The 70,678-nt window shown below is 45.8% G+C and overlaps 2 protein-coding genes across 8 annotated transcripts; one reads left to right on the plus strand and one right to left on the minus strand.

The window, feature by feature from the left end:
• Positions 1–344: 344 nt before the first annotated feature.
• Positions 345–22,268, minus strand: DGKE (diacylglycerol kinase epsilon). Its single transcript, XM_015088380.3, has 11 exons — positions 21,170–22,268; positions 11,647–11,806; positions 9,552–9,671; positions 7,626–7,769; positions 7,194–7,351; positions 6,811–6,862; positions 5,466–5,579; positions 4,400–4,471; positions 2,003–2,130; positions 1,218–1,329; positions 345–602 (listed from the first exon to the last, which is right to left on the minus strand). The coding sequence occupies exons 1-11, from the start codon at positions 21,622–21,624 to the stop codon at positions 423–425; spliced, it is 1,695 nt and encodes a 564-aa protein (XP_014943866.2). The 5' UTR covers positions 21,625–22,268; the 3' UTR covers positions 345–422.
• Positions 22,269–23,882: 1,614 nt separating this feature from the next.
• CE1H17orf67 (chromosome E1 C17orf67 homolog) lies at positions 23,883–56,719 on the plus strand. 7 transcript variants are annotated; one of them, XR_008294154.1, is made up of 6 exons: positions 23,883–24,006; positions 27,295–27,497; positions 34,480–34,580; positions 36,182–36,379; positions 54,830–54,967; positions 56,551–56,719. XR_008294154.1 is itself a non-coding variant. In XM_015088382.3 (5 exons), the coding sequence occupies exons 1-4, from the start codon at positions 23,969–23,971 to the stop codon at positions 54,944–54,946; spliced, it is 459 nt and encodes a 152-aa protein (XP_014943868.1). In that variant the 5' UTR covers positions 23,883–23,968; the 3' UTR covers positions 54,947–54,967; positions 56,551–56,719. The 7 variants fall into 7 exon arrangements, 3 of the variants coding, with proteins under 3 accessions (XP_014943868.1, XP_026889983.1, XP_014943870.1); XR_008294156.1 differs by having other exon boundaries at positions 23,891–24,006; positions 27,366–27,497; XR_008294153.1 differs by lacking the exons at positions 54,830–54,967; positions 56,551–56,719 and adding an exon at positions 36,937–37,188.
• Positions 56,720–70,678: the final 13,959 nt, after the last annotated feature.

The raw sequence follows: 70,678 nt of genomic DNA on the forward strand, positions 1-70,678 counted from the left end.
AAAGCAAGTTAACTTTTCAAATGTTAGGATGGTGTCACAACATTAAGAATTAAGATGGCAATGATTCTTCCACCTACATCTTGTCCATCAAATGTGTGTTCAAGAATAAGGAAGGAGACTGTGGACCTCAGAGCGAGTCCTGCTCTCACACATCAAGCCATGACAAACATCTCACCTGCAAGTCATTAGCCCTCTGGGACTTTGTAAAGTTAGTACTATATGACGGGACCATTTTGCTGAAAAAAGAACAGGCATCTGTAAACAACTGGCAATTTGGCTGTTTTTGGAATGCTATTTACACAGATGTATACCCATTCTACTACTGGTGAAATTAAGACCAAACAGCTGATAGAGAATTTTACTCCTGGACAAATATGTATCTACTTGTTTGGGAGAATTCTAAACTTTCATTCCTCATCCATCTACTCGGTTTCCTTTATGTCCTCTTGATCTGAAGTACTGGAGATATCATCGTCCGTCTGTTCTCCAGAGAAATACAACATCAGTGCGTGCGTCTTGTGAGTTATGGTGACAGTGCAGGGGCCCTGGGCCCACGGCTCCCCATCTACCTGCATTGGCATCATCGAGCACTTCAAAATCAACTGGTATTAGGGAACAGATAATTAGAAACAAGTAAGTCCCCAGAAGCTCAGAAAGGTCTTCCTTAGTAGTATCATCCACAGTCCCTTAACTTTTCTAGGGACAATTATGAGCATTTCCTTCTTAGAAAATTAATCTGAATATATCTTTATCATCAGTCGTTTAAGGGATTCTTTTCCACTGAACACTTTGTTTCTTCCCCATCATATCGAAGCCTTTGGTGGAGGCTGAGTGACAGTGTGGGTGTAAGCCACTGTTTATTTATTTACTTTTTAGAAAAAAAATCTTAAGTTAATTTATTTATTTAGAGAGAGATAGAGTGCATAGTGCACGAGCAGGGAAGGAACAGAGAGAGAGAGAGAGAGAGAGAGAGAGAGAGAGAGAATCTGAAGCAGGCTCCCTGCATTGCCAGTGCAGAGCTTGAGGTGGGGCTCAATCCCATGAATCCTGAGCTCATGGCCTGAGCCAAAATCAAGAGTTGGATGCTTAACTGACTGAGCCCCCCGGGTGCCCCTGTGCACCACTGTTTCTGGAAAGCTATAGTGTGTATTTCTTTTGCTATGGATCAGTGGCTTAGAAATGGGACTCAATGAAATACAGAGCAATATATCACTTACCCGCACCGTATGTGCTTGTCCTATTCGAAAAGGGTTTGCCAGTTTCACCTGAATCTGAGCACAGTGGAAAGACCCATACACTCCAACGACCTCTAGCAAACCGTCATCATGCCTACAGTTGGAAAAAGGACACATGGATTGTGTGATGCAATGAAGTAAGATCAGTCACGTTAAGACAAATACTTTTTCACAGCGGTGGACAATCAACTTATTATTTAATAAGGTATTCATATTAATGACACATACAAAAATAGAAATTTGAAAAAATATTAGTCTATAAACAACAGAGTGCCTAAAAAAAATTTTTTTTAAGTTTATTTCAAGAGAGAGAGAAAGCACAAGTCAGGGAGGGGCAGAGAGAGAGAGGGAGAGAGAAAGAACCCCAAGCAGGCTCTGCACTGTCAGTGCGGGGCCCAACGCAGGTCTTGAACCCACGAACCACAAGGTCATGACCTGAGCTGAAGTCGGATGCTTAATCAACTGAGCCACTCAGGCACCCCAGATTGCTTTTTTTTTTTTTTAATGTTTATTTTGAGAGAGAGAGAGAGAGAGAGAGAGCACACGCGTGCATGTGAGCAGGGGAGGGGCAGAGAGCAAGTGAGAGAGAATCCCAAGCTGACAGTGCAGAGCTGGGCGTGGGGCTCGATCTCATGAACCCATGACACCATAACCTGAGTTGAGATCAAGAGCTGGACGCCTAAGTGACTGAGCCACCCAGGCGCCCCCAAAACAGACTGCTTTAAAGAAAACAGTGTCATAAAAAACCCAATCATAAATGTACATACCTGGCTAGAGGGTAAGTCTCATCTCCCATCCCTTCCCACAGTCTGCAGCCACCGCCCCAGTAGCCGATGTTCAGAACTATAATACCTTCCAAATTGGGCAGTTCTACTCGCTCACCATCCAGTTCTAGCTTTAAAGAAACGCAAGTAGTGAATTACTACAGGGCATACTATTTCTGCACACTTCCACCAAGGGTTCACCTCCATCCGCACACATACAGGATGTGACAGACACACATGTAGAGAAGACTATTTCCTACCCGCTCCCCCCCACCCCCTGCCCCAGGAATCAGCCTTTCCCATCTGTTCAGTGGTTATTACATTAATTATAACAACTTCATTTTTTTTAAACTAAGGTAAAATGACACAGTTTTTGTTAATCTCATCTTTTTCAGGCCTTACCCAATTTGCTGTTTCAGTGGCACCCGACACCCTTTCCTGAACTACTCCCTCCCTTCACTTCTGGGAGTCAGACCCTCCTCCTCTGGGGTGTTCCTCCTCGGTCACTGCTGAGTTCCACCTCCTGCCTCTAGCTATGTTCTAGGCTCCTCTCTCTTCTCGGGCCGCAGACTCCGGAGGAAAAAGCCAGTGCCATGTCGTTAACTGCCATCTCAGCGCTGACAGCTCTATCTTGCTGGTCCAGGACAGCGAACCGGGCCAGATCTGTGGATCCTACTGCCCATAAAATGGTTCCAACCAGTGGTGGCACCTGCAACTGCTGGGCGCAAGACTGGGTTAACGCAAAGCATCTTCCCTGCGGCCCCTACTGTCTACCTCCCAGGAAAGAGCACCCCCATGGGCCTCAGGTGCCTGGGCCGGAAACCTGGGGTCATCTTTGATTTCCTCACCTTTACCCTCTACTTTCAAGCACCTCCCCTCTCCATCACTCCGGACAGTCCCAAGTCCAGCACACCCTCACCTCTGCCCTGCAGGTGCCTACCTGGCCCGTCTCTCCTCATCTTCATTGCTCTCAGAGCAGGAAATTGAGCACTTAGGGAATGCAAATATGTCATCCTGACTGCAGCCCTTCTGCGCTTGACTGGAGCTCAGGATGAAATCCAAGTTCTTTCACGGGCCAGTACGGCCCCTCTGAGATTTGGCCTCTGCTCCTGCTCTGTCCCTCCTGTGAGCTATCCTCCAGCTGGAGCTCCCTCGAATACACCATGTTCTCTCTCACCTCTGGGCCTCTGCACATATGCTTCTTAGTGGAGAACAATTTCGACCTCCTTTTTCACTCAGCTATCTCTTATTTAATGTTCAGATTCCAGCTCATCACTTCTTTCAGAAAGACATGTTACAGTCACTTTCCCTAGACAGTCTCTCCAGCCCCTGGGTTATGTACTACCCTAATTTATTCTTGTAAGATTTCCTGATCATGTCACCTGTCACACTATCCTGCAGTGTGCTTTAAATGTTTTCTTTCCCTCTACACTGTAAACTCAGTGAGAGCAAGGGATTTATCACTGGATCCCCAGTACCTAGGACAGTGCCTGGCATCGTGTAGGTGGCTTCACAAATAACTTTTGTATAAATAAAATATCACACAAAACAATAAAGTGTTAGCATGTTTGCCCATTCCGCCAAGGTTATCAAAGCCCAGGATGAAGCAAATGTAATAAAGGGCAAGGAACTTTTTTTATGGCAAATCTTGCCATTCCTCCTGCGCTGTGGCCGCAAAGCGTGTGAGCTCAGCGTTAGCCTAATTGCCCGGCATACGTATCATCAGGCCCCTCACGCTCCCTGCTCACTTTTCTCTCTTCCTAAGCTCTTGCCCTTTTATTCTTTTTACTAGTTTTTACGTTTCTCTGTATTAATGTGTTTGTTGGTGCTGTTAACCATTACAGATTCTTTCTGGAAGCAAGCAAGGAATATACACAAGATTTTGCCGTATCATGACATCAGGGATACTGTAGCGACAAGCACTCATTAATATTCTGTTTTTCCTGCTCCTACATCTCGACTTTGCTTTGTATAGAAGAGAGACACATCACAATTGTCATATAAACTTTGCATTTAAACTTCCTCTGAGAGTCCATGATGAGTCGGGTACTACGTGAAGATTGCTTCACATTTGTCACCAAGTGTGAATGGAAAGCTGCTCAGTATCAGTTCAACAGACCGGAGGGAGATAAACCTGGGTTCAAATCCTGATTATGTGTGCCTTTGGGCAAATTACTTCATTTCAAACAGTTTTCTCTTCTGCATAATGGCAACAGAGTAGTGCCTGACTTGTAGGATTGTGGTGACAACGCAGTGGGATAATGTGTATGAAGCACTTAGTAAAGCGCCTGGCCCACAATAAATATTCCATGTATGTTAGCAAAATATGTTAACAAAATTCAGCATTTTTCTTTAAAAAAGGTTATAATCCAGAGACCACCTAAAACTTTAAAAGCTTACCTCAACTTTTTTATTCAAATCTTTACATTCTTGTACCAAACAGTCTTTGGTTCCATAGAACAAGTAAACAGCCTAGGAGAAATGGACAGAAAATGGGATATTAAAGCAACCTAACGAGCTCGTAAGCAAGATAAGACACTGAACTAACGATCCCTGACGTGATCATCGAGCCTTGCTTGCTTACAGTGGACTAGGTTCTCCTGGGGAAAAAGGACGTGTTACTTCTGAGCTGAAGTAGCCCATTTTTCAGTAGCATGTGCCTAAATGGTGCTTTCTCCCAGTTTATCCAAAAAGCTACATTTTATAAAGAAATACTGTATCAAAATTAGAAAACTCCACCTTTTCCTAGTACTTGAGATCACTTAATGAAAGGAATAGAGACACATCTAAAGGACACTTATAATCACTTCCGAAAATAGAAAGGTTGATGGAAGCTCTGAGATGTTAATGACTAATTGTACAAACGGCAACACTTGCGGCCTTAGTAGTAAGAGGTAACTATTTGTAAATGTGAACTACTTGTAAAACTGAAACCAGGAGCAAAACCGCTTCGCATTAAATTTTTACATCCTGTTGCTCAATCACCAAAAGCCATTAAAAAAAAAACAATTCCAAAGTGAAACTTGCACCAAAGGAATCACTTGTACTAGGAGTCAGAGTGGTGAGCGTAGGTAAAAGCTGTGGCAAACGAACTGCTCCCTTTCTCCCTTCATCTGCATTTTGGAGCTTTCTGAAGCCAAAGGAATCTATGTTTTTCTCGTTCATGACTTCACCAAAAGTTTATCCTGCCTGCCTAAAATTCTTTCCAATGTTTGTTGCCATTTAAGTAAGATAGGCTATCGTGAATTTCACTTAGTTGCTGCTGGAGCAGAATGTGCTGTGGAACATTCTCCAAATTGTAAGAAGTTTGTCACAGCCACAAAATACTTCAATAACAAAACAGAGCAGGTGAACGTTTCCGTAAGTAAGTTCTATCTGAATCTACTTGGAAGAGGGCTAGATATAATTGAACTATTTTTACTGTACCTTCAGTGATAAGCAGGAAATGTTATTTTATCCAACACACCTTATTAAGAATTCTGCTAGAAAACAGAGATGGTGCCTTCTCGCGATGAGCATGAAAATTGAGAGCCATGAGAGCATCAGGTCCAACAGAAAAATAGTTGTTCATTGTGAATTCCTGTGAAAAGGGGGAAGAATGAGCAACTACAATATGCTTCAATCTAAGCCTGTTACATATGTGTAATCTGTTAAATCTCAGTCTTTATGTTCTTTATCAAAATTTAATGCTTTCTGCATTTACATTTCACTTAGAGCTGATGCTACCTATCCAGTGAAGTTTCCATAAATAAAGCTTCGGTTCAAAGGCCAATTACAATCCACATAAATTTCACTTTGCTTTTCTGAGTAATGTGCCGCACCTCAGACCTTATCATCTAGAATGGCTCTACTTTGCACCCAGGTTTCTCCTGTATGCCCATTACACCTGCTTTTCACTTTCACTGCAACCCCCAGGGTCTCAGTTTCTATCCGTGTCAAGCCAGGATGTTGGTCCTTGCTTAATTTATTTCCCAGCCCAGCATGAGTGCCTCAGTCTCCATCCCCAGCTCTGTCTTGTTCCTGAGCACTAACTAAGCCTGCATTTCCAACCCCCTTCCAATGTGCCACAGCCTCAAGGCTGGTATGCCCCCAATCTAACTCCTTTTCCTCTTACTCAAACCTGAAACTCTTTCTCTTTGTATCCTGGTTACGGTCATTCCCACACATCCAGCTGCAACAACTAGAAATCTGGCATAACGTGTATTTTCTCTCTTGCTCTACTACCGAGCTGCCAAGGGTCGATCACTTCCACCTCTGTAATGTTTTTGCTGTCTTCCTGCTAAAAGTCCCCGTATTTTGCCCTCATGCAATTTTCAAGGCTATTTTCACTCCACCCCCAGAGTATCTTTTAGAAAACACAGAGCTGATCTCCGCAGTATTTGCTAACCATGATTTGTGTCCCCAGGATCGATTTCATCTGCCTGGAAAGTCTTTTGTTCCTTTCTCTGTCCATCTAAATTGCGTTTACCTTTTAAGGGCCACCTCACCCATCTCTTCCCCCGAAACCTCTCCAGCCCGATCTGCCAGGGAGGCGCTACCCGCACTCACAACGTGTTTTCCCCCACAGCCCTGTTTACAGGCCAACTGGGGGCTGAGCACGTGGGTTTCTCTTCTGCTCCATAACCGGTCCCCAGAGGGAATAAGCACCGCGTCTCTGTATCCCACCGCTGCACCACACGTGTACAAAGCAAAACTGCTTTCCAGAAATGGGCACTAACTTGCACTCATGATGAATTTGAAAAATCCACTATAAAATGACGGACTAGTTAAGAGTGCTGAAATCACGTGCAACTGAGGCCCAGAAAACATACCTTGGGTTTTCTTAAGTTGTAGTATCCTTTATTTGTTACTTGAACTTTCCATCTAAAATACAGAAGTTAAAAAAAAAAGGCAATTATTATCAAATTAACTGCCACTTAACTTTGCAGTCCTGTAGATGAAGTACTTTTATTAAAAAAGCATTTGAAAAAATAAGCACACCTAAGTGGCTACGCAAATTTTGAGATGAATGCTCTACCTAATGTGACTTCAGTCCTCATATAACATAACAAAACCCCAGCATCGTGGATGAGTACAATTAACACAGTCTTTTACATTTAAGTTACATTTTGTAACTACTTCAAGTCTTCATTTTTAGACCAAACAATATTACCGAAGCTCCAGAAATCTACCTTTTGGAGGAAGTAAAACTCACCTATCTAGTTTAATTCCATCTGCTTCCATCACATTTCTTAAGACCTGAGCGACGGGGATCTCTCCCGCGTACCCTGTGCCCCAGCCCAAGGTATTGGACAGATCGTTGCCTGTTCCCAGAGGCAGGACTGCGACTTGCGGAATGTACTTTTCTTGTCCCTAGAAAACGGAAGACGTGTGTTGGGAGTTTTCTCTTCAGATGATTTGTGGGGTAATGTTATTTGGTAAAACTTATAGACCAAAGCAAGAGAGACACAAATATAACAGCTGTATGTTGTTTCGCTGAAGGTTATAGGAACTGCTTAATCATAACGTTCAAAATTGGCAATGTCTTCTAATATTTATCTGCGTAATAAAAAATGTAACCGTAATACTGTATCCGTTATCTCGGAACTGCTTCTGCGAAGGGCACTCAGGTCTTAAAGGTTGATACCTTAATCTTCATTTCGTCGACTGCGTCCAGGACCCAGCCCACCGTGCCGTCCCCTCCACAAACAAGCACGCGGGCCGAGTGACAGGGAAGGAGAGTGCAAAGCTGCAGGGCTTTCACAGGGGGGGTTTTAGTTACATCAAAAACCTAGAAGTGAAAGAAAAAGAAAACTTATTTGTATCCAACACTATCCTCCATCCGTGAGGATGACGTCCCCCCAGATAAGTATGGATGCGGTTAGAGAACAACGCGGGCTACGAAGCGCCTAACGATGCGCCAGACTGCTGATACTGCGGCTCATCTGGACGCTGGCCCTACTCACAAGTAAGCCTCGTTCTACTGACCAGGAAGTTGAGGCGCAGGGAGGTTAAATAACTTGCCTGTGAGTCCCCCAATACTTAAGTGTTGACATACACCTTCAGTCCTATAGTCTATCCATTACACGACACTGCCTCCTTCCTGTTCACGTGAAACCAGAATGTGCTAAGTTCACCCTTAGCACATTACTTCATATTTTATAGTGGATTTTTCAAATCCATCACTAGTGCAAGTTAGTGCACACTTCTGGAAAGTAATTTTGCAACATACATACAATGATGTAAAGATGCAAGGACCCTTGATACCTCTAATTCTGTAAATGATCTAGGAAAACATTTCAAAAAATGAAAACGCCTGTTTATAAAGGTATTCAGTGTGGCATTATTTATGGTTGTATAATTATGAGACAAACTCAATCTCCAACAGCAGGAGCCTGGATAAACAGGACATATCCATTCAATTAATTATCTTCATCATTTCAGGTATAATTATGAAGACTACATCACACCAGGGACAAATGCTCTTTAAGTACTGAAAACAACACAAATTTTAAATCTAGAGTATTGTTACTGTGATGTTAATATGCAGACGCACAGACAATGCATGCAAAGAACACGGACAAATGAAAACAACCGATGTATTGGTGTGGGGAAACTGCAGGTGATTTTCTTCCCCTTTTTATTACTTTTATAATTTCCTTAAGTATCTATTGTTGAAAGGGAAAAATACAAACGGGAAGGAAAAAAATTATTGCGTTTCTGATTGTCGCAGGAGTTGTTTATAAATGTTTTTCAAAGTAGAAGCAGCCAGCACGTAAACTCAATGCTGCCATCCTTTTATTCTTCTTGTTTAAACTGAGGCACAATTTATATATATGGAAATGCGCTTTTAAAGTGCACAATTAAATGGCTTTTAGTCAGTTTACGGAGCTGTGCAACCACCACAATCCAGTCTACAGCATTTTCACTGCTCCGAGAGGGTCCCTCAGTGTCTGGGTGCACTCACTCCCATTCTGCAGCCCTGGCCTCACTCCTCTGTTTCTGTACATCTGCCTGTTGTGGACAGGTCACATAAAAGGGACATACCCCGAGGGTCCTTGCACCTGGCTTCTTTCACTTAGCATGGTTCTGAGGTTCGTTCATGGTTGCACGTATGCGTCGTACCTCGTCCCTTCCTATCACTGCGTGATACTCCCTTGTGTGGGTACACATTTGGTTCTATCAACTTACTGGCGAATGGACAGTTAGGTTGTTTCCACCTTTTGGCTATTACGAATATCGCTGCTATGAACATTTGCATAAAAGTCTCTGCGGGACATACGCTTTCACTTCCCTTGGGCAGACTGCTAGAAATGGGATTGGTAGGTGGTAGGGTAAATTTATATTTAACTTTTTAAGAAATTGCTTCACTTTTCTAAAGTGGCTGCACCATTTTATGTCCCCACCATGAGAGTACCTCTTTCTCTATATATTTGGATGGCTTGATACTTCTATAATTCTTTCCTAAAATCAAGTGATGACTGGTTTGAAGCATTAACCACCATTACAACTTAAGGAAAATGAAAAGCTAAGCATGAGATTAATACAGAAGGAAAGTTTTCTCTTTAGTTACCTGGACTGGGTTTAGGAGGATCCTAAATTCTCCCAGCAGCCCTTCTCCCATGTTAGTTCCACTACGAGAGTTGGCCAGGATTATTAATGGGGTCCACTGCTTTCCAAGCTTAGAGGCTAGCTAAAAAAATTAATGCGAGTGAAAAGGGTTTAATATCTCAAAGATGGTGAGCAATAAATTTTTCTTTTTTAAAAAAGTGTTTATTATTGTCGAGAGAGAGAGACGAGCGCAAGCAGGGAAGGGGCAGAGACAGAAGGAGACACAGAATCTGAAGGTGACACAGCACAGAGCCGGACGCAGGGCCCAAACTCAGGAACTGTGTGTGAGATCATGACCTGAGCCGAAGTCAGATGCTCTACCAACTGAGCCACCCAGGCGCTCCAGCAATAAATTTTTCATTTCTTGGTAGCAATAGTGCTGTAAATACGCTGGGGAAAAAAACAACTATCACACTACAATGAATACATAAATCAAAGAATTCTAAGAATGGAAAGGGAACTTATAGATGAATAATTTAACTCACGCTTCATGTATTGTTAGAAAGTTTTGAGTTAAATTGAGTTAAAAATCTGTGTTTCAATAACTTTCATTCATCATTCTAATTTTGCTTCCTAAGGCAACCAGAAATAATGTTATTTGTTCTTCCATATAACTGTTGTGCTCAAACACCTGAAGCATTGTATCCTTCTTCAGTTTCGTCTCCTGGGCAATCCATTTTACGTCCTTTCAACTGTTCACAGCATGGACACAGATTTTCTCTGCTCTCTTACCTTGACTGTCCTTCTCTGGATATATTCTAATGTATTTTAGTTTGTAAGGCTTTTTTTTTTTTAACTTAAAAAACATTTTAAATGGTATACTCAATTAGATTCAAGAATCCAGATTTATAGAAAGCCCAAAGTCAAATGAAATTCGTATTTCTCTAACCTAACCCTTTCTCTCCTCTCCCTTCTCCTTGTGGATGTGAACAAAGATGATGTTCTACAGTTTTACTTAGTGATTCTCACCCCTTATGATCTTAGACTGAAATCAGATACATTAAGGCACTGTATGTACGTTTAAAAAATATGTACCATAACATTAAACATAATATTTAAAAATTTTTAAATGCCTTTTTCTTTGGCAGGACTACTGTCAAAGATGACATTTAAGATATAAAACCCTAAAATAAAATAAAATAAAATAAAATCCTAACTTGGAAAAGACACAAAACTGAATTTCGAGATAAAATAGTTCAACTATTTTGGCATATTCAAGTAGGAAATAAATGCAAATTTTTACAGTTATCCCTTAAGAACCACATAAAGACTGAAAGATACATTTAGATCAGTTTCTACACACATACATGCTGCGAAGTGTTGACAGCTTTAAAGTTCAAATTATTTGTTGGAGCATCTAATGCTCTAAATAACATAAAGTTCCGAATAGAAAAATTCTGTTAGAACAATGTGTGAGCAAAATCCCTGTTTTCTTTTCACTGATAATGATAAAGAATTTCTAATCTGGCTGTTTATCAGAATTGTCTGAGGACCTTAAAGAAAAATACAGATTCCTGGGACCTACCCTTGACCTCCTAATCAAACCTGGTGATGGAGGTGGAGTCAGGAATCTGCATTTTTAAAAAGCTCCCCAAGTGATGCAGGTGCAGGCAGGGATTTAGAAACCAGTAATATAACATTTCCAATTTCCCTTTAAAAATTTTTTTTTCAACGTTTTTTATTTTTGGGACAGAGAGAGACAGAGCATGAATGGGGGAAGGGCAGAGAGAGACGGAGACACAGAATCGGAAACAGGCTCCAGGCTCCGAGCCATCAGCCCAGAGCCTGACGCGGGGCTCGAACTCACGGAGTGTGCGAGATCGTGACCTGGCTGAAGTCGGACGCTTAACCGACTGCGCCACCCAGGCGCCCCTCCAATTTCCCTTTAGATGTGAAAGGACTCAAGGGCCGAACTTGGTGGCACAGCTCTAAACACTGGGCAGGGCTCTGCAGCCCACGGTAACGATTCTTCCCTCAAGGCCACCATTAAGTGTCACACAGGGACTCGGGCAGCTTTGTGAAAATCAATTACATAAGGAAAAATGAACTCGGCTTACCACCGCATAATCTGTTTTTTTGTCTTTACGCATCTGATTAATAGAGGTCAAGTAACTTGGTGGAATGATGAGATTTTTGAATTCTCCAAAATCACATTTTTCGTTCTTTAAACTATTTTTCATGCACTCATCATGTACCGTTTTCTGACACCAAACGCACCTGAGGGAAGGAAGAAACAAAGACAATAATTAATCTTAAACCATAATTTCACTGATGTGCAAACTGATCCTTTAGTAATCTCACCACTATTGGGCATAAAATCTAGCAAAGAAAAGATTTATAACTATCTGCACAGTGAAAATGAGCAATAAAGTTTGAAAATACTTGGCAGTTTAATAGCGTTTTTTAGAACTTAAAAAAAAAATGTTACTTTGAAAGAGAGCTCACTTGCACACATGGGAGCAGGGGAGGGGCAGAGAAAACAGGGAGGGAGAGAATCCCAAGCAGGCTCCATGCTCAGCGCAGGGCTGGACGCAGGGTTCGATCTCCTGACCCTGGGATCATGACCTGTGTTGCAATCAAGAGTTGGATACTCAACTGACTCACCACTCAGGAGCCTCTATAACTGTATTTTTATTTTTTAGAAAGTGAGACAGAGTGGGGATGGGGAGAGGGAGGGAGAGAGAGAGAGAGAGAACGAGCAGGGGAGGGGTGAGGAAGAGGGAGAGAGAGAATCTTAAGCAGGCTCCATGCTCAGTGAAGCACCTGATGCAGAGCTCGATCTCATGACCCCGGGATCATGACCTGAGCTGAAATCAAGGGTCAGACACTCAGGTGCCCCTAACTGTGATTTTTATTTTTTTTTATTTTTTTTAACATTTTATTTATTTTTGAGACAGAGAGAGACAGAGCATGAACAGGGGAGGGGCAGAGAGAGTGGGAGACACAGAATGGAAGCAGGCTCCAGGCTCTGAGCCATCAGCCCAGAGCCCGACGCGGGGCTTGAACTCATGGACCGCGAGATCGTGACCTGAGCTGAAGTCGGACGCTCAACCGACTGAGCCACCCAGGCGCCCCTTTAACTGTGATTTTTAAAGTGTGGTCTAGGGACACCCGGGTGGCTCAGTCAGCTGAGCATCTGACTTTGGCTCAGGTCATGATCTCGCCGTTTGTGAGTTCCAGCCCCACATGGGGCTCTACGAGTGTAGAGCCAGCTTCAGATCCTCTGTCCCTCTCTCTCTGTGATCGCGCTTTCAAAAATAAATAAAAAACGTTAAAAGAAAAATAAAGTGTGGTCTGGAGCCCCTCAAGACCCTTGCAGGGCGACTCTGAGATTAAAATCATTTTAATATTAATACCAAGATGTTATTTCATCTTCCTTCTCTCAAGTGTGTACAGACCCAGTGCAGCAGCCGACAGGAGGATCTAGGTGGCCTCTAAACCAAAGAAATGTACCAAAAAGGTAGAATAATGTCACTCTTCTCACTAAATTTTCATAAAAATATTTTATCACTTTAAAAATGAGTATTTAAGCAATTTCCCAGTTTTAATTTATAACATGGTAAATGCCAGTAGACATATCCACATAAACAAGAGTGGGTCTAGAACAATGGTTCTGTATCTTAATTATTTGTGCTTTGGTTGAAATAATGTTTGTGAGGCCTAAAGTCCTTGCTGCTTAATTAAATGGCCCACTGGCTTGGGTCTTTGTGTTCCTCGGGGTCCAGTCTGTCCAGTTTGAAAACCTCGTAATTTATGACCATCTGAAAATATTTCAGTAGATACAGCCAAACAGTGCATTTCTTGTTGGCAGTTAATACAAAACCAATCTCTATGTTTGTACTTGAAATATAGACAGAAGATATGTACATTCACATTTGCCTCTCTGGATATGAGCGTGAAACAAGCAGAGAATAGTGCTGGTGAAGGTCCCAGGTTTCTATTATTAATCTGCTAAGACTTTAATCCAGTCACAGATAAGGCAGGCAGAGCTGAGTGTACAGACAAAATCAGGCCGGCAGAAAATAAATGAATTTAAAAAAAGAGACAGAATAAAAGTCTTTTGCCCAAGGTCAACCCTTTTGGATTTCTATTTTAAGGTTGTTTTTTCCGGTGGATGTTCAGATTTCTCAACTGATTACTGCTATTTACTCAGGAGTCTTATTTACCCCTGAAAGAAGTGTTACCTGCATGATCCATTAGACAGAAAACTGTAAAGTAACTTGCATATGTTTAGTGAATAGTTCCTTTCAGACTAAGCTTGAGACCACACCATTAACTTTACAACAAGGGACTGTAATTGAGAATAATCTGAAAGGGTGCCCCTGAATTATTTCACACTGGTTTCCTCTGGGAAGAAAAGTAGTATGAGAGGGCTGAGAAGAATATCTGCTTTTTATCCTATGTCCTTCTGTATTGCTGTACTGCTTGAGTCTCTAAAAACCAGAATACATTCGTCAACTACCTATATACATTTAAAAAAAAATTTTTTTTTTCAACATTTATTTTATTTTTGGGACAGAGAGAGACAGAGCATGAACGGGGGAGGGGCAGAGAGAGAGGGAGACAGAGAATCGGAAGCAGGCTCCAGGCTCCCGAGCTGTCAGCACAGAGCCCGATGCGGGGCTCGAACTCACGGACCATGAGATCATGATCTGAGCTGAAGTCGGATGCTCAACCAACTGAGCAACCCGGGCACCCCTGTATTTCTCAGTTTTACTGTGCACAGATGTGTTTCTCAGTTATGATATATGTACATCTGGACAGTATTTTTCTTTCCATGTTATCATGAACATTGTCCTATGCCATTAAACATTTAAAAAAATATGGTTTGTAAAGAATGTATAGTACCATACCATATGGATATATAATTTAACATTAAAAAAATAAGACATTTATTATTTTTTAATTTTTAAAGTTTTACTTTTTTATTTTGAGAGAGAGAGACAGGGAGAGAGAGAGAGGAAAAGTGGGAGTAGGGGAGGGGCAGAGAGACAGGGCGAGAGAGAGAGAATTCCAAGCAGGCTCTGCACTGTCAGTGTGGAGCCCGACGGGGCTCGATCCCATGAACTGGGAGATCATGACCTGAGATCAAATCAAGAGTCAGACGCTTAACTGACTGAGCCAGCCAAGTGCCCCTAAAAATAAGACATTTAGATAGCTTATTTTTCTAAGTATAAACAACATGAAGAACAACCATAAACATAAATGAGATTATTTCCCTTGAATTCTAAAAGCCAAGTTACTGACTCAAAGGGCATGCATTTTCCTAAGACTGTTTTCTTTTTAATATTTTTTTTGAGTACAGTTGACACATAACACGGACATTAGTTTCACAGTAACCAGTATGTGGTCCATCTGTCCAGTGTGCTTGTTACCAGTTCATCGAGACGTCTATCATGTCTAACACTTGCTAATCCTGCACGTTAGTATTTTAAATTTTTTCCTTGATAAAAAACACATTTTTTTGTTTTAATTTGAAGGCTTTTGATCACTAGGGTACGCTGAATATTTTTTGTCTTCTTCTGTGAATGGATTCATGTCCTATAGTCACCTTTTACTAGGTTTTAATAATTGCATGCACTTTTGATTTATATAGGGTATTAACCTATTTCCTGTCATATTTATTGCAAACTTCTTTCGGTTTCTTTTAAATTTACTTTTTAATGTACTTAAGTTTATTTTTTGATAGCTCCCTATTTCCCTTTGGGGTTTACTTAAATGCTTTTAAGCTCTGAAGTCCTTCACTATTTGCAAATTCCCACCCATTCAGTTTTCACACCCATGTCTTTAATTTAGTGCTCCTTCCGGGGCTACAGGCTCCACTGAAAATCTCCTGAAAGGGTCAGGGTTTCTTGGAATCTTATCCATCTGTGAACTAAGAGCCCTTGCTTTAACCCATTTGGAGTTTATTGTGGCAGATAGTGTGGTTTGAAGACCTCACTTTCCCCCCCAGAGAATACCTGTCCTAGCACCATTCGTAAAATAATCTTTTCTATCCCCACTGACTTGGGACACCTTTATCATTTACTGCATTCTCATACATTTCAGAAAAGATTCTTTTAGCTAAAATGATGGCTATTATCAGCCTTTGTTCTTTAAAGGTAGAGCCAAAATGCTTACTAGTTATTCAACATTATACTTTTCCTTACAAATACTATATTCAAAATTGAGAATTGTCTCTATGTGTTTCGTAATTAGTGTTTAACCTGATCTAGATTTCAAACCTGATGGGAAAACAAGACATTACTAATATAATGTCTTGATATTTTAGTTCCAGCGATCATGTCACTGACTCATTGCTTATGTTTTTGACATTTTAGACCTACACAGAAGTCAAAAGAATAGCAAAGTGAATACCCTTAGATCAACCCTTCACTCTGATTCTTGATATTTTTTCCCACATTTGCTTTATCTCTTTGTGTAAACTCACATATAGCTAAATCGTTTGAAAGTATTACAGACATTATGAGATTTTATCTTTCAATATTTCAACAAGGATTTCCAAAAAACAAGGATAGTCTCCTTGCTTTTTAAAATGTTTTGTGTTAGAATTTTTTTTTTTACAGTAAACAGATAAACAGTAAACCACCTACATTCCAGCATTAATATCTTCCTATAGTTGCTTTGTTACATTTCTATCCATCCATCAATCCACCTAATTTTTGGTGTATTTCAAGTATAATGCAGCTATCAGGATACTTCCTAAATAGTTCAGCAAGCAAGCCTATCTTTATCTAGAGTTCATCATTTATTTATGGGATTTTTCTTTTGGTGTAAAATTTACAATTAAATATACAAATCTTTACATTTGCTGAGTTTTGACAAATGAACATTTTCCTATAACTAAAACCTTTATCAAGACAGAACATCACCCTATGTGCCATTTTTATGCAGGTGTATGATAGCTTTATTTAAAAAAATTTTTTTAATGTATATTTATTTTGAGGGAGAGGGAGAGAGAGAGAGAATGAGTGGGAAAGGGGCAGAGGGAGGGAGGGAGAGAGAATCCCTAGCTGGCTCTGCATTGACAGCAGAGCCTGATGTGGGGGCCGAACCCTCAAACTGTGAGATGATGACCTGAGCTGAAATCAAGAATCGGACGCTTAACTGACTGAGCCACCCAGGTGCCCCTGACTGCTTTTTTTTTTAAAGAAGAAGCTTCACAGGGGAAAAAAGAAACTACAGGCAACACTTCTTAGAATTCTTTGTTAAGTTACCTGTTGACGATAGCTCTCTTCTTTAGTATGCTAGAGGAGGTGGCAGAACTATACATGAGGTTGAGATGTTCATTTATTTATTTATTTTTTAAGTTTTTAAATGTTTGTTTATTTTTGAGAGAGAGAGTACGCGAGTGAGCTGGGGAAGGGCAGACAAAGAGAGGGAGACCCAGAATCTGACGCAAGCTCCAGGCTCCGAGCTGTCAGCACAGAGCCTGACGCGGGGCTCAAACCCACGGACCGTGAGACCATGACCTGAGCTGAAGTTGGACGTTCAACCAACGGAGCTGCCCAGGTGCCTCGGGGTGTTCATTTATGATATTCACACCATAACGGGGGTTGGCCAACTACAAATACGTCTGCCACCTGACGTTGTGAATAAAGTTTTATTGTAGTACAGCTACACCCAGTCATTTATGTGTTGTCTAGGGCTGGTTTTGTACCATGACAGACAGTGAGTTAAGTAGTTATGACAGACCATATGGTCTGCAAAGCCTAAAATACTTAGTTTTGGCTTTTCATAGAAAGGTTGTCCACCTCTACTCTAGAAAATCATCTAGGAGGGGCGCCTGGGTGGCTCAGTCGGTTGAGTGTCCGACTTCGGCTCAGGTCACGATCTCGCAGTCCGTGAGTTCGAGCCCTGAGTCGGGCTCTGGGCTGATGGCTCAGAGCCTGGAGCCTGCTTCCGATTCTGTGTCTCCCTCTCTCTCTGCCCCTCCCCCGTTCATGCTCTCTCTCTGTCTCAAAAATAAATAAAAACGTTAAAAAAAAATTAAAAAAAATGATCTGGGATCTTTCATCATTTCAGATAATTAAAGAAATGAATAAATACATACCAACAGAACACAGAAACATACAGTTTAAGATCAAAGTCAAGACTAAAGTGGCCAATGTAATCACCTGCTAAAAGTCAGAAGCTTTGTTTCATTAATCAGTGTGTGTAAGGGGCATAGGATGTAAGGAAGAAAAGCTTTGGAAGCTTTTCTTACATAGGATGTAACGAAGAAAGCTTTGTTTCATTAATCAGTGTGTGTAAGAGGATAGGATGTAAGGAAGAAAAGGCCTTATAAATAAAAAAGCACCTTAAGGGGGCGCCTGGGTGGCTCAGTCGGTTGGGCGTCCGACTTCGGCTCAGGTCATGATCTCGCGGTCTGTGAATTCGAGCCCCGTGTCCGGCTCTGCGCTGACAGCTCGGAGCCTGGAGCCTGCTTCAGATTCTGTGTCTCCCTCTCTCTCTGCCCCTCCCCCGCTCATGCTCTGTGTCTCTCTCTCTCTCAACACAATTCCCCATTTTAGTCAGGTGACAGTTAAGAAAAAAAGGAAGGATAGGGAAGGAGTGATACGATACTAGGTGCAGAGACACATTATAGTGGTTGGGGAAATATACACGAAGAGAAAAAAACCTACAGGGAAAGTAGAATCTGGCACAGTGCCTGAAACAAAATACATAGATGCTCACGTGTGAAAACTGAACCAAGACTGAATGAGTATAAATTAAAGGGCCTCTGTCACTTATTCGGCAGAGCTGAACTGGCCTGCAAGCTTCAAAATCAGTTGTTACCTGGGTCTTTATAGTTCCCTTAAGACTCATACTTCTGTAGTGATACAGACATGGTAGAAGCCCTCACCAGGGCTGGGTAAAATCCAGAGGGACGGTCTGGCTTGTGTTTAAAGTTCTGATAGTTTATTTTCTTGAAATATCTCATTCCTATGGAAGGTCAGAGCATTCAGTAACCCTGCATAATGCTATTGCTAAAATACATGAGAACACTGCAGAACACGCACAACTTCAGGGCGACATGCTCTTTTCTCCTGGGAGTAACAAGCATTTCCTAAATTACACAGAAACAATCCCCACCCGTGGTGAGGGGCTCTAGCAAGCTGAGGACAGACTGTTGAGTATCTGGTAAGAACTCGTGAGAAAAAGATGTATCATCACATTCACTGTGTACAAAGGGGAGGACACAACATTAAGGACAGAGGCTGACGTTGTAAAAGGTACATACAACTTTAGAATTACCTGCAGGGCCTGCCAGAGCAAAGACTGCTCGTCTCCAGCCTAAGTTTCTGATTCAGGGAGTCAGAGGTGGGAGTAGGGTCACAAAGAAAATAGAAGATGCTTAACTGAATTTTAATTTCAGATAAACAATGAATGATTTGGGGGGGATATAAGCTGGCCGCAATATTGCAAATGTTTTTGTCTTGCTTGCTAAATCTGGCAACACTAGAATTTGCATTTCTAACAAGTTTCCAAATGATGCTAATACTGCTGGTTTGGGGAACCTACTTTGAGAACCACTGAGATATCGGATATTACGTCATCATCAAAAAGGAAAACTCTGGGCCTGGGGATGAGTAGATCAGGCAAGGGTTCCTGGAGGAAAGGACACAAGACAAGTCTCTAAGGATGCCTAAAAGCTAGCCAGGGGAGGAAAGCCTTGAGAAAGAGAAGGGAAATATGAAAAAGCCAGTGTTGCTGGTGCTTAAAGTTTAACGAAGGTGGTGGCAGGTAAAAACTGGAAGGGCAGGCAGGGTCCAGAGAGCACGTCAGCCCCTGGGCACCATGTTAAGCACCTGAAGGTTATACTGAAAGACCATCAGGGTAAGTGACCAGGAGCAACTGAAGGGGTAGGGGTTTAATTAAGCAGAGGAGGGACTGGGTCAGATATGCTTTTTTTTTTTTTTTTTTGGTGCAAATGCAATTTTTAAAAAAGTGCTTATTTATTTTTGAGAGAGAGAGAGAGTGGCAGAGAGGTAGGTAGAGGCTCCGGAGCAGGCTCTGCACTGACAGCAGAGAGCCCAATGAGGGGCTCAAACTCACCAACTGTGAGATTGTGACCTGAGTTGAAGTCTGACACTTAACCAACTGAGCCACCCAGGCGCCCCACCTTTTTTTTTAATGTTTATTTTGAGAGAGAGAGAGAGAGAGAGAGAGAGAGAGAGAGAGAATGAGTGGGGGAGGGGCAGAGAATGTGGGAGAGAGAAGGAAAGAGAGAATGCCAAGCAGGCTTCCACCCTTAGCGCAGAGCCAGATGTGGGGCCTGATCCCATGACCGTGAGATCATGACCTGAGCCGAAATCAAGAGCTAGACGCTTAACTGAGTCACCCAGTCGCCCCCAGATACTCATTTCTAGGTAAAATCATTTGGGTGGAAGATCAGAGCACTATTATTCATTGAGGAGTATCTGAAGTGCAGTTCAGATATTTATGGAGGCCGTTTTTATCTAATTCTACACAGACACCAAGAAGGGAAGGAAATAATATGCCAGTCATGTCTTCTTTCCAACTAATCCCAGCTTTTGAAGACGAAAGCTTAACTATAGAGAGAGGTATTAAATTTATTTAAAGACGCTGGTAACCTAGCTCTCATTGATGCCAAAAGTACATCTAAATTCGGAAGACAAATTAAAAAGAAGATTTTGAAGTAAAAGAAAAAAATAAAGATGGAAATAAATAAAAAAGTAACTTTCTATCTAGTGTCAGCTTTCTCTTTTAGGTCTTAAACATGTTTAGGGCCCTTTCTACTTGTCAGAAATAAAACTCAGGACAATGGAGATGTCCAGACTTAAGGCTGAGACAAGGCTAAGTGTTAGTATTCCTAACACTATTCCTAACACTGACTAAAATTCGCTCAACTGCAAAATGAGTTAAAGCAGATGATCTGCGGGAGCATCTCCTTTTATTATGAATCTCTAATACCAGCAAAGAGCATCTTCACCTATTTTCAGAGAATATTTAAGAATGTTCATGTGTTGTCTAATGTGTGTCTATTTAGAAGCCATCAAAATATTCTTGGCTTAATCCAAGACTGTCTAAGATGCTACCAGTCCTAAGAAGGCCATGTGGCAAAAGGAGAATCCTTTAAGTTTTGTCTTTCATCACAGCACCAATATTTATATTTGAAAAAGATAATTAAAGCGCTGCCATGGAATGATGCTTGTTTTCACTGTCCATTCATAAAAGGATGCTGAGGAGAATCAGTTTTGCGAGTCTAAGGAAAAGTCAATTTGTCCACACTTCGTTTTTTCTCACTTAAAATGGAAATAATCCATAGTAACAAAAGCGAAAACGTAACATGGTGGCTATGAAGTATGCAGTACTTAGAGGCCTCTGGATCAAAGTTCAGTGCCAAGTTTTATTACCCAAAAGGGCAGGCTGGCTGAGGAGCGGAGGCTAGATGTATCATCTAGGCAAATGATACTGCAAAGCTGCCCTGCTTGTCCAATACCCGGGACAAGCTTGGTTCCTTGAAGTGGGCAGTTGAGGCCATTTGCAGAGATCAAGGTAGGTCTCTAGCGCACTCTGCGAGATTCCGACTCCTACCCCGCATCCTGGGACAACGCGTACCCACAAAGGCCGTACCTGTAATCGCAGAGCTTGGGTTGGCTGCCGCACTGCTGCTTGCAAACCACGCAGCAACTGCACAGGGGCACGTTGCCCCGGATCCAGTGGTGGGGCATGGCGTCCAGGGCCCTGCCGTCACTCTTAAGCATGATCTCCTTGCACGGGAAGCGCTTGTCGGCCTTCTTGAGGCAGCCCTCATCCACGCGCAGCCCGCAGCAGTCGCAGAAGGCGCCCAGCAGAATGTGCTGCGTGCACACGCAGCAGTAGGTGGGCTGGCTGAACAGGTCCGTGTCGCGCCACCCGTGCTTGCTCTTGCGGAAGATGTCCCGGCGGTGCAGCTGGCGGCGGGACCGCTGGAGGCTGCACCAGAAGGTGATGAACACGGGCAGCAGCACCGAGCACAGCGTCCACAGGATCAGGTGCCCGTCGGCAAACAGGCCCTCGTAGGGCGCCGGCCGCTTCTCCCCTTCCATCTTGTCTAAGGCCGATTTCTAACAAACAGGCGGGGTCCGCCCGGGACTCGCGGTCCCCGCTAGCCCACCCTCCGCCTTTCAGGGGACACCGAGGGCGCCTTCTGCCCGGGTGGTCCCACGGTCTCCAAGGGGGAGCACTCACCGCTTCTTCCCCGCCGCGACCCGGGGGCCTCCCGCCGAGCCGCGCCGAGGGGGCGGCGCCCAGCGCTGTCACGCTCCTCCCCGCGCCGGGCACGGGGTCGCCCACAGGAAAAACGGATAGGCTGCCCTCCGCGGGGACGCGGCCGCGGAGCTGGGTGCCCGGGTCTCTGGGCGCGGTGGCGCACGTGGGTCGCGCGGCGCCGCCAGCGTTCGTGACCGTTAGTTCGCGGCCCGCACTCCCCTCCCGGGCGCAGCCGCTCCGCCCGAGAGCTGCCTCCTGCCGGCCCCTCCCGAGGCCTCGCGACCGGCCCCGCCCCTCAGGCCCTACCTCGCGTGGGCGGAGGCGCGGCACCGGGACCAGGCCTGGGGCCGCCCGCGCGCGGCCGTGCGCGCGCGCGCGCGAGCAAACCTCTGGGGCCTACCTGCCCGCCGACGCCGACGCCAGCGAAGGGCAGAGTGAGCCCTGCGCACGCCGAGCCGGGCGGCGCGGCCGCGGGCGGGGGCGGGGGCGGGGCCTGCGGCGCGAGCCCTGCGGCGCGAGCCCCGGGGCGCAGCAGAGGTGTGGGGTGGAACGCGAAGGCAGACGGGCCTGGGGGAGAGGGTGGAGCCGGGTGGGAGGGGCGGGCTCCGAGGGCGTGGCTAAAGGAGAACGGTGGGCGGAGTAACCATTAGGTGAGGTAGGTAGAGAGGATGCAGGCTTGAGCCGTGCCGGTCCGTAACCCACAGTATAGGAAGTTCTAGTATGAACGGTTTACGGTAAGCTTATCTATGACCTTCAACTTCTCCCACCTCCTTCAGTGGCGGAGGTGGGAGCTGGGACAGTTTTGAGTGTTGGGAGAAAACTGGCAATTTTGAGTATTATATACTGAAAGAATGGGACAATCCAAGTAAAAAATTGGTAGATGTCACCTGAGCTAGTTGTTTATTAAACCCACACTGGCTTAGGGTGAGCCAAACACTGTGCCAGGAGCCCCAGCTGCCACAGAGCGCCAGTCCTGTTGAAACAAACCCGACAAGAAGCATTACTTTAGACCTATTAAAAAAATGGTTTACTGCACCCCTGCTTCCATCTCTGCACTTGCTAGGCACCAGGCTGAGTTTATCATTCCCATTTTTCCAGATGAGGAAAACTGAAGCGCAGAGCGGTAGACAAACATGCTTGATGGCCCATAGGCAATGTTGGGACTGAGATCCCTTCGTTTTAACTTGGTCATCCAAGTTAGCTTCAATCCAAATTAAACCGTCAAAGAGAGAGTGTCTCTTATTTTGTTACATCTCTAAAAACCTTGCCTCTGGGGATCTTGTTAAAATGCAGGTTCTAATTCCCTTTCTTGTGGAAGTGGGGTGAGAGCCTGCATTTCTGGCACATGGTCAAATGATGCTGATGTTGATGGTTCCTGGGCTGCATTTTGAGTAGGGATCTAAAGTGTTTAACCATCTGGATTATAAAGATTGGGGGCAGACTGTGGTGAAGTGAGAAGACTGTGTGGCTTGGATCAGATGGATCCTGGACATACACATCTGTGAATCCTATTGGAAGCAGAGCCCTTAATTTAGTTTCGATTTGAAAACGTAACAAAGGATATACTTTAAAAAATTGAGGGGTTTAAAAAAATTCCCACTATAGAACATTTGGAAAATGTAGAAAAGTAAAAAGAGGAAGAAAATTATCCGTCTCTCACCCCGAAGACGACCTATGTTTGAACACCGAGGCATATTTTTTCATTATTTTCTATGGAAACTGTGGTTTATTTTTTTCTGCACATTATTTTGATTATATGGTAGATATATTCTCCATCTGGCTATTTTTTTTCATTTACAAAATAACTTTTCCATGTTTTTATGAATTTGTATATAACGGTTGCATAGTATTCCATTCTATGGAGATAGTTCACAGTTGTGAACTTACCTCTGTTTTTGGCCATTTGTCTCTCATATTTATATTATATTTGTCTCTAATAATATATAATGTTTGTATATGATTTATCATTCTCATTTTCCAGACAAAGAAAACTTGCTTGATATCATACAACCAGTAGTCAACCGAGTTGGGGCCTTGACTTCAGTTAGTCGGATGCCAAAGCCTACCATGCTCTGAAGCCAGGCAGGTGGCTCAAGATGTGGTCTTTTGACCCCCTACATCAGCATCATGGAAGAACGTGGATTCCCAGGTCTTGACTAGGTCTCTCCAATCAGAATTACAATGGAGCTGAGATTCTGCCTGCTTAACAAGTTCCCCAGGTGATCCTTTTATTTTCTTATTCAAACTTTTTGGGGGGGGGTTTAATTGTGAAATGTATCACATGTTCAAAATATCTAATGAAACATATAAGCACATATACGCAGTTAAACATATGTGCAGTTAAAAACAATAATGAAATAAATACCTGTGTAACCCACCACACAGGTTGACGTATTGAACATTTGGAGCCTCTCCTGTGCCCACCTGATTGCTAGCCTCATCAGGAAAGAACTACTCTCCTAATCTGTATATCCTTCATTCCCTTGCTTTTCTTTATAATTCTACCATCCCTAAAGTATTTCCCCCCCCCCCCAATATAGTTTTGTTTTGAAAAACAAGCCCAAACCTGGTCCTGAGGAGATGAGCTGAGTAGAGTCTGGGGCAGAGTCTGAATCCAGCTTCCCCGAGGAGATCCCCACCACCCCCAGGGACATCAGAAAGCATGGTCTTGGGAAGATTGCTAATCACAGTGAGGACAACTGAACAGGGCTGTAGTTTGAACATCAGGCAAAAATCTGGCTGGGAGAGGGGCTGCTTTCCATGTTTCCTTCTTAGCTGTTTAGGACTTCCTTCAGGTTCTTAGCACCTTGCTCAGGGAGAAAGGAGTATTCAGCTGATCCAGGAAAAATGCATAGGGCTGGGGGAGCAGGAACCTTGTCAGCTCATGGTCATCAAAGTATAAATAAATAAGAACCTGGCTCACCCAGACAGTCTGTCCTCAGTGTGTCTTCAGGTTGTGATGTAGGTCACACCTTGTGCCAAACTGGACTGCCTGCCCTCTGCATCGGAGCACAGGGGTCATCTTGGGATTTCCCTTCACCACTCTTCTGTTTGTACCTTCTGTTCCCTGGGTCCTGGCACTTGGCCTTTCTTGGTGAATTCTCTTGTCTTTCTGGAGCTCACCCATCAGTACCTTTAGGAACAAAGGTACATGGGAGGTATTGTTTTGAGTCCTCGGATGTCTACAGATACCCTTATTCCACCTTCCATACCTGATTATTTTTCTGGGTATAGAATTCAGAGTTGGAGATGATTTCCCTTCACAACATTGAAGACGTGGGTCCATTTCTGCTTGCTTTTAATGTTGCTGTAGAGAGTCTGACGCTATGCTTATTCCTGATCCCTTGAATGGGACTTGTTTGTGCTTCCTGGAAACTTGGAGAATCTTCTCTTTTTCTCTAGTGTTCTGAAATTTCACAGACAAGTGCCGGGTATGAGTCTGTTTTCATCTATTTTGCCAGGTTTGCTGGGTGCTTTCAGTCTAGCAGCTCATGTCCTTTGGTTCTAGAATTACTTTGTTAATTTCCTCCTCTCTATTTTCTGTGATCTCCTTTAAAAGAAAAGTTCATTTATTTATTTTGAGAGAGAGAGAGAGAAAGAGAGTGCATGCACAGGAGAGGGACAGAGAGAGGGAGAGGGACAGAATCCCAAGCAGAATCCAGCATCACAGATCCCAATGTGGGGCTCGAACTCAGAACCATGAGATCATGCCCTGAGCCGAAATCAAGAGTTGCATGCCCAACCAACTGAGACACCCAAGTGCCCCTGTGATCTCTTTTTAAAAACTTCTCTTATTTAGATGTTGAAACTACTAGACTGTCCTCTTTCTCTCTATTTTTTAAAATAGACTTTATTTTTTAGAGCAGATTTAGGTTCACAGCAAAATGGAGTAGAAAGTACAGAGATTTCAGGTATTCCCATGTCCCCACACAGGCAGAGCTTCCCCCACTGTCAGCATCTCCCACCAGAGTGGTGTATTTGTTACCAACGATGAACCTCCATTAACACACCATCATCCCCTCACAGTCCCTAGTTTGCATTAAGCCTCACTCTTGGTGGGGCAAATTCTGTGGGTTTGGACAAATGTATAATGACATGTACCCACAATTATAGCATCATACAGAATAGTTTTACTGCCCTAAAAATTCTCCGTGTTCTGCCTGTTGATTCCCGCCCCTCCCCCAATCCCCAGCCCCTTGTAACCATTGATCTTTTTACCATTTCCATAGCTTTGCTCTTTCTAGAATATCACATTGTTGGAATCATATCATATGTAGCCCTTTTGGATTGGCTTTTCTTCATTTAGTAATAGGCATTTAAGATTCCTTTGTTTTCATGGCTTGATAGCTCATCTCTTTTTAGTGCTGAATAGTATTACATTGTCTGGAATATTATTTATCACTTTATTTATCCATTCACATACTGGAGGACATCTGGTTGATTCCAAGATTTGGCAATTATGAATAAGGGACTATAGACCTCTGTGTGCAGGTTTTTGTGTGGACATAAGTTTTCAACTCATCTGGATAAATGTCCTCTCTTTTAAAATATTTTTTTTCTGGGGCGCCTGGGTGGCGCAGTCGGTTAAGCGTCCGGCTTCAGCCAGGTCACGATCTCGCGGTCCGTGAGTTCGAGCCCCGCGTTAGGCTCTGGGCTGATGGCTCGGAGCCTGGAGCCTGTTTCCGATTCTGTGTCTCCCTCTCTCTCTGCCCCTCCCCCGTTCATGCTCTGTCTCTCTCTGTCCCAAAAATAAATAAAAACGTTGAAAAAAAAATTAAAAAAAAATTTTTTTTCTCCCTTGCTTTGTTGTTATTTTTTTAAACCTCCCTCCTCCTCTCTCAGTATCTCTCTCTCTCTCTCTCTCTCTCTCTCTCTCTCTCTCTCAGTTTGGCTCTAATTTTCTAAAATAGCTATTTCTATTTTCTAAAATAGCTATTTCCATAGCTTTATCTTTGGATCTTTTTTAATTTCTAAGAACTTCTTTTTTGTTGTTGATTCGATTTTGGAAGATTCCTTTTTCTCCCCCAACTTCTTGTTCATGTTTCATGGGAGCAAAAATATCCTCTGAGAAATCAGAGGATAGTGTTGGATAGTTTTCTTCCCCTTCTCTCCGTGCATGGTCTCTGATGGCCCCAAGTTGCTTTTCCCTTTGGTTTCCTTTGTCTTCATCTTCCATGTGAGAGGCTTTCACAGATGTTGGGTGATTCTTAGCTGCTTAAGGTTAGGGAATCTGGGCTAGAGTGTCTCTTAGTCTCTCTGAAGCTTATCATCCCAACTGAGATCCCACAGAGAAAAACAACACAGATTTCAGGATCTCTTCCCCAGAAGAATCAAACTTTTCTCTCCCAGTTGAAGGCCTAGCACTTTTCCTGAATGAAGTGTAATATGACAGCAGCCTTAGAAGTGGTTTCACAAATTATTTGGTCCATGTTCCACTCCCCTAGTGTGTTTATTTGTACCACCGTACGTTCCCACACTTTGCCAGTACCCCTGTCATTCCTGTTTAGGTTGGAGAGAAGCCTGGCCCTGGCCATCAGGAATCTGATGCTGACCTTGGCTGTCCTTACCTATTGGGCAGATGTACACTGGGCCAATGTCCTGGACCCAGCACAGAAATTACAGCCTACTTGTGGAAGCCCGCAGCAGGCCAGAAAGGCTCCTGTCCAAGGCCAAACCATCTTGCCATTGTATTATTGCTCCAAACAGGAAGGTATGTGTTTGTGTAGAAGTCCTGAGGATATGAGAAGGGAAGCCAAGAGCACAGGGTGTGGAGATGGAGGGGGAATCAACTCCTACTGAAAAGGGGCCGTGTTTTCTTTTCTAATAAAGATGGATTTTTATTTCAACAATATATAGAATTATATGTCTTCATATGTGCTTGATTAATCTCTATGTTATTTGGCCATTCAAAACATTTTTTATGGACTTTCTATCGTGTGTCTGAGAATCGGGTGTGTGTGTGTATGCAAATATAAGCAAAGATGATTCACAAATCATCTTTCACGGATGAGAAAAGAAGGAATGGTAAGAATAGTGACAACACCAACAGTGGTTTCCAGGTATTAGATCCTTGCAATATCTGCCAACTACCTTGCATACACTTTCTCTTTTAAGTCTCAAAACAGGGGCACCTGGGTGGCTCAGTCGGTTGAGCATCTGACTTCAGCTCAGGTCATGATCTCACAGCTCTTGAATTCGAGCCCCACATCAGGCTCTGTGCTCACAGCTCAGAGCCTGGAGCCTGCTTCAGATTCTGTGTCTCTCTTTCTGTCTGCCCTGCTCCCACTTGTGCTCTGTCTCTCAAAAATGAATAAACATTAAAAAAATTTTTTAAGTCTCAAAACACCTTAAGAGGAAAGTTATATTGTAATTATTATTCTTTTCTTATAAGTGAAAAAGCAGTCATTTGGACAGTTAAGAAATCTGCCCAGTTACAGCTTCAGTGTGACCTAGGTACTAAGTTTTAGAGCTAGGATTCAAGCTCAGGTTTATTGATGGCTCTGTGCTCCACAATCTTGACCATTATACCACATGGCCTACCCAGTAGATATTCATTCACTTTTGAGTGAAGCTTCTGGCAGGACCCTGTGATTAGCTTAGACCCAGTAGCACCCAGTTATGGACATACTACCCATCTCATAAGAACCCCTTGTATTGGTTAGCTGTTGTCAGAGTGATGCTGTGTAACAAACCACTCCTAGACTCAGTGGCTTAAAATAACAATCATGTAATCTTAAGGATCTGCAGGTTATGGGCAACTGTGCTTTATGCTGTGGTGGCTGGAAACTAGGTGGGGCTAGGTTGAGTGAATCTACTGCAAGCTGTGGATCTGTGTAGGCTGAGCTCCTTGCTCGGGTACATCTGAGTTAATTTTGAGACCAAGGTGCGGGGGCGGCTGTCTGGAGGAAGCTCTTTTTGTAGCAATGGCAGCAATGCAAGAGGGCACAACTACGTGCACAAACACACTGCATATACCTTTGTCTGTGTTGTGTCTGATACCATCCCATTGTCTGAAGCAAGTCTCTTGGTTGAGCGCGAGGTCAAAGGGCGGGACTTCAAGGTCATATGGCAAAGAGCATGCATATGTGGTGGTGGTGAAGAATTGGTGCTAATGATTTAACCCACCACACCTGCCCAAACCTAACATCTGCCTGCACAGTGTGCCTGTATATTAACATGTATATTGTTCATGTACAGCTTACAGAGTTACTACTATAAAAGTTATAGAAGAATTATACACCATAAAAAAATAGAATTTATAGTCTAGTGGGGAAGGTAGACAAAAAAAAAAAAAGAAAGCAACTACAAAAAGGAATATTAGAAAATATTTAATTGACTCTGGGCCTAAAGAATGTGGACACATTATAATTCTCTTGGGACAGATTCAGCATCTTTCTTATTTATTTATTTATTTATTTATTTATTTATTTATTTATTTATTTATTTATTTTTAAAGATGTTCCCTTGTCCCTGAAGTTTCTTTAGCTGACAGAATTTGAAATCACTGTCTTATCCTTTTAAGAGAATATCTGGTGGGATGATGTTGGAGCTTGATGGTGTCAGGTTTTTCAGATCTTTAAACATCAGTGTAATTTGAGAATTCCTTTTATTTTTTGTTTTTTAAAGATTTTATTATTAAGTAATCTCTACACCCAAAGTGGGGCTCGAACCCACAACTCTGAGATCAAAAGAATTGCACGCCCTACTGATTGAACCATCCAGGTGCTCCGAGAATTCCTTTTAAGAAGAGGGAAGCCAATACAAATATCTGCTATGTTTGGATGCCTTGAATATGGGTGGTAGCATTCTTCCTGTTGGTAGTTGGTAATGCAGAATTTCTAGGCCTCAGCATCTAATGAAGACCTTCAGATTGATTCAGATCCTAGGAAAATAGTCTGAGGCACTGCAGCAACATCTCTCTCCATCTCCAGTGGATTCTCTGGTATTCCTGGCAGCTTCTAGAATAGTTAACCTTGGTGGCCTTGTTTCTTTCCCCTGACCTTGGATGTCCCTGGTTCTGCTCTCTAGTCTGCCACCTTGTGGAGCTTTTGGGAATTGCACTTTCAACTGAGAGCCCTGCAGATTCACCTGATTAAATTTAAAAAAAACACAAAAAACACACATTTATGTATTTTTGACAGAGAGACAGAGAGTGAGCAGGGGAGGGTCAGAGAGAGAGGGAGACACAGAATTCAAAGCAGGCTCCAGTCTCTGAGCTGTCAACGCAGAGCCCAACGTGGGGCTCAAACCCTCAAACTGAGAGATCATGACCTGAGCCCAAGTCAAACGCTTAACTGACTGAGCCACCAAGGCATACCCAGATTCACCTGATTGATCTGGCTTCTGCTTTCCCTGGGAATAAGGATAGGTGGTAGAAAAGAATTCTCCTTACTAGAGTGACACTCACTACAAAGTGACCTTGCTCTTTTGGTTTTCCTAAAGTTCCCCTTTTGGAACAATATGGGCACTAGCCCAGCCATAACAGCTGAAGAGCGCTCTCCACCTGAGACCTTGCACCAATATGCCGGGGGAAAGGGGGGAAGAACAGGTCCCTGACTTTCTCTAGTAGGACCTTTCCAGTCCACCAGAGGTTCCTTTTTTCTTTTTTTTTTAATTACAAAAGTAATACATGCTTCCTTAGAGCTTATAGTCCAGTGGAAAGAGACAGATTTTTAAAAGTAAACAAAGCCAGTATTTACACACTATGGTGTGTGCTAGGAGATGGAGTGTAATGGTAGTGGTGGGGAGTGGGCAGGGAACCTTCCTCAGGTTGGTGAAGGCAGGCTTGCGTGAGCAAGAGAACTTACAAATCAAAGCCTGAAGGATAAGAAGGATCCAGTCGTTAAAAGTGTGAGGAAAAGTATGTGCAAACGTCCTGAGGTGGGAAGAGTTTGTTAAGTAGAAAGTAACCATGTGTGGCTGGATTGCAGTAAGCTAGAGGGGTGTGGTTAGAGTAGGGCTGGAAAGAGCAGCAGGCAGAGATACCACAGGGTCCTGTAGTGCATGGTAAGGATTCTGATTTTGTTCTCGGTCCAGTGAGAAGATAAGAAAGGTTTCTTAAGCAGGGAAGTGATGAGGTCCATTTCCTATTTTATATTTCTATTTTAAGAAGACCATCCTTGCTGCTGCATGGAGAATGCATCAAAGTGAACAGGAGGGGAGGTTGGGAGACTAGTTGGGAGCCTGGTGTCAGAAGCTGGGGGAAGAGTAACAGTAGCCTAGACTCAGGTGGTGGCCAGAGAGAAGGAAGGATCTAGACCCATGCCACCCAATATGGTAGCCACTAGCCACATTTGGCTACTGAGCACTTGTAATGCATGAACTTTTACATAAAATATATACTGTAGTTTGAAGACTTGGTGCAAAAAACGTCAGAAAATATCTCATCATTTGCTTAGTTTTATTATGTATCGACATAATAATATTTTGGGTATTCATGATACATAAAATAGAATATAAAAAAATTTCATTTTTGGGGGGCACCTGGGTGGCTCAGTTGGTTGAGTGTCTGACTTCGGCTCAGGTTATGATCTCGCGGTTTGTGGGTTCGAGCCCTGCATCGGGCTCTGTGCTGACAGCTCGGAGCCTGGAGCCTGCTTCAGATTCTGTGTCTCCTCCTCTCTCTGCCTCTCCCCTGCTCATACTCTGTCTCTCTCTGTCTCTCAATAATAAATAAACATTAAAAAAATTAAAAAAAATTTTTTTTTTACTTAAAAAATGTGGCTACTAGAAAAATTTTAATCATGTATGCAGCTTGCATCTGTGGCTCACATCATATTTTTAGCAGACACTCCTGATATGGACAAAAGTTACTGAATTAAAAAAATACTTTTGTAGTAAATTTACATTGGACACATTAGAAATTTCTGGCTGGGTATACATTTTCTTTTTCTGGCCCACTGAAAGTATTTATTTGATAAAACAATACGGTTAGTGTTCGATTCAACCACAAGAGCAAAAGCAACGACAGATTTGACAATGCACATAAAAAAACCACAAGGTACATAATGTGACAAATATCTATTTCTAAAATAATGCTCCTAAAATTCCTCAGTTACTGAAAACTGCATAAAAACGGAAGGACGTTAATAGCAACCGAGAGCATAAAACTGAAGATCAAATTCTGAGCAACTTTGCTGACAATGCATGATTTTTTCCTCTTGTTTACAATTTGTTCAAACTGTCCTTATACCAGCAGAGTGGATAGAACATTCAGGTTCAATATCAGTTGCACAACATTAGCATCAATTCGGACAACTACAGAGAGAACATTGTTTTCCTCTGAGCTGGGCAAAGTGACCACAGAAACAGCAGACCATTTCTCTGACTCGAGAATCTCATCCCTGTAAATGCCACATATCTTCCAGACATTTTAAAGAATATATTTAATAATTTCTTTATGTAACATTTATAGATGATTTGAATTTAAAAGAACTTCAGATTACTGAGATTTTATTGTCTTTGTAAAAGTAACCTTGAGTCTGAAATGGGCTGCTTACCTTTCTAATGGGCAGCAAATTGCAGGAGGCCCTCTTGGGCATAATGGGAAGAGCAGTAGCCTTTGAAGAGAGGAGAATTTGGCTCTACATCAGCATCCATAGTGTGTGAACTTGGATATGGTTTCACCTCTCCAAACCTCACTTCCTTATTTTTTTTTTTTAACATTTGTTTATTTATTTTGAGAGAGATAGAGAGCAAGTGGGGGAAGGGCAGAGAGAGAGAGAGAGAGAGGGAAAGAGAGAATCCCAAACAGGGCTCGAACTCTCGAATGGTGAGACCATGACCTGAGCTGAAATCAAGAGTCAGTCTCTACTGACTGAGCCACCCAGGCGGCCCTCACTTCCTTATTTGTAAAATGGATATGGTGCTAGCTGCTGCTTATCCTTCATCTTTAATCACAACCACAAGGTAGGGACTGTTCCTCTGTACAGGGGGGGAGACCAAAGTTCAGAAAGGGTAAGTGATTTACCGAAGGTTACGTTGCTAGAAAGAGGTGAAGCTAGGACACGAACCCTGGGTGTTCTGGCTCTGAAGTCAGCTGAAAAAAACATTTTCCCCTTTCCTATGCTCCTTGCCAATTTCCCTACCTACCTCTGAAACTATTAGGAAGGTCAAACCTAATTAGTGAATGGGCTTTGGAGAGATGTCATACAATGTGCAAATGTAAGAGACGGTTAATGAAAGAGATGAAAACAGGAGCAAAAACAGACACTCACAAACCAGTGTATGATGTAGCTGCGTCTGTTTAAATGAAGTCAGTATCACATGTTGCTTTCTCTAATTCATGCTCTGAAAGTCACATCACAGAGGGGTGATTTCCTTGCTCAGGATGAAAATTTATAGGGATTCGGAGGAAAAGTTTAGTGGTCATACTAAAAACTCAGAGTCAGATGCACTTAACATCATACCGTAAGTGTAGTTAGTCAGAGCATAAACAAGTGTGGGGGGGTGAGGGGATGGGGGAAGTGGAGTTGGGGGGGCGGAAGTGCTTCCTTTAAGTAGGCTGGCCCATTCAGGGGGCGTTCATTCTGCAAGAGGCTGAGAGCGGAACAAAGACAGGATGAAGAAGCTATTTGTGCTTGTCCTCTGCCTCACCTTACTGACTTGCTTCTCAGGTGAGCATGAACTCTGAAAACAGCCGTTTCTATGCTGACATGACAAGCTGGGATCAGTCTATTTTATATTTGTAAAATATTTTTTTCATTTCAAAGAATATGTAATATATAATAATTCAGTGCTTTTTTTTCCCTCCCTAAGAGCAGGCTCCCAGAATTGCTATCATTAGGGATAATTAGTTTTAAGTCTTTATTTTTAAATTTTTTATTATTTTTTTAAAAGTTTTATTTATTTAAATAATCTGTGCACCGATGTGGGGTTGAACTAATAACTCAGAGATCAAGAGTTGCATGCTCTACTGACTGAGCCAGCCAGGTGCCCCTATTTTCTTAATCTTTAAATGTATTTGAATATTAATTCTCAGAAATGCTGATAAATCTTCAACTATACTGTCTTTTAGACTTCATACGACATCATCAAAACTTGACAGACTTTTATTTGGTGATATCATTTGGAGTTCGCGCGTGATTATCAAAACTTAATATAATTTTATCATGATACCTTCTTTGAGACATCATGTGTGATTATCAACTTTAACACAGTCTTGTTCTCACGGAGAATCTTCCGGTAACAACTTTTAGCTGATTTAGTGTTTTGGGGATTAGAAAAAAAAAGAAAAACCATCAAAGCAAAACTAAGGGACAAGAAACACATTGACCAGAGAACTGAAGAAAATGTGTTTTAAAAAACTTACTCAGGGGCATCTGGCTGTCTCAGTTGGTGGAACATGCGACTCTTAGTCTCGGAGTTGTGAGTTCGAAAGATTACTTAAAAAAAAACAAAAAAGAAAAAGAAAAAAAAATCCCGTATTCATTAAATTAGCACCCACTTTTAAAGAAATGCACCGTTGCAATAGGTAACTATGTTTACGTTGTGCGGCTTTGGCTCTGAGTTAGAAACAATTTAGAATTCTCCTCGGAGCTCTCTGGAATGCCACGTCCTTTGGGACAGGTCCCCGTGAAAGCGCTTTTGTGTTTGACCGAAATCAAACTTGCAAATCCTTCGCCTTGGACTGTGAGATGGTGCACGAGCTCCTGTTGCGAGAGTCCCGAAGGCCCCTTCCCGACTTTTTTCAGGGGCCTCTCCGATTCTGACGGAAAAGCAGGCCAAGCAGCTCCTGAGATCCCGACGGCAGGACAGGCCGAGCAAACCCGGGTTCCCTGACGAGCCCATGCGGGTGAGTGCCGGGCTCCCGGCTATTGGAAGGGAAAGTGTGATCGCTTGAATGCTCATTCACTATGAAACCGAGCCAGGTGCTGGCCCCACTCCAGCGTGGGCCACTAGACGGAGGTTCTGCCAGGTCTCAGGTGTCAGGTTGGCCTCAACCTTTTACTCTCCCCTTTTCTCCCCCCGGAGGCTCGAGCCCCACGCACCTACTATGCACACGATATTTCAAATGGAAACAGTGTGGCCGAGGGCCAGAGTCCCAGGATCCCCCGTGGGCTGCCGGATGCCACCCCCGAGCCAGATGTCAGGGCCCTGTGTCCTGTAACTGGGGCCAACCCCCTCTTCCTCCTCTTCCCTGGGGCTCCCAGCAAGCTGGACCAGCATCCTTGGCTAGCGATGCTCTGTCTGGTCGGGCAGTCTGTGCCCTGTGGCCTGTGGGGGCTCTGCCCTAACCTCGTGCCTCTGAGTTTGGTCTTTAGTCTCTGTCCTGCCCTGTGGGTATGTGGCGGCAACCTGCCTTGTATTTCTGAACCAGGGCACCGTTCCCTGCCTTCATTTTGTGACTTGTGGTGGGTGATATTAGACCCTGCCCTAGTGGCCCCGGGCCTGGCTTGTCTCCCCATCCTGTGGCTGAAGTACTAACATTCCTGTTTTTTTGTTTGTTTGTTTGTTTTTTAATAATAATGACAGAAAATAGCTACTTTATAAGGATCAAGTAATTCCTAATAAGGCACTTATAACAGTACTTAGCAAACAGTGACTACTCCTTTGAATATTAAGTATCAGGGACCAGCAAGGTGCTGAGGCTGCAGGCAGTAGTTGCCTGGATTTCTGCTCAGAGTTGGGAGCAGACACAGAGAAGCTGGCGAATTGCTATTATACAGAGTGGCTTAGAAACAAATCAAGAACTTCAGGATGTCAAGGGTAGATGTGGCTTCCCTCCCTCCCTCCCTTCCTCCCTCCTTCTCTTCCTTCCTCACTTCCTTCCTTCCTTCCTTCCTTCCTTCTTTCCTTCCTCCCTCCCTCCCTCCCTCTTTTCCTCCCTCCCTTCCTCCCTCCTTCTCTTCCTTCCTCCCTTCCCCTCTCCCTTCCTCCCTCCCTCTCTTCTTTCCTTCCTTCCTTCCTCCCTCTTTTCCTTCCTCCCTTCCTCTCTCCCTTCCTTCTTTCCTTCCTTCCTCCCTCCCTCTTTTCCTTCCTCCCTTCCTCTCTTTCTCCCTCTCTTCGTCCCTTCCTCCCTCCCTGTATGTCAGATGTGGCTTGGAATATCTAAGTGCAGGGTGGAGGGGAATTGGGAGGTGGGCAGGAACAAGATCAAAAAGGGTTGGAGTACCTTGGGCTTTATCTTGTGTTCAGTGGAGGACAATGGGAGTTTTTAAATGGGGGAATGCAGACTGGAGCTTTAGATAGACAGTTTGAGAAGCAGTTAGAAGAGAAGAGGCCCAGGATTGACATGTGGGGACATCGACGCTCAGGGGTGGGCAGAGGAAGAGGGGCTCCAAGAGGCTAAGAAGGAATATGGGGAGATATTGGGGAACCCAAGAGAGTGTGGGGAGCAAGACGTCTGGCTTGAGGCCCCTGGGGGCTCTAACTGGCCCCTTGTGCTTTTGGCAGGATGTCTAGAGGGCTTCCCCCTTTGGGAAGGCTGGTTCGCAGGGCTCCGAAGGAGCTGCTCCCGTCCAAGTGGTCAGGAGACAGGCTCTAATCAACAGCGGAGTTGGCCACTGGGCATTTTCTCTGCCAGCATCTGCCCCTGGCTCCTCTGAGCTCTGACTTCACAGGGGCTGAAGGGTTTTAGGCCCTGGGCAACAGGTGAGTTTGGACTGTTGCAGCAGGTGGGCTTGGACCATAGCAGATCAGCTTCCTGCCTCCCGTGTCCCTCCCGTGCCAGCCTTCATGCCATGCTAGACTTGTGTCCCCAAACACGGCCTGATGTGGTCCTTCCCCACCCAGAACTTCTGAGAGCTCCTTCTCTGACCATTTCCCTTCTCCTGGCCTCTGGTCATCACTGGCCTTCACCTGTGACAACCTTCAGCTTGCTTCCAATTTTGTGATTTTACTGAATATCTGGCTTTTTAAAAATTTTGTTCTGTTTTTGGTCTTTTTTTTAAACGTATGTATGTGTGTTTGTTTGCTTGTTTATTTATTTATTTATTTATTTATTTATTTATTTATTTAGAGAGGGAGAGAGAGAGGGAGGGGCAGAGAGAGAGGGAGACACAGAATCTGAAGCAGACTCCAGGCTCTGAGTTGTCAGCACAGAGCCCCATGCGGGGCTCGAACTCAGGAACCGTGAGATCGCGATCTGAGCCGAAGTCGGACACTTAACCAACTGAACCACCCAGGCGCCCCTTGGTCATCTTTTATAGGCTGATCACTATTGACTCCTCTTAATTGCCTTGAACCTACCGGATCTAGTTTCTATGTGATTCTCTCTGGCCTCAGAACCCACCGCTGACCCCACCAACCATTTCCCATTCATCCTGCATACAGCCCAGCCCTGCATGCCTGTCACCAAGACACTGACCCCATTGTCCAGATCCTCTCTGCCACTCAGCCAAATTTGGAAAAGTGCTCATGTGATCTACCATTGAAATGGGAAATAAACATGCAATAAATGATTTGGTGGCTAGTCTGCATCGGTAGTTCTCATCCAGGGGTGATTTTGCTCCCCCAGCCTCAGGGACATCTGGCAGTGTCTGGAGGCATTTTGGTTGTCACAACTGTGGGGGCGGGAAGAGGGACAGTTTGCTCTTGGCATCTAATGGGTTAAGGCTGGGAATGCTGCTAAACATTGTACAATGCACAGGGCAGCTCCCATAACAGAGAATAATCTTGCCTAAAATGCCAACAGCACTAAGGGTAAGGGACCCTGGCTACACCATGCTGAACAGTCTCCTTTTTTCCCCCCAACCTTTCTCATTCTGAGTCACTTTGTGTGTCTCTTGCACTGTCATTCACTGTTGTATTGTGCTATATTATATTGCATTACCCTCACGCAGAACCAGCTGAATCAACAAGCAGTTTCTGCTATCACATCTTTCTAGGAATGTGATTCTGAGCCATGGCTGCATACGCTGGAACCAACTGCGGAAGTTAAAAATCTGGTGCCCGCTCCCAGAGGGGTGGCGTGCGGTGTGGGGTCTGGCCTGGGCCTTGGGTGGGTGTCAGAGCCCCCCAGGTGGTATCAGCGTGCAGCCGAGGCTGAGCCCCGCCGTGCCAGGCCTTGCGGGCCACACGTGATGCCACGTGTAATACCAGCTCCTGGGGTCCGGTCGGGAACACAAAAGCTAACAGCGCGAGACATGTAGGAACCAATCGAAGGTTGAACTGAGTGGTATGGAGAGAGTCAATGCGCTAGTTTAGATTCATTTCAGACAGAGAGAGGGAAAGGGTCACGTGGAACATGCAGAGAGCGCTCCTCGCCGGCAGAGACGTGCACTTAATTGTATTTCACATTGACTGGGCCTCACCAAGTGCCAGGCACTGAGGACGTAAAATAACCTAGACGTTCTTCCTTTGTTCCATTGGGTGGAGAGAGGTAGAACCAGAGCCTTCTAGCTGGATTCAAGTTCTCTAATGAGGTTGAGAAAAGAGGGTCTCTTGCCCTAACTGGAAGGAGGGAGGGGGCTAGGAAGGCTTCCCAGAGGAGGTGTCCACCAGGCTGAGGCTTGAAGATGAAGAGTTTTCAGGCAGCGGAAGGGGTGGAGGTGAGGTGGGGAGAATATTCCACCCAGTACGATTTCAGTCCGTATTCTGCCACTGACTAGTCATGGACTTTGGGCTTTGGATTTAGGAGAAATCCGTGTCCTTTTTCTGGGCCTCAGTTTTCTCTAAAAGTGCAGAGAATTTGCAGAGAAGCTGGCTAAAAGGTTTACTCCGGGGCTCATCTTTTAGGGTTCTGGATAGAGCTTTGGGGACGATGCGGGTTTCCTGCTGCCAGTCTACAGCTCGGAGGAAAAGCGTGGGCAGCAGGACGCGGCCCCAGGCGAGAGCCGGAGGGTTTACGTAGAGGCCCCCAGAGGCTTTCTTGGAAACGCCAGGGCCTCCTCCCTTCAAGCTGGCCCTGCTGCTGCACCTGAAATCCTGGACTTCTGTCTGGCCTCTCCCCAACCTTGGGTGTCATGGCTGCCTTCTCCCTTTCGTGGGTTTGTCGAGAGCGTAGTGGGTGACCGGCCAGTCACCGGCCGTGGAAGAGGAGCCATTTGCTCATTTTAGGTGAGTGGCTGGCGTCACAGTGACCCTGGTCCTACATCGCCGTTGAGTGTGAGCACTGGACTCAGTGACCCCGTATGACTGTGTGTGTGAGGTTGTGTAGGTATCACATTGTCAGCAGGCCACGAGGAGGCCACGATGTGGGACCTCTGCCGCAGGGGAGGTGGGGGCTGCTGGGCGGAACTGCCCCACAGGCTCACGTCCTCGTGGGAACCAAGGGGTTAAGTTGCCCTGATCTGTGGGGAACCACACTTTCCTGCTCCTTATCTTTTGCCAAGACCACCCGCTGCCTGCCTTGTTTCTCTGTGCAAACCATCTGCTCAGACGTTCTTTGCTGGGGAAAAGGGCAGGTGGGAGCATTGTCCTGTGTTTTCAGGATTGGAAATGTCATGTGTGTTGTGTATGTGAGACTGTGTGTGTATGTGTAAGGGTGTGTATTGTGTATGTGAGGATATATTGTGTATGCGAGGGTGTGTGTGTGAGGAGGTGTTGTGTATATAAGGATGTGTATACATGTGAGAGTGTGTGTGTCTGTGTGTGTATGCATGAGGGCGTGTGAGTATGGAAAGTATGTGTGTATGTGAGTGTGTGTATGTGTGTGTGAGGGTGTGTGTATGTATGGGTGTGTGTACGACTGTGTGTGTGAGGTTGTGTATATCTATGTGAGCGTGTGTGTATGTGTGTATGGTGTGTGTATATATGAGGGTGTGTGCATGTATGTTTTGAAAAAGACCTTGCAGAATAATTTTTCAGAAGATCTGGATTCCAATTCCCTCTCTTCCACTTTTGACCTTGACTTGAGTACCTGAAACATATGAAAGAACGGCAATGGCAAGAGAAGGTCCTCTGGGGCCAGGTTGGAAGGCCACGGCTGACAGCAGCAGAGTTGACTTCCGTTCTGTAGTCAGGAGGAGCCAGCTGGGATTTTAAGCAGGGGAGTGAGGAGATCGGAGCCAGGTGACAGGAGCCATGCAGAGGTCTGGGAAACAGCCTCTTCAACGCTGCCCTTCAGATGCCACTCTACATGGGTAATGGGAAATAACATTTTTGGACAGGTTGTCTCTCCTCCTTGCCATGGTACTCAGGAGACAGACAGGTGGACGAATGAGCAGAGGCAGTGATTTCTGGGGAATGGGTGTGCCCTTGGGACCTGAGCCTTGACTCATGTGCTCACCTCTAACTCAAAATCACCAAGAGATGACTGGTTGGGTTATTTTATCTCGCTTCTCCCCTCTGAGGGACTGTGCAAAAGAAAACCGGTTCAGAGAGAGGAGAGGCCAGCGATGGGAGTGAACCATTGGAGTTTTCGGGAGGTATTTGGAATTCAAAATGCAAATGAGTATGAAGATTTGCAGCAGTTCATGAGTATTTACTAAGCGATGTTTATAATCTTGATGTGTGGCTCAAGTATTGGCAGATGTTGGCTTTCTCAAAAATAGAGGCTTTTTGGAGACAGGTTCAGACAAGCTGTGCCCCGCGTGCAGGGGGAGGGACTGTTCTGACCCTATGAATCCTGCCGGTGCACTGCAAGGACTGTTCTCTGACTGTGTGGCGGGAAGAACACGGTGCTATTGGAAAGGTCACTTGTGTGGCCTCGGGTTGCGGGGAGGACTGGTGTCCACCCCAGAGACGGGTAAGCATCTTGTTGGATACTGGCTAGAAGCAGGTAAAACGCCAGTGGGGATGGAGACAGAAGAGCATGGCTCTGGGGAAGAAAACGGGAGGGATGTTGGATGTATGGAGGCCGCGGGGCAGGCAGGGTGGGGGATGTGAAGAGGGGTCCGAGAGAGGGAGAAGCAGGTGGGAAGGTGGGGCCTCTGGAGGGCACACCACTGAGAAATTCCTTGTGGTAGCAAATAGCGGATACTTTTATTTTACAGCAGCGCCTGGTGTAAAACAATTTGCCATTGTTTTCTGCTCTCTGCGCCGTCGTTACCCAGACCTTAGGAGCAAGTCTGCTAACACAGTGACGTTGTGTTAGTGGTTCTTCGTGGGGAATGGCTGGCGGGTGGGTGGTGCGTTGTGTGGTTGACAAATGAGGGTGGTAATCGCTCGAATCTAGAAGCTGCCGTGGTGGCGAAAGAGGCCATGAGACTGACTCGGGAGAAACACGGCCCCCGAATCTTCAGGGATTTGGGGGAGTGGATTCTAGACTTCACGGGAATAGGATGGGCACTCCCAGAAGGCTGGGGACAGCCCGTCTGGATTGGGTTTCCGCCGAATCACTTTGGAGTCTGCTTAGGACTAACTACTTCCGTTGGTTAAGACATCCTGTCAGAAAAGCCCTGGTATAATGAAGCCTCAGGACCTTGATGGAGGAAAAAAAATCTGCCTGGGCAGAAACTGATGCTGGGAAAGAAGGTCCAGGTTTATGTCTAAAGGGAAGATAGTGGCAACAATATTCTGAGCTCTCCTTGAGTATTTCTCAGTCATGCTTGTGCTTACGTTAATTTTCAGGGTTTGGGTCTGTGCCCTTGCTACTCAGAAGGCGGTCCCCAGCCCTGGCCGCCGCTGGCCTCAGGCGCCCCCTCGCACCTCCAGTCTGCATCTCCTTCCGTCAGCCCTGGGGGTCCCCTGCCTGCTTTGGCTTGAGAGGACTGACTTCCGGTCCTGGAGGGCTAACCGCGAGGGAGGCTCTTGGCCTCTGTTCCCGGTGTCCTGGGGACCAGGAGCCCGCCCATGTTTGTTTTAGGTGACACAGCTGATTTCTCTCCCTTCCTTCTGGGCACCCTGCTCATTGGGGTTCCAGTCTTCCAGGACCCTTGCCCTCAGCCTCTCGTCCCCCTTTTTGGTTTCTGTGACTCAATGTGCTTTGGTGAATCCTTAGCCCTTTAAATGCCAGAGTGTCCCAGGGCCTGCCTTCCTGCCTCGTCCAGTCCTGTGAATTTAAACTTTTTTTTTTAATGGCCTTTATTTTTTCCTGGTTGGTTTGTTTGTTTACTTTTAATATAATTTATTGTCAAATAAACCTTTTGAAAAATGTTTATTTTTGAGAGAGAATGACAGAGTGCAAGCGGGGGAGGGGCAGAAAGAGAGGGAGACACAGAATCTGAAGCAGGCTCCGGGCTCTGAGCTGTCAGCACAGAGCCCGATATGGGGCTTGAGCTCACGAACTGCAAGATCATGACCTGAGCTGAAGTCTGACGCTTAACTGACTGAGCCAGCAGGTGTCCCAGTCCAGTGAGTTTAAATATCACATCTATGGTGATGGCTGCACATGGCCTCACCCAGCAGAGCTCCAGACTCATTTCCGTGACTGTCCACGTGACTGGCAACATTTCACAGGCAGCTCAGACCCAGCAGTCTTAGGTGGGATTCCTGACTGCACCGTCACACGGGCAAATGGTGCCACCTCCTAGTTGTGTGGGCCCCACATCCAGACTCTGGCCACTCCTTCCCCTCCATGGCTGCCAGTGGAGTCCCGAGAGGAGACTGGGCAATCCTCTCTAACCCGCCTCCCTGCTTCCTCTCTGCACCCCTCTGCGTCTGTTCTCAACAGGGCAGCAAGAGTCCGATGTTAAAACCGGGGTGCCTGTGGGGCTCAGTCAGTTAAGCAGGTCATGATCTCATGGTTCGTGAGTTCGAGTCCCGCCTCAGGTGAGCCCCACTTCTCTCTCTCCCTCTCTCTCTGCCCCTTGCTCACTTGCGCTCTCTCTCTCCCAAAAAAAAAAAAAAAAAAAAAAAAAAAAGAAACCAGTTCTTGTCCCTCCCCTGCTCAAAACTTTCCAATGACTCCCTGCCTTGTGCCCAATAAAATCCACAGTCTTACAGTGGCCTCCAAGACCCTAGGGGTCTGTCAGCCCCCTCCCCTGTCCCCACCTCCATTCCCCTCTGCATGCTGGCCTCCTCACTGTTCCCTGAATATATCAGGCTTACCTGTCCCCTCACTGCTGAAGTAACACTGTGTGGGAAACAGGGCTGGGTTGATTCTGCAACTTGCTTTTTTTTTTTCACTCAACAATACATTTTGTTCTTGCTCATTTTTACCTGAAGCACAGTATAAATGTATTATGCTGTGGTGTCTCCCCCTACTCCCCAATTCATGTGTCGATGTCCTAACCCCCAGTGTGATGGGATTCGGCTCCAGAGAGCTCCCTAGCCCTCTCTGCCAAGTGAGGATACAGGGAGAAATGTGTGACCCCAAAGCCCCCCCCCCCCCCCGGCCCTGCTCGTGCCCTAACCTTGGACTTTGAGCCTCCAAACTGTGAGAGGCAAATTTCTGTGCTTTATAAGCTACCCGGTCTGTAGTGTTTCGTTAGAGCAGCCTGAATGGAATAGGACATATTTCAGCTTACTTGTTTAGCCGTTCCCAGGACAATGGGCATTATTAGTTATTTCCAGTGTGTGATGAAAATCCTTATATGCGTGTGTTTTGCTGAATTCAGTGATAAGAAATGGAATTGCTGAGTCAGAAGGTTTATGCACTTTTAACTGAATTAAATACGGCCAAATTGCCTAATCAACTGTACCAATTCCCACTAGCGGTATGCGTAAGGATCCTTGGGTCCCTATACACTTTCAAAATGGAAAGAAATTTTTAATGTTTATTTGTTTATTTTTGAGAGAGAGAGAGAGAGAGAGAGAGAGAGAGAGAGAGACAGAGAGAGTGAGTGGGGAGGAGCAGAGAGAGAGGGAGACACAGAATCCGAAGCAGGCTCCAGGCTCTGAGCTATCAGCACAGAGCTCCATGTGGGGCTTGAACTCACAAACTGTGAGACCATGACTTGAGCTGAAGTCGGACACCTAACCGACTGAGCCACCCAGGTGCCCCTGGAAAGAAAGAAAGTTTTAAAAGAAACCTCACTTATCTACTCTTCTATCTGTACTTACGTGTGGAGACATGTTCCCAAATAATGGCAGTATTTTCTCAGTGATAAGATTTGGGACAAATTTTTACTTTCCCCTTTTATACCTTTTGGTATTCCTCAGTGTCTCCATTTCCTATGGCTGCCATAACAAAGTACCACAAATGGGGTGGCTTCTCACAGCAGACATCGATCCTCTCACTGATCTAGAGACTGGCAGTTCGAAGTAAAATGTTGGGATGGTTGGTTCCTTCTAGGGGCCTCTGAGGGAGAATCCGTTCTGTGCTTCTGCCCCTGCTTCTGATGGTGGCTTCAGTCTTTGGTGTTTTTTGACCTGTCTCTGCGTCCATGATCACATAGCCTGGTGTCCTGTGTGTCCCTGTGTTCAAATAGCACTAATTTCATAAGTACACCAGTCATTGAACTTAGGGCCCACCTTAATCCAGTATGATCTCATCTTTGCATGGTTACATCTGCAAAGACCCTATTTCCAAAGAAGGTCACATGTGTAGGTTCCAGATGAACATAAAATTGGGGGGGGCACCACTCAGTCCAGTACACTCAGTTTTCTATTTTCTTAAATGTTTATTTATTTTATTAAAAATTTCTTTAATGTGTATTTATTTTTGAGAGATGGAGAAAGACAGAGCATGAGCGGGGGAGGGGCAGAGAGAGGGAGACACAGAATCCCAAGCAAGCTCCAGGCTCTGGGCTGTCCACACAGAGCCTGATGTGGGGCTTGAATCCACAAACTGTGAGATCATGACTTGAGCTGAAGTGGGATGCTTAACTGACTGAGCCACCCAAGTGCCCCTGTTTATTTATTTATTTTGAGAGAAGGAGAGAGAGAGAGAGACAGAGACAGAGAGAGCATGAGCAGGGGAGGGACACAGAGAGAGAGAGAGAGAGAGAGAGAGAGAGAGCATGAACAGGGGAGGGGCAGAGAGAGAGAGAGAATCCCAAGCAGGCTCCCTGACGGGCTCTTAGTCCCACAACTGTGAGACCATGACCTGAGCTGAAACCAAGAGTTGGACGCTCAACCAACTGAGCCATCCAGGAGCCTCACAGTTTTCTATTTTCAATAAACATATGTATAAGTCTTACAAAAACAACACAGGAGAGGGGCGGTGGTGCTCCAGGGAACTTTATATTTGATGTTTGAATTTTAAACAACAACGCATTTGTGTAATACTTGTGTAATTACAGATAAAAATTTAAGACATTCATATTTACTATAGAAACATTGGAAACCAAGAAAGAATCCAAAGAAGAAAATCAGGTTTCCTCTCCCCAAAGACAGCATTGCCATTTTTTGATGTTTTGCTTTCTAGTCTCCATGTGTATATTTTAAAATAAGTGTGCTCATATTTGATCTATAGTTTTGTATCCTGGTTTTTCTTTTAATATGATAACATATACATTTCCCATATTGTTATAAACTCTTTATAACATTAATGATACTGAATTACTCTTTGTTAGATAGTTGTATCATGTCCACTATTTTTGTTACTAACAACACTCTGAACACTTTTGTTATTAAAGTGCTTTTATTTTTTGTTTTATTTTGTTATTTATTTATTTATTTATTTATTCTTAATAACTTATTTATTTTTTAATTAGCATAATAGTGCAAGTTAGTTAGTGTATAGTGCAACAATGATTTCAGTAGTAGATTTCTTAGTGCCCCTTACCCATTTAGCCCATCCCTCCTCCCACAACCCCTCCAGTAACCCTCAGTTTGTTCTCCATATTTATAAGTCTCTTCTGTTTTGTCCCGCCCCCCCGTTTTTATATTATTTTTGTTTCCCTTCCCTTATGTTCATCTGTTTTGTCTCTTAAAGTCCTCATATGAGTGAAGTTATATGACATTTGTCTTTCTCTAATTTCGCTTAGCATAATACCCTCTAGTTCCATCCACATAGTTGCAAATGGCAAGATTTCATTCTTTTTGATTGCCGGGTAATACTCCATTGTATACATATACCACATCTTCTTTATCCATTCATCCGTCGATGGACATTTGGGCTCTTTCCATACTTTGGCTATTGTCAATAGTGCTGCTATAAACATGGGGGTGCATGTGTCCCTTCGAAACAGCACATCTGTATCCCTTGGATAGATGCCTAGTAGTGCAATTGCTGGGTCATAGGGTAGTTCTATTTTTAGTTTTTTTGAGGAACCTCCGTACTGTTTTCCAGAGTGGCTGCACCAGCTTGCATTCCCACCAGCAATGCAAAAGAGATCCTCTTTCTCCACATCCTCTCCAACATCTGTTGTTGCCTGAGTTGTTCATGCTAGCCATTCTGACAGGTGTGAGGTGGTATCTCATTGTGGTTTTGATTTGTATTCCCCTGATGATGAGTGATGTGGAGCATTTTTTCATGTGTCAGTTGGCCATCTGGATGTCTTTCTTGGAGAAGTGTCTATTCATGTCTGTTGCCTACTCACTGGATTATTTGTTTTTTGGGTATTGAGTTTGATAAATTCTTTATAGACTTTGGATACTTCAAAGTGCTTTTAATATTTTGGACTATTTGCTAAGGAGAGATTCTCAGAGAGTAAATTACCAAATCCAAGGATATGAATTTTTTTTAATATTTATTTATTTTTGAGAGAGAGAGACAAAGCACGAGCGGGGGAGGGGTGGCAGATAGGGAGACACAGATTCCGAAGCAGGCTCCAGGCTCGTGCTGTCAGCAGCACAGAGCCTGACACGGGGCTCAAACTCATGGACTGTGAGATCATGACCTGAGCCAAAGTCGGATGCTCAACTAACTGAGCCACCCAGGTACCCCAGGATATGAATATTTTTAAAGCTTTTAGTGTATATTATCAAATTGCTTTCCAAAAGGTCTTTCTTTCTTTCTTTCTTTCTTTCTTTCTTTCTTTCTTTCTTTCTTTCTTTCTTTCTTTCTCTTTCTTTCTTTCTCATTCGTAAGAGACTCACCTTAAATGATGCCTTTTTGGGGACGCCTCCCTGATGTCCCTACCCTCCTACCATGAATGAGAGCATCCCTTTGCATAAAACTCACAGCACAAGTTAGCTATTTTTGACTTTTATTTTTTTAATCTGTATCTCCTACTAGACTGTTCTATACTGCTTGAGCAGATGGACTCTTTGTTGCACATCTGGGTCCCCAGCACCAAGGACAGTATTTGACATTTGCTAGATGCTTATTATACTTATTCCCATTCCTCTTTCTTTCTTTCCTTCCTTCTTTCTTTCTTTCTTTTCCTTCCTTCCTTCCTCCCTCCCTCCCTCCTTTTCTCTTCCTTCCTTCCTTCCTTCCTTCCTTCCTTCCTTCCTTCCTTCCCTACCCCCATCCCTCCCTTCTCTCCCTCCCTCCTTCCCTTCCTTCCTTCCTTCTTTCTCTTCAGGGAGAAATTTTGTAGGTAGGCCATAACTCTACCCTATAACCGGGAGCTTATTTCAAAGAAATCTTTTCTATGGCCTCACTTAAATCCATTAAATTTCTCCTAATCATCCCAAAATTTAGGGAAGAAATTATCTGCCAACTGCTGGGGTAAGCCATGGAAATTCTTTAGAAAGATGACATCTGAGCTAAAATGATGTCTTTTGTGAGTGCATTGGTAAGTGCTCATGTGCCCTGGGAATATGCTTTCCATTTTGGCCTGTGTTCCTTTAAGGAATGTTCTTGTTGGTCAAGTATAAATCATATTAGCTTTATTGTAAGTAGGTCTTTTAAAAATATGCTTTCGTGTTTAGCCCCTTGATAAATATATGTAGTAAGTACTACTCTTTTGTCCCCCATGATCTCAAAGGCCAGGTTGAAGTGACTGTGATGTAAATTGCACACATCACCAATCTGCCTTGTGTTAGGCCTAAACCTTCTGGTGTCCCTAGGTAGTTAAGTTCTGGGCTACCTTTCTGCCTATGTGCTTACCTTGCTCCTACTCGTGAGCAAGATAATTCATCCAATGTTGATGGGCTCTTAATTTCATGCAAATGTCAGAGGAAGGATTTTTCCTTCTTGGAACAAGTTCCTGCCTTGATAGATTAACTATCCACTTTATGTTTCTCAGCTTAGATCAGGGCCCAGTGGGTATTTAATTTCATTATCACACCTCCAGTGCCATAATAAAAGATCACTTCCAATTTCCGCTCTAATTACTGAGAAATTATTTGCTTAAATCCTAACAGTTGGCATTGGACGTGGAATGCAGATATTAGTTTCTGTGTTGCTTTTAATTTTTTTTCCCTTTAAAAGAAAGGAATCTAAAAAAATTAAAACTTATTTTCCATCTATCCCTTCTTTCTCGATCCAGGAACATTTGAGTTTATCATTAATGCCGGGTCATTACCAACTCTGCCAATGCAATTGTTGAATTTGTGGTTTTCAGCAGATTTGCAGGTTGGCTTTTCATCTTTGACTAATGATTGCTTTTCGGCCTTTGTGGCATATCCATTTTCCTAACATTTTAAATAAATAGGGAAATGTCATGGAAACCAGCGCTCATTTCTTTCTCTCTCTATGTGTGTGTCTGTTTTGGTTGTTTTTCTTCAACGATGATTTCAGCTGCTATTTAGGAGTGTGAAATATAGATTACCCTCTGATGCTTTTTATGTACGTTTGGCCCGGGCCTTTATAATGAGTGGATCAACACAGATGTCTAGGAAACTTCCAAGGAGGATTTCGAAAGGTTACGGAAAAAGAGCAGTCATTTCATTTATTTGTTTGTATGTTTCTCCAATGGTTTTTTATTCAGGTCCTACTATGTGCCAAGCGCCGAGCCATGTACTAGGTAGCCCTTGGTCCCTGCCATCAAAAAGCCATTTGGAGGTTTGGCTGATTAGGACAGGGATTAAGTGGGCAAGGAGGCAAATGAGCACATAATGGTAAGAAGTGTACAAATGCTCTATACCAGCGGTGCCTGAGCGATCTCATCAGAAAAGTCGGTAAGTATGGAAGCTGTCAGGTTTTTCAAAATTCTCATATCTCCTCGAAAGCTTGAAGTTTATCGCTTTAGTAACTAATACTGGCAGTTGTTTTCCTTGAAGTGACAGGCTCACTTCGTTCATTTTCAAGGAGATGCCTGCCAAACACAGCGAGTTCTGTCCTTGACATCAGCAATCACTCAAAGGTTCTTCTTTTTATTTATTTATTTTTATGTTTATTTTTGAGAGAGCGAGCATGAGTGGAGGAGGGGCAGAGAGCGAGGGGGACAGAGGATCCAAAGCAGGTTCTGTGCCGACAGCAGCGAGCCCGATACAGGGCTTGAACTCCCGAACCGTGAGATCGTGACCTGAGCTGAAGTCTGATGCTCAACCGACTAGGCCACCCAGGCGCCCCTCATAAGGGCTGTTCTTTGAGGAGACTGTCATACTTGGTCATGCGATAGAAGTGCTGTCTTCATGCTTCCCGTTGGGTCGCTTTCTTCCGCTTCACGGGGTGGGAGGTGTTCTTCAGGGAAACTGGCATTTGAAGAACGTTCTGTATTTATTCATGGATTTTAACTGTGAGTGTGTGATGGTGAAAGATACGAGGACAGTGATAGTGGTTGTCACTGCCCTGACTCTGGTTAAGGCACCTGTTTTACCCACCAGTGCACACAATGAAAAGGCAAGTAATGTCTTGGGATTATTCTAAAGAGAGTTCTGACCTCGTGGACCCCCGAGGGGAGCACAGACCAGAGCTACTTTCGTCTTTCACTCAACCAGCACTTATTGACAGGCTCCTGTGGACCAGTTCCTGGGAGAGAGGCTCCCCCCACAGCCTCAAGTCAGGCTCAGATCTTTCTTATTTAAGAGTATCCACAAGGAATCGGGCAGAGCTCGATGAAGAGACTTTTTGCAAAGGCATGGCAACATTCAGGTCACCCAGCAAGAGATGATGATAAAGGATCTGGGGCTAACAGCCCCTGGGCTTGATGGGGAAAGGCAGGTTCCCAGAACAGGAGAGGGCAGCCCCCTAGGAGCAGTGGCCTTCAGGAGACAATGCAGCCAGCCGACCCGCTGGAACTCCTCCGGAGGCACCATGGGAGGACACACCGTGGCCTCTCTCACCCCTACCTCTAATCCCCTGCTGGCATCTCTATGCCAAACCCACCGGGAAGCCCCAGGTCAAGGGAGTCTGGTTGCACTTTTAGGCCAGCCTCTTACTGCACAGGCCCAGGTGAAGGAGGGGAGGAATGGATTTAGACGGGCAGATGGAGACTACGTATGTGGTACAGAACTTGTATCATCTCATTGAATCCTGGCAACCCAGGGAAGTAAGTGCTAGCAGCATCCCCGTCTTGCAGATGGACGCATCAAAGCCGGAGAGGTCAAGTGATATCGGCAGGGTGTGGATTTGAGCAGACCCCCACCCAGGCTCACACCTGGACCTCTTTGCCTCTCTCCCACACCGTCTGGCTCACAGGCAAGGAGACGGCAACATGGGCTTTCTTCGGTGAGCTGCTCACACTGAACAGTAGAGTAAGGATCATTGTGTGCCGGGAAGACTCTGTTCTTTATTTACAAGACCCCACATTGCCTTCCTTTCCCCCCAATTCTTCTTCCGCCCAAAGACTCCCCAGACAGGCAAATTATAAAGATATATACGATGATTGTCTCCTCGGCATTGCATTTGGCCACATACTTGTTTACTAAACAAAATATTTTTTTCTCTTTAAGCTAGCTAAAGAAAATATTCTTGAGTAGGGTTAGTTCTTAAAGCAATAAACAGAAAACATGAGCATATAATAAAATCAAAGAATGACAGCATGTCAGGGCTGGAAAGGACCTTGGGCTGTGTCCTCATTTATTCCAGGCAATCTTTGGAGCACACGCCCCAAACTGCCCCAAACACAGGATTCTGCCCCAACTCACAGACGGGTCCTGCTGCTGGGGATTCACCGTACACACAGTGGGGTCCTGCCGGAGCCTCTCACCATCCGCCCCCTCTCTGGCCGCCCCACAGACCCCCTGCCTGGGACGAGTCAGATGAGAACTTGATCAAACAAATTCAAGCTGCATGGTTCCTGTGGGAAAGAAAATTCAGGAAAATTAGGCACTTTATAATTCATGCCTTTGCACAGTCATTATTCTTTTTTTTTAGGGGCACCTGGCTGACTTAGTCGGTTAAACATCCGACTTCAGCTCAGGTCATGATCTCACGGTCCGTGAGTTCGAGCCCCACGTCGGGCTCTGCACTGACAGCTCAGAGCCTGGAGATGGCTTTGGATCCTGTGTCTCCCTGTCTCTCTGCCCCTCCCCTGCTCATGCTCTGCCTCTCTCTCCTTCAAAAATGAATAAATGTTTAAAAACTTAAAAAAAAAATTTTAGATCTATGTTTAATACGGGATGCAGACTTCGTAGAGGATTTCATAGAGACTGAAAAACTTAAAGTTCTAAACTGGATCATCTCTTAAAGCTTTATCGACACCACAGGAGGGTGTTCAGGATTTGGGATTTTTATGATATCGATACATACCAAAATAGTTTAATCTTGTACGGATATTACTGAATATGACTACTCCCTCCCGGGGTGAGATGCCACTTCTCTGATTATTTGCCTGCTTTTGGATTATAAATTGTTTATGTGGATCTGTTTCATACGTTGTGATGGTTCACATCCCATCATTACAGCACCCAGGCTTCATTCAGGGCAATGTCAACGGCATACATCCTCCAAGTTAAAAGTCATTCCCAATCTCCACCTACTTTCTTTTGAGGAGAAAACATCAAGTTCGTGTGTCCACATGTGAGCCCGCCCGCATGGCACCTCCACTAAAAAATGTGATGTGGGCCAATTAAGTCCTTACTCTCGGGGACAGAGGTCACTGCCCACCAGAGTGACCAGGGCTGTGCTGGGGGACATCCAGGGAGCGCTGGGGTCACAGGGAACCTGAGAAGGCTTCCTGGAGGAAGTAACATCTAAGCTGATGCCTGTGAAGTTGGGTAGAAGTGTGATGGGAGAAACAGAAGGCACGTGGGTATTCTAGGCAGAGAGAATAGTGTAGGCTGAGAGAGCAGGGCCAGTGTGGCCCATCCAGGGAAAGCTCGGGGGGCAGGGGGTTGATGGTGAGGGGAGGTCAGAAGATAGGCAAGGCCAGATCACAGGGAGCCCCACAAACCACATTAAGTGATTAGAATTTTCTCCTGAGCCCCGTGGGAGCCATTCAAGTATTTTAAGCAAGGAAGCAACATGGGTAGATATTTTTTTTTTTTTTGAAATCACTTTTTCTGGGTAGTCTGGGTGGTGTTCAGCACCACTTCTCTGTTCACACCAGGAGGTGGAGAGACGAGGTATGCAGGGAAGGAAGAGACTTTTGTCACCGAGGGAGGAGAAGTAACACTTTCCCTCTTAAGAAGCAACCTGCTGATTTATCATTTTTCTGTTTTGTGTATCAATTACACGAGGTAATACGACGAGAAACAATGTGGGATAGCCCACAGCCTGAGCTGGTTCTGTTGAGGACCGAGTTGTATTGGGAAGAGAAGACCACCCTGACCCTGGACGTGACCCTCAGGTGTATGAAAACCGAGCTTGAGCAAACAGGGAGGAGGGCGGGGAGAGAGCCACTGCACGCAGAGCAAACAGTGGTCCTCCTGAGGCCGGGTCCCGGTGCTCAGCTTCTCTGCCCTAGACCTCAGAAGCATCTGTTATTTGTGTTCTCTGCTCCCTTCTTCTGGCAACAGCGCGCCCCTTGTGCCCATCATCCTGGCGCGGCTGCTGGCTTCCTCCACCCCGTCCCCCATCCAGCCTGCACCTGCTCTGCCCAGCTCAGGTGGCTGGCCCCCGTGGACTGCACTGCCAGCTTCCCTGGCAGGCTGGCTTCTGCTTGGGCGAGGCAGGAGATGGGGGGCAAGAGGAGAGAGACGATGGGGCATTTGTTCCCCGCTCCCTCCCTGCCCTGCAGAGGTTGCGCCCCTCCACGACCCTGCAGGTCTAGGCACGTCCATGGCTTCCCTCTATTGCTAGTCCTTGGGTGCTGGAAGGTTCTTTGGTGGTTCCCTTAACCCTGTCCACATGGCCCCTTCGGCAAAGTCCCTTGAGGTGAACCGTGTGAGGGAGAAAGTGATTCTAGAGAAGCTCAGAGATCAACACGGCTGTGGTGACAGCCGTGGAGCCGGGCAGGAGACAGGGCCTCTCTCTGTCGTGAAGCGTGGGGAAATGGACTGAAAAACTTAAAGTTCTAAACTGGATCATCTCTTAAAGCTTTATCGACACCATAGGAGGGTGTTCAGGATTTGGGATTTTTATGATATCGACACATACCAAAATGTATGTACAGGGAGCTGCCCTCACCTGCTGGCTACAGTGATGCTATTCAGAGCTGCAGCCCAGCTCACCTGCTCCTCCTTCCCGGTGGGTGGTGCTGGTGAAGGCCTGAGGACAGCCGTGGCCCCTTTGGGCAGCACTTTGGACCAGTCACTGTCAGGCTGGAGCAGAGATGGTGGGGGCAGGTGAGATGTGGGGTGGAGGGAGGGGGGGCAGGGTGAGGAGTGGAGGGGTGAGGAGGCTGTCATAGCCTGGGTAGGTGGCACTGAGGACCCGACCCACAGACATGGCGGCAATGAAGGGGGAGCATCTGGGACCATCAGGAGTTGACTTGAAGTCCTCATGCCCAGCGTCACACGAGTTTAGGGGTGAGGGAGACGAGGAGGGTCCGCATTCTGGCTTGCGTTCCTGAGTAGATGGTTCCAGCGATGGACACGCCAGACGGTGAGCTGCTCTCCGCTGTGAACACGTCCACGTGCAGGGCTGGCTGCATTTCATGGAAATGAGATCACACAGTATGTGGTTCTTTGTGACCGGCTTCTTTCGCTTAGCATCGTGTTTCCAAGGTCCATCCCTGTCGAGGCACGTGTCAGTACCTTATTCCTTTTTATGGCCAAATGATATTCCATCGTATGGAGGTACCACATTTCGTTTATCCGTTCATCAGTTGATGGATATTTGGGCTGTTTTCACTTTGTGGCTATGATAAGTGATGCCGCTCTGAACACCGTGTGCACAGTTAGTATTTCTGTTGGGCACGTACCTAGGAGTGCAATCACCAGGTCACATGGTCGCTCTGTGTTTGACATTTTGAGGTTAAACTATGCTTAACATTTTGAGGACCCCTTTTTTGGTTGTAAAGTCTCTTTTGTTTGATAATAGTATAGCGACTTCAGCTTTCTTATAGTTATCCCTTGCCTTTTATTTATTTATTTATTTTCCCCCTCGCCTTTTAAAAAAGATGATCTTTTTAAATCACAAATGCATGCAGCCATAACTAATATTTTATTTAGCGATGCATGTTTTGAGACTTTAAAGCATGATGTTACGCTGTGAATGTTGTTCTTCTTGGATTTGTTCTTTCACTCAACATGCTATTTTTTTTTTTAAAGTTTATTTATTTATTTTGAGAGAGACAGAAGACAGCGTGAGCGGGACAGGGTCAGAGAGAGACGAGACAGAGAATCCCAAGCAGGCTCAGTGCAGAGCCTGATGTGGGGCTCAAACTCACGAAACTGTGAGATCATAACCTGAGCTGAAGCCAAGAGTCAGACACTTAATCCCAGGTGCCCCTCAACGCTATTTCTAAGACTCGCTATGTCAGATGTAGCTGTAGTTAATTCATGTTCACTGCTGTATAATATTCCATGGGGGTGACCCTACCACAGTTTATGTATCCACCCTCCTGTCAGTGGCTGTTTGGCACAGTGCTAGTGTTTTGTCACTACAAGTTTATTGCTTCTGTGAACATTCTTACACGACTCCTGATACACGTTTCTCTTGTTCTCAGAGTGACCAGCAGCACCGGCATTGGCTGGAAACTTGCCCAAAATGTAATAAGTTCTGGAGCCCAAGCCCAGACTCGCTGAATCAGAAACTCCGGGGGTAGCACCCAGCAGTCTGTGTTTTGACAAGGCCCCCAGGTGCTTCTGATGCCTGCCAGCGTTTGAGGACCACTGCGTAGGGGCATCATTGAGGAGCGAGATTTCCGGATTGCAGGCCACTAATTGTTTTTCAGAGTGGTATTTCCATGCTACACCCCACTAGTGTGTGTGAATTCCCATAGACACACACCCTTTCAGCCCTTAGGTTGTCAGATTTCTTTATTTTGCCCATCAGCTGGGCCCGTCTGACTGCTTTTCCCTGCGGAGAGGCGTAGGCATGGCGGGTTCCCCGCTGGTCTGGCCTCCCAGCCTCCCTTAGCCTGGTCGCCCTGTCTCGGGAGCACGGCCATGCCGTGCTGCACGAGCTCAGCTGTTGCTGAAAAGCCGCTCTGCCGTGTGGGTTTGTTTTGACAGGAGTACATGCATCATCTGCTCCGCCTGGAGCACCGGGCCGAGGAGCAGTTCCTGGAGCACTGGCTGAACCCTCACTGCAAGCCCCACTGTGACAGGAACATGGTCCATCCCGTGTGAGGGTCTCAGGACCAGCCACTGGTACGTTCCTCCCCCCACCAGGCCTTCTGGTTTAGGGGGACAGCGGGGGATGGCACACGCATGGCTCAGAGGATTTTGAGAGCCATCTGGTTAGCTGGGTGTGGGCTGGGGAAGTGGCAGGAGCCAGGCAGGGGTGAGAGGCGGCAGCCAGGTGGAGAGGGGCTCTGGGCACACACCAGGGAGCCTGACCCCTACTGACTCACCAAGAGATCCCAAACAAGGGAGGCTGTGACCCTATTAGCTGTCCAGAAAGGTCACACTGGAATGCAAATCTGGAGAAGTATGGCTTGTGGAGACTCGGGTCTTTGCAGGTGGGGTCAACAACCCTGGGCCTGACCAGTGACATCCATTACGACCATCACCACCGTCACCAGGACCAGCAACTTCTTTCCTTCCTTCCCCTAGCCTTCCGGCCTGGGGGTCTGCCTGGCCCATCCGTTCCGCCTCCCCCTTGCCCTGGGTTTGCTCTTTTAGGCCCCTGAACTGGACTGTCAGCACCTGCACAGTCCGCCTGGCACCTCTGCTCCCTCGCGAGGCGGCTTGCTTCTTTCCTCCCGGTCTCTCTCCTCCTTCCCAGATCCTATTAGATAAAGTAGCAAATCCCTTCAGAGGGTGAGCCTAGCGGCTGTAGTTGCTCCTCTGTAATTTTTACGGACAGAGCAGGACAGGATATAACTGGGTGGTTTATCATCGGTGGTTGGGAGAAATCTTCTGTCTTCATTGTTGTTGATTTGGTGCTACTGCGAGCCGACCGAGGAACACTCCCTCTAGAGTATCGCTCTTTGTAATTTGCAGAGTGCTCTCACATAAACTGTCCTCTTTGGTCCTCTTAGCACCCCTGTGCCGGTTGAGGGCTTACGGTTTAACCCCATGTAATGGAGGCGCTAACTGAGCAGGATTATGCCCCTAACTCATGCTGGGCAGTGGTTGGGATGTCAGTCTTCTGGCGACACCACACCCCGCACCCTCCCTGTGGACTCCCCTGGAGTCCCTCCGAGGGACAGTCAGCAGTGAGGGGAACATCTGCTTGAGGGGTAGCAGCTGGACTGACATCCCTCCAGAAAGGGTGGCACCTGTTACTGTTGTGGGAAGAGTGGTTTGTGGGCGAGCGTGCCCCGCGGCAGCTCCCTCCTCTGCTCCTGGGTGGGATGGGCCCTGCTGCTGAGCCCGCCCGGGTGTGGACCTCCCGCTCCCGCAAACCTAGATTGCAGCGAGGCCTCGTGGCAGGCAGCTCGCACTTACAGGGAAACAAGGAAGCTGCGGCCAGAGGGGCGGGGCGCACCAACTTGGAATGCGGTCAGGGAGCGCTCCGATCATGAAATCTGATCCCGGGAAAAAGTGTCCAATTTCTCTCTGTCTCCTCATCTGCAAAACGAGGGTAATAAGGGCTCCTCCCTCACGTGGTTGTTCTGAGCATTAAAAAAAAGTCAGCGCGTGGCAAACGGTGGCGGCCTGGCACACACAGGGGAAGTGCTCGGAAACGACAGCTTGCCGGCTGTTTCCCCCTCCTCCTCCTCCTCTTCCTCCCCTCTCCTTTTTATCCACAGGATCCTCACACAGTTTATTCTCCCCTTCTTTTCCAGCAAGCATTTTCACAAGCACCCACCTGGCTACTGTCGAAACGGGAAGAGGCTCCTTCTTTCGTTTGTTTTTCAGTTGCGGAAATGGATGGATTCAGACCTTGTGAGCTGTGGGCACAGCAGAGGTTGCTTTGGGGATTGATGGCAAATATATACACGCTGCTTCATTTTACTAACCTGTGTCAGTCACTAAAGCCAATAGCTTAACGTATAACGGGCACCCCCCCCCCCCCCACCCCGCCATGGTCTTCCTACAGGTTTGATTAGGTGGGCAGAAGGGGGAGCTTCCCTGGGGCTGATGAGCGGGCAGTTGGGGCAAGCTGCCCACCCTGATGACTCGAGGAAGTCTTGCACTGAGGAGTGAAGCTCACCAAGGGGTCGGTGGGGGGGACGGGCGCTGCGGAGCTGCTTGGTCATCTACTGCCCCCCCCCCCCTCCGCCCCGTCTGCTTTAATAAACATTGGTGTTAAACCTGCTGTCTGCGGTGTCTCCTCTCTTCTCTCCAAGAAGAAAAGCTGAGATGCCCTCCCCCCACCCCGTGTATCTTTGTGAATCCAGCATTGAAAGCTTACGGTTCTGTGAATACGTGGATGAAAATCCAAGCACCCAGCAGCTTTTCACGAGGGCCATCCCTTTTGGTAAAGAGATGACTTTCCCAAGGCCTGCTCTGGAAGTAGAGCCATCGCGGCATAGCACGTGCACCAGCTGGTCTTCTAGCCAAGGATACAGTTTGGGGGTGGAAAGGGGGTGGCGGCTCCTAAATCCCTCACGTGCCCACAACTCCCAGAGTCAGAGATTGCTCTGTCAAAGAGCAACAAAATCAGAACTGGGGAGGGCACGGGAAAATGGACCGAACGGTCCCAGGGAGAATCTGGCATCCTCAAAAAGAGGTAAGGAGAGATGCCCATGTACCCTGGGCTACAGGGGAGGGCCTGCCCCTGTTCCCAAGGGAGCCTGGGCGGGCTTGTCTAGGGAGAAGTTCCAGAGGGTCTCGGAGCCTAGCTCTGCACAAAGGTTTTTCCATACACTACCTTGTTGAATCATCACACCTACTCTACACGGTAAATGTGGTTATTATTCCCACTTTAGAGATGAGAAAACAGGTTTACAGCATTTAGATGGTGTATTCATTTTCAGTCTTGGCTGTAGCAAAGTACCAGAAACTTAGTGGCTTAGAACAACGTGGCTTTATCGCCTTACGCAGGGCTGCGTTGTTCTCTGCAGGCTCTAAGGGTGAATCTGCTTCCTCACCTCCCCCAGCTTCTAGAGGCCGCCTACAGTTCTCATCTCCTGTCCCCCTCCTCCATCTTCAAAGCCAGCAGTGACAGGCTGTGGCTTTCTCACACCACATCATTCTGTCTCTTCTGCCTCTCTCTCCCACTGTTAAGGACCTTTGTGATGACACTGAGCCCATTCAGATAAGCCAGGACAGTCTATCTTCGGGTCAGCCGATTAGCAACGTTAATTCCATCTGTGACCTTACCTCCTCTCTGTCCCTTGAGGTAGCACATTTACAGGGTCCAGGGATTAGGATGTGAATGCCTTGGGGGTAGGTGGGTGGGCCTCACTCTGCCTCCTAGAGTTTGTCCAAATTCACACGACTGGTAGGGAGAACAGCAGCTGGGATTTGAAGCTAGGAAGCCCCTCGCTGCTCTGGGCCCCCCAAACACTCTGCATCTGTGCCCTAAACCTGCAATCCTTCTTCCTTGGATTAAGTGGTTTTCTCAGCTGAGCTCCCTGAGGGCTCAGGATGTGACTTTACCGGGACAACACTGCACCCCTCACCCGCGAGGTGGGGCATCAGTTGGGTGCCAGACCCATTTCGTGGACTCTGACACTGGACACAGGGACTTGCCCCAGGGCACGCAGAACAGCCATGGACAGAAGCTGCCGCTAGGGAACCATGGCACCTGCCTCTCAGGGTGCTTTTTAAGAAGTAGGAGCTGAGAACGTGTGTGTGGGACAGATGCAAGGGGCTGAGACTAACAGGTCAGAAAACAGAGAAGGACTGGAACGGAATTAAACACACAGGGGACCCAGAGGGAACCAGGGTCTTCTATCTGAGCAGAGGAGGGACCTCCTTGAGCTTCTAGGAACCCTGGGCATGGTTCATTTCTCAGGAGAAAGGCTCCCCTTATGACCACAGGAGATTCTTCATCTGTCGTGTACAGCCCAGGTTTTAACCTCTTCCTCTTGACACACACGATGGATGTGCTTACCCAGGACATGCACCCCTGAGGCCCAGAGACAAAGGGTCTGGAGCTCTGCAGTTCACAGTGATCTCGCTGCCCCTTCTCCTCCCCTCTGCTCACAACAGCTCCTCAGTGAGTGAGAGCAACAGCACGACAGGACTATCTTGACAGTGGCTGAGATCAGTGGTTCAGGATCCAGGCTTGGAGCCAGACTGCCTGCATTCTACCCCAGGCTCCACCACTGACCCGCTGTGTGCCCTCGGGCAACTTGATGGACCTCTCTGGGCTTCAGTGTTCTTATCTGTAGAATGGGAATAATAATAATAATAGTACCTAGTTCAAAACCTTATTGTGATAATTCCTTTATTGAGTAAGCACCCCATAAAAGTAGCTATTATTGCTTAAAAAGATTTTTGGGCATTACTTCATTAACCAAGATAAAGTCTCTCTCCCTTTATTTACCTTTTAATTAGGGAAAAGGTAGAGAGTGTTTGTGGCATCCAGAATAGAGAAGGGATGCCTCCCCACTTAGAAAGACTTGCTCTCTGGGTTCTGTGCTGACAGCTCAGAGCCTGAAGCCTGTTTCGGATTCTGTGTCTCCCTCCCTCTCTCTCTGCCCCTCCCCCACTCATGCTCTGTCTCTCTCCCTGTCAAAAATAAATAAACATTAAAAAAAAGAGAAAGACTTGCTCTCTTTACATTATTAAATCTTCTTACCTGTGAGCATGGTCTATCTCTTCACTTATTTAGGCTATTTTAAAATTTCCATTATTAAAATTTTATAATTTTCTTGGCAAAGACTGTGCACGTCTTTGGTCCGCATTGTTTATAGGTACCTTGCAGGACTTTCAAAATTATAACCAGACCCATAACCATTAAGGAAATTGAAGTAGTAATCAAAAATATGCCCAAAAAAACAAGACTCTAGGGCCAGATGGCTTTCCAGACGAATTCTACCAAACATTTAAGGAAGAGTTAACACCTATCCTCTTGAAACTGTTCCAAAAAATAGAAATGGAAGGAAAACTTCCAAACTCTTTCTATGAAGCCAGCATTACCTTGATTCCAAAACCAGAGACCCCACTAAAAAGGAGAACTATAGGCTAATTTCCCTGATGAACATGGATGCACAAATCCTCAACAAGATATTAGCCAACCAGATCCAACAATACATTAAAAAAATTATTCACCACGACCAAGCAGGGTTTATACCTGGGATGCAGGGCTGGTTCAATATCCGCAAAACAATTAATGTGATTCATCACATCAATAAAAGAAAGGACAAGAACCATATGATCCTCTCAATAGATGCAGAGAAAGCATTTGGCAAAATACAGTATCCTCTCTTGATAAAAACCCTCAAGAAAGTAGGGATAGAAGGAGCATACCTTGAGATCATAAAAGCCATGTATGAATGACCCAACACTAATATCATCCTCAATGGGGAAAAACTGAGAGCTTTCCCCTCTAAGGTCAGGAACAAGACAGCGATGTCCATTCTCACCACTGTTACTCAGCATAGTATTGGAAGTCAGCCTCTGCAATCAGACAACACAAAGAAATAAGAGGCATCCAAATCAGTCAGGAGGAGGTCAAATTTTCAGTCTTCGCAGATGACATGATGCTCTATATGGAAAACCCAAAAGATCCCATCAAAAACTGCTAGAATTGATTCATGAATTCAGCAAAGTTGCAGGATATAAAATCAACACACAGAAATTGGTTGCATTCCTATACACCAACAATGAAGCGACAGAAAGAGAAATCAAGGAATCGATCTCATTTACAGTTGCACCAAAAACCATAAAACACCTAGGAATAATCTAACCAAAGAGGTTAGAAAAATCTGTACACTGAAAACTATAGAAAGCTTATGAAAGAAATTGAAGAAGACACACACACACACACACACACACACACACACACACAAAGGAAAAAAGATTCCATGCTCCTGGATAGGAAGAACAAATATTGCTAAAATGTCAATACTACCCAAAATTATAAACAGAATTTTCTTTTTTTAAAGTATTTATTTATTTTGAGAGAGAGAGGGAGGGAAAGAGAGCATGTGTGTGCACTCGTACTTGTGAGTAGGAGAGGGGCTCGGGGAGAGTGAGAATCCCAAGTAGGCTCCACACTGTCAGCACAGAGCCAGACTCGGGGCTCGACCTCATGAACCACAAGATCATGACCTGAGCCAAAATCAAGAGGCACTTAACTGACTGAGCCACCCAGGCACCCCTAGAATTTTCTTAAAATTACATTTTCTAGTTCGTTCTTCTGGTGTGTATAGGAATAAAATTGATTTTTTATATATTGGTTATATCCAGCCACCTCTATGATATCTCTTACTAATTCTTATAGTTCAGGGTTTTGAGATAATTACTATATATGACTTTTGCTTCTCTTCTAAGTTTAGAACAAACTGAGAAGCAGATGTAGGAAGTCAGAATAAAAATGATCCCCTTTATTACCAATAAGTTTCTTTGGAAAATATAGATTAGATATATACTACAACTTTAATACTCCATTCCAGAATTAAATGTGTCCTGTCACAGACAGAGCTGGAAAACTACAGGCATCTTCTATGGGCCCTGCCCTTGTAAAAATCCTGGAATGGGGGAGCAGAGAATGAGTGCTTCCTATGGGCAGGCTTGTTCTCCAAGACAGTGGAGAGGAAGGTACTGAGTTATGCAGATCGAGTTCCTTCTCCAAACCTGATAAATTACTCTTTTGGGGTGAATGAGAGAGAAAAGAGAGGACAGTGGTGTTATTCTAATGCAGTTACCACCATGAAGAAACATGAAATAAATGTCTCTCACATATTATAGATTTCGTCGCATTCTCTATATAGAAAATAATATTGTCTAATGCAGTACTGTTTTTTTCTTGTACAATCCTTATACTTCTTGTTAGTTTTTCCTGTCTTATTGCTATAGCTAGGATTCCTAAAACAGTGTTGAGTAAATTAGAAAAAAAATTTTTTAACTTTTTTATTTTTGAGAGAGAGAGAGAGACATAGCATGAGTGGGGGAGGAGCAGAGAGAGAGGGAGACACAGAATCCAAAGCAGGCTCCAGGCTCTGACCTGTCAACACAGAGCCCGATGCGGGGCTTGAACCCATGAACTGTGAGATCACGATCTAAGCTGAAGTCAGATGCTTAACCAACTGAGCCACCCAGGTGCCCCAAGAACAGTGTTGAGTAGATGTCGTCACAATGTGTCTTCTTGCTTCATTCCTGTCTTTCTTTCTTCTCCCTTGCTTCCTCCCTTCCTCCTTCCCTCTCTCTCTCTCTCTCTCTTTCTCTTACTCCTTCTCTCTTTCTTTCTTTTTCTTTTTCATTTCTTTCTTTAAAGGGAATAAATATGATTTCTGTCCCTTTTTGGTAGAAAGCTATTATCAGGTTGGGGTAGTTCCCTTCTTTTCCTAGTTTGAAAAAAATGATAAATAGGTATTTAGTTTTTCAAATGCTCTTTTGCATTAATTGAAATGACAATATTATTTGTAATAGCATTAATGTAATAATAAATTTCCCTAATGTTAAACTATCCTTAAGTTCCTGAGCTAGTATGACTTGTCAGGGAAGGGTTCTTAGAGGGGGTGCTTTCAATGATTGTGAAGGGATTACCTAGATAAGAAAAGATGGAGTGGGGATGAGAAGTAGGGAAAGGTGAGGGTGCAGATGGGGAGTGTTGTTGCAGGCAGAGGCAGCAGTAAGTGCAAAGGTCCTGAGGTGGGGAAGGAGCTGGTTTGTTTGAGGAGCTTCCACAAAGTCAGGGTGACCTCACCTCTGAAGAGAGAGGGAGAATGTCTGCCCCAAGTAGGTAGCCAGTAAATCTCAGCACAGTTAACATTCTCCTCAAACTTGTGAACTCATCTGATAGAAAACAAGTCTCTGCTTCAGAGCTTTTTCAACTGATTAAAATGGACTCATTTTTTTGTGTGGCTCAGTTTTCAGGTGGTTCAGATCTTTCTCTTTGTCTTCTAATTAAATGTGGGCCCTGTCTTTCCTCTATCCTGGTTGTGTCAAAGTTCTTCCCTTGCAGTTTAATGGTAGCACAGGGCAGTTGTTCCTAAAGTGTCGCCCCCAAGGGCCAGCAGGAAATTGTCAGACATGCAAACTTTCAGGCCCCACTTAGACTTTCTGAATCAGAAACTTGGGGCTGAGGCACAGTGATCTGTGTTTTAGTGAGCCCTCCAGGTGATTCTGATGTACCCAAGAGTTTGTGAACCATTGAGTTAGAGCCTCCTGGAGCTTTCTGGAGCTTCCTGCCATTTTGGAAAGAACCCAAGACCAAGAGCTGGCAGGCCTGGGCTCTGATCCATTTTACTGATTCCTCTGACAAGTATGTTCTGAGGGCCTACTGTGCACCTCACACTGTTTGAGGCCCTGTGGCGCAAGAGAGGAAAAAGACAGAGGGGCATCTGGATGGCTTAGTTGGTTAAGCATCTGACTTGATTTTGGCTCAGGTCATGATTTCATGGTTCGTGGGTTTGAGCACCGCCTTGGGCTCGGTGCTGCTGGAGTGGAGCCTGCTTGGGATTCTGCCTCCCTCTCTTTTTGCCCCTCCCCCCTTACACTCTCTCCCTCAGAATAAATACATAAACTTAAAAAAAAAAGAGAGAGAAAGGCTGAGTCTTTTTTAATTACCTTTTTAATGTTTATTTTTTTATTTTTGAGAGAGAGAGAGACAGACAGTGCGAGCAGGGTAGGGGCGGAGAGAGAGGGAGACAGAATCCAAAGCAGGCTCCAGGCTCTGAGCTGTCAGCACAGAGTCAGATGCAGGGCTCGAACCCACAAACTGTGAGACCATGACCTGAGCCGAAGTCAGATGCTCAACTGACTGAGCCACCCAGGCATCCTGAGAAAGGCTGACTCTTAAAAAAAGCTATAAAATTCATGTAACATCAAATCCACCATTTTAATAAATTTAAAGCATAAAATTTAGTAGTATTTAGTACATTTCCAATATTGTGCAACCATCTCACCCTAGTTCCAGAACATTTTATGATCCCCACATGAGACCCTGTACCCATGAAGCAGTCCCTTTTTATTTGTCTCTTTCTCCAGCCTCTGGCAACCCACAGTCTGTTCTCTCTCTGGATTTACCAATTCTGGACATTTCACGTAAGTGGAATGATACGATATATGGCTTTTGTGTCTGCCTTCTTTCACGTATCATATATTTTTAAGAGTCATCCATGCTGTAGCATGTATCACTCCTTTGTATGGCTGAGTCCTATTCATCGTACATATAGATAGACTACATTTTGTTCACACATTCATCAGTTGACGAACATTTGGGTTGCTTCCATATTTCAGCTATTGTCAATAGTACCACCAGGAACATTCGTGCGCAAGGTCTGAATAGCTGTTTTCACTTCTTTTGGGTATATGCCTGGGAGTAGAATTGCAGGGTCCTATGGTAATTCTATCTTGAACTTTTGAGGAACCACCTAACTTTTCCACAGGGGCTGTGCCATTTTACATTCTCACCAGCAGTGTGCCAAGGTTCCAATGTCTCCACGTCCTTGCCAACACTTGTTATTTTCCTTCCTCTTCTTCTTCTTTTTTTATTTTTTTGGGATTACAGCCAGCTGAGAGGGTGTGAAATGGTATCTGATTATGGTTTTGATTTGCATTTGCCTCCTGACTAATGATGTTGAGCATCTGTTCAGGTGCCTGTTGGCCATTTGTAGACCTTCCTTGGAGAACTAAGTCTTTGGCCCATTTAAAAACTGGGTTGTTGGGGTGCTTGGGTGGCTCATTTGGCTAAGCATCCAACCATGGCTCAGGTCCTGATCTCACAGTTCGTGGGTTTTAGCCCCGTGTCAGGCTCTGTGCTGACAGCTCAGAGCCTGGAGCCCGCTTCAGATTCTGTGTCTCCTTCTCTCTCTGCCCCTCCCCTGCTCACGCTCTGTCTCTGTCTCTCTCAAAAATAAAATAACATTTAAAATAAACAAACAAACAAACAAACAAATGAAAACCTCAGTTGTTGAAGGGCTGATGTTTCTGATGTGCTAGAAGCAAAGCTTACCAAGGGTAGACTCTTGGACAAGTGTCTGAACCTCTCCTGCCTCAGTTTCCTCTTCTGTAAAATGAGGGTTGTAACAGAACCTGCAGTACAGGATGACTGTGGAGACTAAAGATCCTACTGTGTGTAAAGCCCCAGGGACCCTGCGAGGCACAGGGTGGGTCTGTGCTGTGTAACTGATAGCCCTTACTTTGTACGTGAGATGAGACTAACAATAGTAACTAAGCAAGAAAATTACCAGAGATTAATGGGTGCTGGGAAGAAAATAAAACAGTGATGCAATAGAGAGTGACTGGAAGGCTATTTTAGGTTGGATGGACAAGGCAGGCTTTTTGGAGGAGGTGACACTTAAGCTGACACCGGAATGACAGGAAGGAGCCAACCGCATGAGGATCCCTGTACAGGAAGAGCATTCCAGGCTGAGGGAACGGCCAGGGCAGAGGTCCTAAGACAGGAACAAGCCGGCCAGTTCAAGTAGCTGCTTGAGAGAAGGACAGGGCTACAGGGGTGGGGGCCGGGGGCCTGGGCTTTCCTTCTGTGGGGATGCTGGCAGGCAGTGACAGCATCATGGGAGGACGTGAGCCTCAGAGTCAGGGAGCCTGAGGGGCCAGGTCTCTTCATATTGGGAAACTTCAGACAAGTGACTTAGCCCATTTGGAAAAGGCTTCCGTCTTCTCATGTGAAAAGTGGGGCTGGTGATTGCTACCTCATGGGGCTGCTCTGAAGCTCAAGTGACATAAAATACAGAGGGACACATACATTTTAGATGGTAGTAATCCCAGGAGGGTGGCCCTGCTGAGCCCCGTGCACTGGCCAAAGAAGAGCGTGGGTGTGTTTGAAAATACCTTATGGCGGGGGTCGTGGTGGAGAATGCCACCCCAGCAGCATGGTTCACGCAGCCCTCTTGGCCTCCCTCCTGTCTTCCCACCTTCCTTGAACCTTCCTTCGAGGTCCAGCACCCCCTGTGTGCCAGGCATGAGGCTGTGGAGGTGAACGACAAGGTCTGTGACTTCCAGGAGCCTCAGTACCCCTTCTCCACAAGGCGTCTTCCCTCCGAGGCAGTGACAATGACTGCTCACTCTCCTGTGGCCGCGGCACTTTTTCCTTAGGGGATCAAGGAAGTACGGGGCAGGGCTGGGGTTTGGAATCCTGGCCACCCTCTTACCAGGTGGCATCCTGGGTACAGGCAGCCCCGTGTGGTGGCTGAGAGCCCTCTGAAGCCAGACTGCTTCGGCCTAATGCTGGAGCCACCACTCACTGGTTACTTCACCTTTCTGTGCCTCAGTTTCCTTATCTGTGAAATGGATGTAACAGTAGTATTTACCTCATAGGGTTGTGATGAGGATTCAGTATGAGTAGTTTTAATACAGGGAAAGCACTAGAATGCCTGGCAGGTAGGTGCTAGGTAAATAGCACCTAAGAACCTGAAGGTTCTTAGGAAATCCACGCTCCATGTAATTGGAAAAGGAGAAGAAATTGGACGTGAAGGGGGTGTGTGTATGTCTGTGTGTGTCTTTGTGTGTGTCTGTGTGTGCATAGGTGTGTATGTCTGTGTCTGTATATTTGCGTGTATATATGTCTGTGTGCACGTGTATCTGTTTGCACTTCTGCGTGTGCGCGTGTGTGCTCTGGGGCACCCGCCAACCCCAGCCCACTCAGAGCTGCGGGGAGGAGGGAGCTATTGGCCCCAGTCAGGAGCGGGGGGCGGGGTGCAGGGGCTGCGAGGGCCCAGCCGGCCACTAGGGGTCAGTGTGTCTCCGCCGCAGGCGCCGGGGGCCGCTTACCTGATTGGGGCAGGCGCCCGCTGACAGTTCCTGACAGTTTGCAACATCTCCTGCCTAAGGTTAAAAAAAAAAAAAAAAATTAATTAATGTATCTGTCTTCGGAGCAGAGAAGGGAGCCCAGACGACCGAAATAACAAGCCGACTCTCTCTGCAGGAAAATGCAGAAGGTGGTTAGCCCGGCCCCGTCCTTTGCATTCCTGGGCTGAAGGACTGAGAATCCAGTTGTGGTTTCTGCTCTGGCTATCTCGGTGCCGCCGAGGGTGCCTGGGGGGAAAATCTGCTGAATTCTTCCTTTTCTATTTTCTGCCTGGGCGAGGAGGAGGGCGTTAATGCCGGCTGGCAGTTACTTGAAACTGAGATGGATGGTAATGGGGTGTGTTAACAAACAAGGGCAGGAAATAAAGTGTCATATTTTCTGGAGGGCGAACCGCTCCCCGGAGACAGAGCAGCAGGATTCTACAGAGGAGACACTTTGAAGGAAAAAAACAAAAAACAAAAAACCACCCTGCATAATCTCCCCCTCTCCCCTCTCTCTCCCTTCTTCCCTTTTTGGTGCCTCTTTGGTGAGACATAAATTCAGTCTCATCCTGGGGCTGGCTAACAGGCAAATAATAGGGCACCAAAAAGAAAACAAAATTCAGTTACATTCCTGCTTAGATGTTTAGTTGTTCCTTTGTCTCAGGCTGAATCTGGAGACACAGAAGACTTCACAACATTAGGGCTACCTGCCTGGAACCCGGTTCCCGTCTGTGGGCAGTGGCCACCCTCCTGAGGCCCCCTGACTTGCAAATGGAATATACCCTGAAGCGGGCCCCTTGCCGGTGCTTTTGCACGTGCAGGAAACAACCTCACCCCATTTCCAAGCATCCTTGTCACTTTCCTCCATGGCACCTTCTCTTATTCCTTCTGCAAGGACCCAGGACTGCCACCCTCCTTGCCCCCTCTCCCGCTGTGGCTGTATCACAGCATTTCTGAACAATGCCCTCATGGCACGCCTGGGCGCTATCTCATTCTTGGTTTGCCCAGCATCTGGCGCCATGCCTGCTACACCGTTAGGAGGTGCTTGATCTGTGTTTGGGAGTGGACAAATGGTGATGACCCGAAGCTCTCTGCTAGAAATAATAATAGCCAATGTTTATCGAACACATTCCCTGTCCTAAATGCTTTGCAGGCTTTTTCTCACTTAATCCCTACGCCATCCTTGTGAGATAGGAAGTAGCGTCATCATCCCCATCGTCGTCATCATCTCCATTTTATAGATTTGGAAGTGGAGCCTCAGAAGGAGAAACTGATGTGCCCACGACCACAGAACTTGGCAACCAGAGCAGAGATGTGGACCTGGAGCAGGATTGGAGGACCCCCCCGCTGCTTGGGCAGCCCGATCCTTGGCCCCTGGATCCCTCACATGGCACTGCACACTTACTTGCTCGTTCATGCTACCGTAAAGCGGTGTGCTCCTTGAGGCCAGGGCCGTGCTGGAGACTTCGAGAGAGAAAAGGCCAAAGCAGGGTGGGATCTGAGTCCTCTGGAGGTGGGTCCCCCGGCTTGGCTTTGACTTGGACCGAACGCATCCCCGTGGGGGCCCCCCTCCTTCTGGACTCTGGAGCCAGGCTCCCTGGGTTCCAGTTCTGCCTCTGCTGCTTACTAAGTGGGCCATTCACTTAACCTCCCCGAACCTTGGCTTCCTCATTTGCAAAATGGGGATAATAGCAGCGCCCACATCGTGGAGCTGTGGTGAGAATGGATGAGTCCAAGCAGTTGCGTGGAATGGCGCTTGGCACAGTTACTTACTACCTGTTTAAGACGCTGCGTCCAGAATCTGTGTTCCTTGCTGCCCCTTCTGAACTGTGTGTCTGTCCCCATAGGGTTCATCAGGTGTCTGTGGGCCTCGCAAATCCCTCTTTTTCATTTAAAAAGTAGGCATTCCATTAAAAACAAACAATACCCCAAACAAACAACAAACTTGCGCCTTTCAGATGACAGGGGAAGGCAAACGTTTGGCATTCTGCCTTAGCCATCCACTTCACGTCACTTATTAACAACATATAAAGCAATGAGGGATGCCCATATAAGGCCTGGTATTCAATACGTTCAGTGTATAGCTGCTTTGGGTGGACATACGCTTACAATTAATGAAGCCAGCCGGCTTCTCCGGATGGCTATAAATACTCTAGGAAGAGAAACCCAAGACCAGAGGCTCAGGACACCCCACGCGGCCGGCACCAGCTGAGGCTCTTCCTGTGCATGATGCAGCATGACTCGGTACTGCTCCTTCCTGAGAGCTGGGTGAACCCACTACGGCCACATTTTTGTCAGTGTTCCCAGTGGTGTTACCAGATACCATGTTCTCTAAGACCAGAGTGCATGCCATTGAGTTTTCTTTAAAAGGTGCACCAAGAGGAGTATGGGTGGGGGTTTTCAAACGGCTTGGGGGTGATTCTTATAGTTATCACTCAAGTCTCCTAATATTTCCAGAGCACCTGCTCTACCCTTGTAAGTGTACTAGGTGTGGGGACATCGGTGGGTTCCTGTCTCCGTGGAGGGTGCAGCCTGATGGGGAATGGCTAAGGGATAAGAAGTGCTGTGATGCTAAGCATTGTGCAGGAGAAGCTCAGGTGTTTATCTGGGGGTGTGTGGGGGGCAGGGTAGGCTTCCCAGGGTGGTGCCATCCAAGCTGAGTGGTTAGGAAGGAGCAGGAGGAAGTGAGGCAGAGAGGGGGAAGATGGCCTGTTCCAAGCTCTTGCAAGCCTCTAAAGGTGAAGAGAAGAGGAGGGAGCCCTGTAGGGCCAGAATGAGAACAGAGCAGGGACCGTGAGTTGAGGTGAATCTACAGAGGTAAGGAGGGTGGGCCATCCAGAGCCTGGATAGCCATGTTAGGGATTTAAGGAGTCATTAGAAGGTTATAGGATATAGTTGAAGGAAAATAAGGTAATGAGATTTATATATTTTAAAACGTGTAATTAAATTATATATTGTAGCTGCGACATGGAGTGGAGATTAGAGAGAAGCAAAGGTGACCCTAGAAGAGCAGTTAGGAGCCTCCGTCGTAGGCTGGGGGAGAGATGCGGGCAATCTGTAGGAGGGTGGGAAAGGTGGAGAAGGGAATTCTACAAACACTTAAGTGATAAAACCCTTTCACAGGGTTGGATGTGGGGTGGGGGGTGGGGTCAAGGGAGAGAGAGGAATCGTAGATGACTCCCAGGCTTTGAGTTTGAGCAAAGGAATGGATGTTGGAGGGAAACAGGTTTGGGGCAGAGGACTGTTCAATTTTGGACTTGTTGAGTTTGAGGTCCTGCGGATCCGTCCAAGTAGGGGTATGGGTCGGGTCTGCAGTGCACGGATAGGCTGGGCTGGTGTTAGAGATTGGGAGTCATTGGCCAGAGATGGCACTGGAAGCCCGAGAGTGGATGAGGTGGCCCAGCTGGGTGACAGGTCAGTCCTGGAATGGAGAAAGTGAACAGCATTCAGGGAATTGAGGCGGTGGCTAAGGCAAGGCCGTGGATAGTGGGGAAGGGCTCCCTTGTGGCCACCTTGGCATTAGTCTGGGTGACCCATCTTAGGTGGCAAACCAGTTTTTGCACTCATTGGCTTTGGAAGAAATACCAGTGACATGGGCCTGTGGAATGTCAGCCACACAATGAGAATTTACAGTCATTTCTTAGTCTGTTGGGGGGAACTGACTAAACCTTGTTGGGATCTAAAAGTCACAGGTCCTTTGCTGCTGCCTGTCTTTGCTCTGTTGAAATTCTTGCAGGAACAAGGACCTCTCTTGGGCACTCTTCCTGTTTCTTGGTCCCTTCTAGTCCTCTCTAGGCAGGCGCCAGGGAAAAGTAGAGATTCCTGATAAAAGAAAGGTTTGGGGGGCGGGGCCCGCTCTCAGCTGGTGGGCTCTCTGGTTCCGGGTTAACAAAGGAGTAAGAGCTGCTTTGGAGGGAAGGGTGCCTCGGGCATGTGGGTGCATGATCTGACCCTTGCCCTCTCACCTTCACACTCTGATTCTTTCCCAGCACAGGCGATGTCCTCTGCTAGTGGCGTGGGAGATGATTTTAACTGGTAGAGGGACAAGACGTTAAATAACATTAAGTCACAGAGTGAGAAACTTACCTCGTTTTCAACAGT

This window comes from Acinonyx jubatus, chromosome E1, assembly GCF_027475565.1.
Source record: "Acinonyx jubatus isolate Ajub_Pintada_27869175 chromosome E1, VMU_Ajub_asm_v1.0, whole genome shotgun sequence".
NCBI lineage: Eukaryota > Metazoa > Chordata > Mammalia > Carnivora > Felidae > Acinonyx > Acinonyx jubatus.

What these genes read in the sequence shown, in the direction of transcription:
- DGKE (XM_015088380.3), bottom strand. Translation starts at nt 21,624, where the DNA reads ATGGAAGGGGAGAAGCGGCCGGCGCCCTACGAGGGCCTGTTTGCCGAC. An exon ending in AAAAAACAGATTATGCGGTG is followed by an intron (nt 9,672 to 11,646) that starts GTAAGCCGAGTT and finishes TAATTTTTTTAG; the next exon opens with CTAGCCTCTAAGCTTGGAAA. An exon ending in GATGGAATTAAACTAGATAG is followed by an intron (nt 6,863 to 7,193) that starts GTGAGTTTTACT and finishes TCTGTATTTTAG; the next exon opens with ATGGAAAGTTCAAGTAACAA.
- CE1H17orf67 (XM_015088382.3), top strand. Translation starts at nt 23,969, where the DNA reads ATGGAGCTGAGATTCTGCCTGCTTAACAAGTTCCCCAG. An exon ending in CTGCTTAACAAGTTCCCCAG is followed by an intron (nt 24,007 to 27,294) that starts GTGATCCTTTTA and finishes ATTCCTGTTTAG; the next exon opens with GTTGGAGAGAAGCCTGGCCC. An exon ending in TTATTGCTCCAAACAGGAAG is followed by an intron (nt 27,498 to 34,479) that starts GTATGTGTTTGT and finishes GACTTTTTTCAG; the next exon opens with GGGCCTCTCCGATTCTGACG.